At 44.2% G+C, this 71,240-nt stretch overlaps 4 protein-coding genes across 6 annotated transcripts; 2 read left to right on the forward strand and 2 right to left on the reverse strand.

Annotated features, from left to right (window-relative positions):
* Positions 1-31,326: 31,326 nt before the first annotated feature.
* LOC307075816 (saccharopine dehydrogenase-like oxidoreductase) lies at positions 31,327-37,111 on the reverse strand. Its single transcript, XM_079736512.1, has 12 exons — positions 36,602-37,111; positions 36,210-36,319; positions 35,494-35,574; positions 34,623-34,752; positions 34,255-34,304; positions 33,843-33,973; positions 33,573-33,690; positions 33,157-33,276; positions 33,002-33,058; positions 32,739-32,850; positions 32,516-32,597; positions 31,327-32,330 (listed from the first exon to the last, which is right to left on the reverse strand). The coding sequence occupies exons 1-12, from the start codon at positions 36,798-36,800 to the stop codon at positions 32,240-32,242; spliced, it is 1,281 nt and encodes a 426-aa protein (XP_079592638.1). The 5' UTR covers positions 36,801-37,111; the 3' UTR covers positions 31,327-32,239.
* Positions 37,112-37,239: 128 nt separating this feature from the next.
* tfb2m (transcription factor B2, mitochondrial) lies at positions 37,240-40,811 on the forward strand. The gene is made up of 10 exons (XM_079736193.1): positions 37,240-37,386; positions 37,788-38,111; positions 38,213-38,402; positions 38,596-38,687; positions 38,892-39,045; positions 39,221-39,369; positions 39,539-39,628; positions 39,786-39,842; positions 40,027-40,175; positions 40,422-40,811. The coding sequence occupies exons 2-10, from the start codon at positions 37,824-37,826 to the stop codon at positions 40,609-40,611; spliced, it is 1,359 nt and encodes a 452-aa protein (XP_079592319.1). The 5' UTR covers positions 37,240-37,386; positions 37,788-37,823; the 3' UTR covers positions 40,612-40,811.
* A 914-nt stretch (positions 40,812-41,725) lies between these two features.
* Positions 41,726-58,112, forward strand: cnsta (consortin, connexin sorting protein a). Of its 3 annotated transcripts, XM_079736825.1 has the most exons (14): positions 41,726-41,858; positions 42,588-42,655; positions 43,612-43,736; positions 43,955-44,335; positions 44,649-45,421; positions 47,120-47,150; positions 48,196-48,282; positions 48,446-48,527; positions 50,878-50,899; positions 51,396-51,474; positions 52,364-52,896; positions 53,153-53,278; positions 55,621-55,753; positions 55,941-58,112. In XM_079736825.1, the coding sequence occupies exons 3-14, from the start codon at positions 43,724-43,726 to the stop codon at positions 56,147-56,149; spliced, it is 2,469 nt and encodes an 822-aa protein (XP_079592951.1). In that variant the 5' UTR covers positions 41,726-41,858; positions 42,588-42,655; positions 43,612-43,723; the 3' UTR covers positions 56,150-58,112. The 3 variants fall into 3 exon arrangements, with proteins under 3 accessions (XP_079592951.1, XP_079592952.1, XP_079592950.1); XM_079736826.1 differs by lacking the exon at positions 42,588-42,655 and having other exon boundaries at positions 43,562-43,736; XM_079736824.1 differs by lacking the exon at positions 42,588-42,655.
* Positions 58,113-62,883: 4,771 nt separating this feature from the next.
* Positions 62,884-64,722, reverse strand: LOC307076003 (small EDRK-rich factor 2-like). The gene is made up of 3 exons (XM_079736820.1): positions 64,582-64,722; positions 63,429-63,531; positions 62,884-63,315 (listed from the first exon to the last, which is right to left on the reverse strand). The coding sequence occupies exons 1-3, from the start codon at positions 64,586-64,588 to the stop codon at positions 63,237-63,239; spliced, it is 189 nt and encodes a 62-aa protein (XP_079592946.1). The 5' UTR covers positions 64,589-64,722; the 3' UTR covers positions 62,884-63,236.
* Positions 64,723-71,240: the final 6,518 nt, after the last annotated feature.

The raw sequence follows: 71,240 nt of genomic DNA on the forward strand, positions 1-71,240 counted from the left end.
CTCCTCCCAGACCCACTAGTCGCTGACTATGGAGCCAGTATCGTGCCATAATTCAAACCTGAAAAAAAAAGTTTCAAAGGCTTGTAAGTCTGGGTTTGAAAACTCAACACCTTGTAAAAAAGGTTTTGCAACACTGAAAAAAGAGATTATAGCCTGAAAAAATAATTAAAACATCTGCAAACATGATTTTGTGTTCTATTTTATCTTCTTCATCATTTTCACCAACACATTTTCAAAGTTTCAAAAATGTCACCAGCGCATTTGCAGAGTTTCAAATCTGGCACTCTTCTAACAGTGTATTTCATTGTTTCCCAGTTTTGAAACCTTGTAAATGGGATTCTGCAAACAGGTGTTCATACATTGAGAAATAAGTTTTGAAAGGTTGAATATTTATTTTTAAAAACTTGTAAAGGTGTAAATTTACACCATTGCAATGTATTTTTTCAGAACTGACTTTTCAGAGATTTGACCACACAGGCGCAAGCTTTGAGTCACGTGATTATTGGCAGTGTTCTGTCGCGCATTCGTTTTGAAACTCCCTGACAGTCAAAGGTCTGAAATCGTTGATCTGCAAAAAGGAAAAAAAAAACGTTCCTGGGGGCGGAACCATTTGGCTCTAAACCTATTGGTTGCTCTCTGCTGACGTGAATTCCAATCACGTGTGCCGTTGACCGGGCTGTGCGTGATTGACAGTGCTCTGCCGATGACAAGAATAACAAGCGACATTCGCGGTTGATTTTGTTTTCCATTTTCTGGAACCATGGCTGGGTACGGAAACCGTAAAGGGACACTGGGGAAAATAAATAAAAAAATTACGTTTCTCGTGAGCACGAGAAAGTAACTGGTGTTCTCTGTGCATGCATTGGATGTTCTTCTTGTCAATCAGTGTGGGGGGCAAATCATCAGGTCAGCTGGGGGAGGGCCTTGGGAGAACAGGAGGGTGGGGGCTTGCACGTTGAAGGGACCGGGTTGGGGGGTTGCCCGGGTAACCGGTTGTTGTTAGTGTGGCTTTTTGCCGTTGGTTACGGGTTTTCAGTGACCTGGTTTGTCACCGGTGAGGTCGTTACAATAGCGTATAACTGCGTTGTCTGATGACAGTTTGATGCATTTTTCACAATTAACCAGCTCTCGTTTTGAAGGCAGTGTTAATTTTGGCAGCTAGATTTAGTCTTTGGCTGCACAGGGTTCTGTTTATGGGAGCCTAAAACACCCGGGACACCCACCATCATTGCTAAATCAAGTGTATTATTTTGCTGATATGTTAAACATCCAATAATCAACTACACCCCCCATCCCGCTGCGTTTGGTTAAAGTTGTAATGTTGACATATGAGAATGAGAACGAGGGAGGCGCTGAGTCTGAGCCGTTCATTCCATGATTCTACGAACGAACGAGGGGCTGAGTCTGACTGACTCAGAGAACCGTGTATGATTTCGATTCACCGCTACCGGAAGCTCGACTGAACGAACGAACGATTCGCGAACGACTCCTCTTGGCGAACTGAATGGCGCAAACTGGTTCGCGGAAACGAATCACTAAATCCAACCCTACTGAGAAGTATCCCATGTGCAGTGTGCTTTACCCTGCATACAAAAGTATGCACGCATGCACATTTCAGTACCGTATTTGTAACAGTATGTGCGGTGGCACATTTTAGTCATATTATTTAACAATTTTTTAATTTTGTTGGTGATTCAAAATAAAATTGACAGAACAAGTGCATCAAATGTAAACGTGTATTGAATCAACAAACCCGACACGCAAAGTTGCATTGAATTTCATTCATTCAATTTAATCAATTCAAAATGTTTGTTTTTCCAAGCTTTTATGAAATTTAATCAATATATTAGCTGTTTGGAACAAAATTCAACTGGAATGATAAACAACAACCGTCTCTGAAATAAAAACAAAATGCGGATATGTTTTGACTCATACTTGACAAAAATACTGTGGCGAGCAGCACGGGAAGGATGAGACGGGAGCCCAGGTTCAAGCAATTATGCAGTTCCGCGCCCCATACACTGCACGACTACGGACTGCCTTTATTCCTGACCCCCAGAACATAACAGAAATATGGCAACTCTGACCAACACACACAACACTCTCACTAATGGTCGCTACAATACTGTAGCGTCACAGGGTTTGGGAGGAAGGGGCGGGCCTTCTGAGAGGGGGGTCCCGGGGGTTTCCGGTTGTTGAGTGTTCCGGTTAAGCTGCGCCTGTCTGTCCTTTTGAGGAATCTAATAAAGCTCCTATGGACTTACTTCGCTCACTACCTCGCCTGTGGTCATTACATTGGTGTCAGAAGTGAACAAACGACGGGAGTGGGTGGAGAGTTGTGTGTCCAAGCGGAGGGCTACTTTGGATTTACGTCGCGGTTGGGCTACAGCGTTAGTTTCAGTGTGTCGGTTAGTTCGCGACGGTCATGTCTTTTCCGAAAGTGAAAGAGGAGGAGGTGGAGCAGGAGACTGGTGCGTTCGGATGGACAGAGGACGCATATGGGGAGTTTCGCAGAGCTTCCCAAGAGGCCAGAGAGGGGTTGAGAGAAGCTGCAAGGAAGCTGGTGGCCGACGCAGGGTTGTCTTCTCTTCCCGCGCGCCCGGAGCGGGAGCACGCGGTTCGGGAGGTAAACAGACATGGCGGCGCCCATGTTCCAGTTGCCGCCCCCCATGTCCCAGTTGCCGCCGTTTCGGTTAAGACGCCTAAGTACTCCGGTAGGTCTGACTGGGAGGCGTTTCATGCTCAATTTGAACTGCTGGCTGACGCTGGGGGATGGACAGTAGAGGCTAAAGCATTGCAGCTGGCTTTGTGCCTCACAGACAACGCGTTGTCGTGCCTGCTGCTGCTTTCACCGGGGGAGAGACGGGATTACGGAGCCTTAGTGGGGGCCTTGCAGAGGCGGTTTGGACAATGTGTGAAGCCGGAGCTCCTTCGTAATGAGCTTGGTAACCGCTGCAGGAAGACGGGGGAGTCGCTGAGGGTGTTGGCTAATGACATTGAGTGCCTGACACGTAGGGCATATGCACACATGCCCCCCAGCGTGCAGAGCGAGTTGGCACGGGACCAGTTCATCAGAGCCCTCCTTCCTCTGGAGCTGCGGGTTCAAGTGCAATTACAGCACCCAATTTCTCTTCAGTCGGCTTTGGAGATGGCCGTGGAGAGGGAAATCGTGTGGGGCGCGGTCACTGAGGGGGGCCCGAGAGGGAGTTATCCGGCAGGGGGAGCAGCCCGGGGCCCGGTGGCGGGGGAAAAGCCGGCGTGGGCGACAGAAATTACGGAACTGATAAGGGCCGTATCACTGCAGCCGTCACGCATTCGACAGCATCCCGACCAAAGAGCCGTCAGACGTCATCGAAGCTTCCAGGACGGCGATGGTGGTGGGTCGACTCGGTGACGGGGATTCATGCTATGTTCCTGTGGCCGTGGAGGGGGTGCCGTGTTCGGCCCTGGTGGATACCGGTTCATCAGTGACGGTGCTCAGACCAGACGTGTGCCCGGAGTGGATTCGGTTGGAGCCCACTGACGTGCAGCTGCGCACGGCCACAGGGGGGCTGGCCCCGAGGAAAGGTACGGGGCTACTTACATTGACTGTGGGGGGAAAGGACGTACGTCACCCAGTGTGGGTAGCAGCGGTGCAGGACCCATGTATTCTGGGCTGTGACTTTTTGAAGGCCACAGGTTGCCGACTTGATCTGGACGGGGGCACGGTGAGCTTCCGAGGGGGGCCTGTGATCGCTTTGTTGCCCACTGGCTCAGGTTCGGGGCCGCCCGTGGGTTCCATCTCGGCGGCAGTGTGTGCAGTAGAGCCCGAAGTCAGCGATCCCCTACCCGTGGTGTCCGTAACCTTTCCCAGGACTTATGTGCCCCAAGCAGCCCAGGCCCAGTCACGACGACTGAAGGGGGGGGCGTCGCCGCCGACCGTGAGGGAGATATGGCTAAAGAACTGGGAGGGGCTAGACGACCAGCAGCAGGAGCGGTTGTGGCAGTTGCTGCTGGAGGTCCAGGACAGTTTTGCTATGGGGGAGGATGACGTGGGCCGGACTCCCTTGGTGCTACACGAGATCGACACTGGGGAGGCCAGGCCTATCAAGTGTCGGCCGCGTCGTCTCCCTTTGGCACGTCAGGAGGCGTGTGACCAAGCGGTGGAGGACATGCTGCAGGCAGGCGTAATTGAGCCTTGTGACAGTCCTTAGGCGTCCGCTGTCGTCATGGTCCCCCAAAAAGAACGGCACCTGGCGGCTCTGCCCGGACTACAGGCCGGTGAATGGGGTGACCAAAAAAGATTCGTACCCGCTGCCGCGCATCGACGAGTCCCTGGACTTAGTCTCGGGATCTTCCTGGTTCTCTGCCTTGGACCTTCGCAGTGGGTACTAGCAGGTGCCCCTCTCCCCAGAAGCAAGACCCAAGACAGCGTTCTGCACAGGCCGGGGTTTGTGGCAGTTCCAAGTCCTTAGTTTTGGACTGTGTAACGCTACAGCCACCTTCGCCCGCCTGATGGACCGGGTTTTGTCAGGCATCCCCCGCCAACAGTGCCTGGTATACCTGGACGATATCTTGGCGCATGGCAGTGCCTTTGACTCCGCCCTCGAGTCCCTGCGCCGGGTGCTGGAACGGATCCGTGCAGCGGGCCTGAAGCATCCAGATAAGTGTCACTTCATGCGCAGAGAGGTACAGTTCTTGGGGCACACAGTGGGGGGGGAGGGCATCCGCACAATGGAAGCAAAAGTGCAGGCGGTTGCAGACTGGCCCACCCCGGCTAATCAGAGGCAGCTCAAGAGCTTCCTGGGCCTGGCTTCCTATTACTGGAAGTTTGTGCGGGGTTTTTCATGCTTGGCTGCTCCTCTTTACAGGCTGCTACAAAAGGACAGTGTTTTCCTGTGGACTGAGCAGTGCCAGGGGGCGTTCACCAGCCTTCAGCGTGCCCTGAGCGAGTCCCCCGTGCTGGCCCCAGCTGACCCCTCGCTGCCGTTCATGCTGGACACCGATGCTAGTGGCGTCGGGGTGGGAGGGGTGCTCTCCCAAGTGGGGCCCGATGGAGAGAGAGTGGTGGCATACTTTAGCCGGGCCTTTAACAAGGCGGAGCGGCGTTACTGCGTTACCCGCAGAGAGCTCCTGGCCGTAGTGCTCTCCATCCGTCACTTCAGGTACTACCTCTGCGGCCTGCCTTTTACAGTGAGGACTGACCACTCTGCTCTCCAGTGGCTCATGACCTTCAAAGAGCCGGAAGGGCAGGTGGCCAGGTGGTTGGAGGAACTCCAGGCCTACGTCTTCCGAGTGGAACACCGGGCTGGAGCCCGACACACCAACGCCGACGCACTCTCTCGGTGGCCCTGCGCTGCCGAGGGGTGTCGCTGCTGCGAGAGGAAGGAGGCCCGCGAGAGAGAGCTGCGGGCAGAGGAGGAGGGATGCGCCGCGGTGCAGCAGTTGGAGGTCATCTGCCGAGGGTTGGAGACCATAGATGGAGGCAATTGGAGAAAGCAGCAGGAGCAGGATACCGACCTTCAGCCGGTGTTGCAGTGGGTGGAGGTGCAGCGAAAACCACCGTGGGAGGAGGTGGCCGCCCTCTCCAGAGATGTCAAGGGACTGTGGACCAAGTTCGGGGCTCTGCGCCTCTGCCGGGGCGTGCTGCAGCAGTCCTGGAAGGAGCCGGCCACGGGCGAAGAAAGGTGGCAGGTTGTGGTTCCCAAGGGCCTACAGGGGGCTGTGCTCGAGGCCATGCATGGAGCCGCAGGGTCGGGGCACTTTGGGGTTGCTAAGACACTCCGACGCCTACGCCAGGGTTTTTACTGGGGCCGGTCCCGGAGGGATGTCGAGGACTTTTGCCGTCGTTGTGACCCCTGCACCGCACAGAAGGGCCCCACCGGGCGCTCACATGCTCCCCTTCAGCAGTTTCTGGTGGGCGCGCCTATGGAGAGGGTGGCGGTGGATGTGGTGGGGCCGCTGCCCCGCTCGGACCGTGGCAACCGCTTCGTTCTCACTGCCATCGACTACTTCTCCAAGTGGCCCGAAGCCTATGCCATCCCCGATCAGGAAGCTGAGACCGTGGCCGACGCCCTGTTGGAAGGCATGTTCAGCCGTTTTGGGGTGCCAGAGACATTGCATTGCGACCAGGGGAGAAATTTTGAGTCCCGGGTGTTCTCCGCTATGTGTGAGCGCCTGGGCATCCATAAGACCCGCACAACGACTGGTGGAGCGCTTCCACCGCACCATGGGCCAACAGCTGGCCATCCTCACCTCCCAGCACCAGAGAGACTGGGATAACCACCTTCCTCTGGTTCTCATGGCTTGCCGCACCGCCGTGCAGGAGTCTACGTCATGCACGCCTTCCCTTCTCATGCTGGGAAGGGAGCTTTGTACCCCGGCGGAGTTGGCATTCGGTCGTCCGCCGGATGCCCCAGACTGTTCCCCTGGCCCTGAGTATGCCAGGAGACTCCAAGATCGCCTGGAGTCGGCCCACCTATTTGCCCAGGAGCAATAGCAGAGGGCAGGGGTGAGGCAGAAAAGGAATTACGACATAAAAAGCAAAGGCCGGCATTTCCAGGCGGGAGAGCTAGTTTGGGTGTTCAATCCCCAAAGGAAGAAGGGGAGATGCCCTAAACTGGACAGTCCTTGGGTGGGCCCCTGTCGAGTTCTGGAGAGGCTGGGTGAGGTGGTGTACCGGTTGCACCTACCACCTAAAGGAAGAAGGGTGGCACTACACAGAGACAGACTGGCTCCGTACCAAGGGGGTGCTGGCCCAGGGGTGTCCCGTTGCCCCTCGCTGCCGCCCTGCCGCCTCAAAGCCCACCCCCCCGGCGACACCGGCGGGGCCTCGGTCGGACGCCTTTACCCCAGCTGGCGGGGATAACCGGCCCTCCCCTGTATCCGATACCCTTTGCCCCCGCCCCCCCGCCCCCTCCCAGGTGCTGAAGACCCCGTTCCCTTTGTACCCGAGGCCCGGGGAGAGGGTTCTCGACGGCCCAGGGGGCCACCAGGGCACTTAAAAGACTTTGTTTGCTATCGGTAGGATGAGTTTTGTAATTTTGTTCAGCGTTGTGCCTGTTGTTATGTGGGGGGGCACGTCATGTTAAAGAGAAGTTACGTTTATTCTGGGGGCTGTTTTTTTCTGTGATTCCTCGGGGCGAGGAACTTTGTGAAGGGGGGGTAATGTAGCGTCACAGGGTTTGGGAGGAAGGGGCGGGCCTTCTGAGTGGGGGGTCCCGGGGGTTTCCTTCCGTGTGGGTGTGTCCGGTTGTTTTAGTGTTCCGGTTTAGCTGCGCCTGTCTGCCCCTTTGTGAGGAATCTAATAAAGCTCCTATGGACTTACTTCGCTCACTACCTCGCCTGTGGTCATTACAATACCTTTAGTCCTCGATTGAGTAAAACTAGACTAAAATGTTGAGGCTTTTAGTGGACTAAAACATGACAAAAAATGAATTGTGAATGACTAAATCTGACTAAGAGTAATAAACAGGGACGGCTGGTATCAATGGGCTAGTGGGGCTAAGCCCTCCCAATATTTTAAAATAAACATGAGAACATTATTAAATTAATGAAAATATTAAAATATAATAATTACTAAAACTTAGAATTGGTTGATTTTGGTGCAACGGAGAAGCAACGGCACCAAATTATCACAAAAACGCAGGAGATACATATAGATATGTTGTGTGGGCTTAGAAAAGTCAGCCCAGACAGTTCGTCTGGGCTGATTTTTCTAAGCCCACGCTTAAGAAAATCAGCATCCAATCGGTGTCGTCCAGTCGTGATTGACAGGTGTTATGACATACCCCCTTGATTTAGAGACCATTTGGGCTAAATTAATATAGCCCAGACCGAAAGTGACTCTCACTGGTGACGGACACTTTTGGAGGCGGGAGAAAAAAGTGAAAAAAACCCTGACCACATTGGCGAGCGCTAATTTACCTAACGAAGTGGACTATCTACTGACTCATCCGTTTTCGTTGATGTCTTTAGAAGAAAAAAATAATAATAAAGTGACTGGGGCACATCGGCCAAACGATGTTTAGATAAAACAAAAGGACACGTGACAAAATCGTTCATTTTGCACCTCTTGGTTCGAAAGGAAAGACTGGCTAACGGCTAGCTTGGCTAGGAGCGCTCTCTTCTGTTTCCCTTGCGTGCTGTTCGGAGGAGACAGCTTGGACCCAACAAGGGGTTGTGGATTTAAAACATGTGTCCTGTAAAATAAAGAAACACGAATGCAGTGCAACTCACATTGGAAACTGTGTGAAGCTTTCAATGTTGAACAAAGTAAATATTGCCTGTCAGCTGGATGACGGCCACCGCATCTCCGTACAGAGACAACGAGCAGGTAAAGAAAAATAGACATTCACAATCTTCAGTGCCCTTTTTGAGGACATTGAAATTAACACAAATAGCAATGACAACCCCTATGACATCGGCGGAGTCAGAGAGGTGCTTCAGTACACTGAAGAGGAATAAAACATTTCTCCGAAGTACCATCGGACAAGATAGGCTTAACGCCCTAGCGGTGCTGTCTGTTGAGCGGGACCTCATCCAAAAATCACCGGACTTTAATGACATGGTGATTAACCTGGTTGCGACTCAGAAAGGCCGTCGATGTGAGCTTCTCTTCAAATAAGGTAGGCCCAAGCTGCCCTGATATTGATTGTATTTGGGACATGATGCTTGCTTCATAATGTTTGTGATAAAAACAGTGCAGTTGGCAGTCGTTACAGTGCAAACACGTTTTGTTTGTTTGTGTGTGTGTGTGTGTGTGTGTGTGTGTGTGTGTGTGTGTGTGTGAAACTTTTGCCATCAGAACATGTTTGTAGCCTACTTATCTAATTGTTTATAGAGCATTATTAATTGCTGTAACTTGGTGCTGTATCTCTGGACTGTACCTCGGATGTGATTTTGGAAAATCATTTAGTTTCTCCATTGCCTGCTGTCTCCCTGCATTCTATTTGTTGTGATTCGAGGCCTGATATTGAATTTATTCGGGACATGATGCTTGCTTCATGTTTGTGATAAAAACAGTGCAGTTGGCAGTCGTTACAGTGCGAACACGTCTAATGTAGTCTCTCTCTCTCTCTCTCTGTCTCTCTCTCTCTATCTGTCCCCCACCCCCCCTTCTCGTGAGGATGGACACTGGGTTACAGCGGCCCTCACAACCCTACACCACCACCCCACCCCTTTCAAGTGTAGATTGTATATAGCTCTCTGCAAACCTATGGTGGCATCATGCCTTCAGTGTGTATATTGTATATAGTTCTCTGCAAACCTAAGGTGGCATCATGCCTTCAGTGTCTTGAACAACCACGCATAAAAGGTTGCACATATTATATTGATATTTTATCATATTTGTCTAAATGCATACTTGACTGTAGATAGATTTATGAGTGAAGTTACCAACACAATAGATTGGCTGTAACTCACCCATTTTAGAATCACATCCTCTCTTGTGTATAATTCCCAATTATTATTGATGTATTTGCGCTTTTAATCTTGCTGAATTCTACAAGGCAAATTAATTAAGTTAAAACTTAGTTCCCCGGCTCCATTCGTCTTTGTAAGGAAATTTTCTCTTTTGTCTTTATTATTTTGTCAGAATGCACCAAAATGCTTAGTTTGTCTGTGAAAATCACAAAAGAATCTTCGGGGGAAGGATGCCCCCAGTCCCCCTACAGGGGGTTTGGTGTACAAACTTTTAGCCCCCCCTAAAATAAAGTTCACCAGCCGCCGCTGCTAATAAGGAACTTTTACACAAGAGTAAGACTAAGTTGAAAAATGGGCGACAAAATTAACACTTAAGTGGAAGTACAGCTCACAAAAATACTGAAGCCAGTACTGATTATATGATTTTGTGTCTAATTTATGAAATAAAAATGAAAAATAGATGCACCGTGTGACAACTTCAGGCAGTTTTGACTGATTAAAACAATGAGACAAATTATTTGGTTGACTTAATTTTACCATTCTCTTGCACCATTTTTCAGTACAATTGCCAGGACTTGTGATAATACACATAATAAATGTAACCATATCTAGGGTAGGTTACATTTGATTATATGTATATACATTCAGACATTGAATGTGCTGTAGGTAAGATTCAAGAGCAAAAGCTGTAGTAAACAAAAACATTCAGACCGCTGATCTTCAACTATATAGTGTTGACACCAACCCCAGCTATTCTGGAAGTTTGCTCCAGATATGTGTAACACAGAAACCTAAAGCAAATTATAAAGTGAGTTAATGATTATTATGCTTATGTTACACCTAGCTGACTAAAGGTAAATGTATTTTGACCTAAAAAAAACCTTTATTCTTATAAAGTAGTGTTTGTTTTTCGTGAAACCGTACTGTTTAACCCATAAAGGGGGCTGTTCGGGACGTTCAGGATTGGTTGGGAGAATATGAAAATAAGTCCTTATAATGTCATAATCATGTTATCTAAAGTTGTGACATGCAGGATTGAGTTCCTCCCAGTTTGTAGGCTTTCAGATTTTCAGGGTTAGGGTTAGGGAAGTAATTGACATTAAAGTCAGCTTTAATGTCAATTACTTCACATGTAGACATACAAAAAAAAAAGTTAAAATGTTCTACCTTCAAAACCTATTTTGTAAGGCAATTAATTAAGTATGGATTATATAATAATGAGAATCACTTTAACTAGGTCCAACAAACAAAAACAGAATATGTTTTTACGGCTTTTAGTTATCCTGAAACACACATTCTTAATGTCCAAACTCTTATGTTTCTAAAGCAGCCTTCTGGTTCAGCTCACCTCATCATCTGACTAATGGAACACACTGCTCGCCATTTTATATTCATCTGTCACACATTGTAACCCAGTTGAAATTCGGGTTATTCAAAATAATAAACAATATTATATAAGAGTTTATTTTTTTTCATAATGTTTTGTCGATGTTTGTCTAATGTTGCACACTTTGTAAATGTTGTATCCTTTGCTTAATTTAACTGTAATATGGCCATCCAGCCAGGAGGGGGCGCGATGAGTTTTTTTTGCGGGAGAGGCATGCTGGGGAAAAAAGACGTTCCTTGGGGAGAGCACATGTTTTACTGAGGGAGTGAAGTATTGTTGGATGACATATCCGCAACACGAGATTGAAGACAAAGTTCAACACGAACTTGAAAACTTGAAAGCTCCACCGGACCGGTTCCCATACGACCCGGTCAGTTAATTGACAGAAGTAGCTGAACAGTGGCCTGCTAACTAACGCAGCTAGCGACGCTACTGCCACGGGGTTTCCGCACGATATAGCGGGTGTGACCACGCGGGTTTGCTGACAGGGCTCGGGCGAAGGAAATCACGCGACAAGCAGTGAGGAGCGCCTGTGTCCTTTCCACGGATTTCCTCAGGACTTCCACGGACTTTCCCAGTACTCTCACGGACTTCCACGGACCTTCAAGGACGCCCATCGCGTTTTACCTGGACGTGTGAGTAGCCGACCAAGTTCTCTTGGCTCGGAGGAGCGAAGAGGACTATTCATCAACAGGCCTGCAACGGGGTTTTCTTTTGTAAAGGATTGTTTTATTTTGTTTATTTTATGTGCCGGCTTAATTAGTAATGTTAATTACTTGTAACCTGTATGGTAATAAGATGTGCGATATGGGATCTGTGACATGCACTTATATTGTTCTCAAATAAGTGAACGTTTTAAGTACTTACCCTTTTGTTGGTTGGCTTACTAAATACGTGTAGTGTGGATATTGTGTGCGTTAAGTGGTTAATATTTAATAAGGGTGCTGGTGTTATATGGTTAGCATAATATAGGAAATCAAAACAAATAATTTAAGATTGATTGAAGAACCTAGGGCCCTGCCCTCTTTATTATAGGGGTAAAAGGGCTACAACATGAACAATTCTGTTGTAATAACTAGGCAAATCACATGCAAATACTACTTTTAAGCTCTGGGAAACAGGATGCCAGTGCAGTGATCTTTCTTCTGCAACCATTGGGTGAGATTTTAGTTTTATTCAAAACTCTAGCAACATTCTGAATGATATTATACATAATATCATCCATATATAACTTTGGTGCTTTGTTGTTCCTACATTTAGAAAATGACAATACAACTCACATGCTTGGGTTTAACAGGGACACAACACGGTACATGAGGCCTATGTCCACCTGGAATTTGCTCTACGCTGATCATGTGCCTCCTCAGCTGGTCTACTTCACCCCCTTCTGTTGTACCACACCTTCCTAACAATTAAACAAACCAACTTAAATGAGCTTTATCAACGTATTTTGTATCTTATTTTTATCGGTTTCATTCAAGCAGTTTAAGTGAGTTATTGATTATCTGTTACAATCCCTGGCTACCATTATACTTACAATACACCTAACTGACAATTGAAATGTATTTTTAAACTAAAAATATATATTTATTTTTATAAAATAGTGACTTTTGCGTGCATCCATACTGTTTAACCTATAAAAGGCCCCATATGTCGTCATAAGGGGTCAGGTTACCTCCCCTTCTCTGCTTTGCCCGCCCAAAGAATTTGGCCCGCAAATGAGACTATGAGATATTTGGATTACCGTTCTGCTGTTGGTGTTATGGCGGGCGAAAGGCTTTGGCTTTGACTCCTTGAAGTACATGAACCGCGACATGGAGGAGAAAGGGATTGTTGCCCGGGAGTGTCTCCCGCCAGAGCCCCGCTGCCTGCTTTCGCGAGACACCACCGAGATTTGGGCGAAAGGAAGAGGCACTACCAAGAGGTGGTGGTGCCTCGGGGCTGCCCGCTTCCGAGGCAGTGGTGCCTCAGCAGCGGGCAGCGGGGTTTCGGCGGGAGACAATTGCGGTCGACAATCACGGGTAACAATCCCTTTCTCCTCCATGTCGCGGTTCAGTCTACTTCAGATTGATGTGGAAGTGGAAGAACCAGAGACGTCGAAGAAACCGACGCAGTCATTTGAGATTCATAATATCGTCTGGAGGCGCCATAACACCAACACACGGCGGGTTCTCTGACATCTCTGGTATTTCCACAATGAGACTCATAGTGGGGGTTATCTCATCCATGGTTGAGAAGGAATTTGGGGAAAGGAACTTTGGCTTTGACTCCCTGAAGTACATGAACCGCGACATGGAAGCAAAAGTGATTGTTGCTTGCGATTGTCTCCCGCTGGATTCCTGCTGCCCCCTGCCCGCTTCCGAGGCGGTGGTGCCTCGGCAGCAGGCAGCGGGGCTCCGGTGGGAGACAATCGTGGTAAACAATCACGGGCAACAATCCCTTTCTCCTCCATGCCTTGGTTCAGTCTACTTCAGATTGATGTGGAAGTGGAAGAAACAGAGACGTCAGAGAACTCGAAGCAGTCGTTTGAGATTCAGAATATCGTCTGGAGGCGCAAACAGCTTTTGGCTGTGATAACATTTACATTTAGGGCATTTAGCAGACGCTTTTATCCAAAGCGACTTACAATAAGTGCATTTGTTACAATAAGTACATTTGTCATAAGAAGTGAAACAATATATCGCTGTCGGTACAGTTAAGATGTTCATAGAACCAAGTGCAAGTATTACAATCGCTAGGCTAACCCATTCCCCGTGTAAAGCAACGATAGCAGCTACTGTAGATGCTACACAATTAAGTACCTTGAATAAGTGCAATGTACAAGGGCCAGGACGTACAACATTCAATGGTGGCTGTGCATTGGTTTCTATGCAGAGTCGAGATGAACTCTGAACAGGTGAGTTTTGAGTCTTTTGCGGAAGCTAGTGAGCGACTCTGCGGTCCTGACATCGGTAGGGAGCTCGTTCCACCACTGAGGTCCCAAAACAGAGAAAAGTTGTGACTTTGCTGATCGACCTTTGCTTGCTCTTAGCGATGGCGGTACCAGACGTCCAGCTGAGGTAGTTGAGCGGAGGGATCGAGCTGGGGTGTGTGGCTTTACTAATGCTTGGAGGTAGGCAGGGGCAGTTCCATCGACTGCCTTGTATGCCAGTACCATCATCTTGAATCTGATGCGAGCTATTACAGGGAGCCAGTGGAGGTCTCGGAAGAGGGGGGTTACATGTGAGAACTTTGGTAGGTTGAACACGAGGCGCGCTGCCGCATTCTGGATGCGCTGCAAGGGTTTAATCGCAGAGGCAGGGAGTCCAGCCAGGAGCGAGTTGCAGTAGTCGAGGAGGGAGATGACCAGTGATTGGACTAGAAGCTGAGCTGCTTCCCTTGAGAGGAAGGGCCGGATCCTGCGGATGTTGTAAAGTGCAAATCTGCAGGATCGGCCCACCGCAGTGATGTTTGCGGTGCAGCATAACTGATTGTCCAACACTACACCAAGGTTTTTGGCAGTTGGAGAAGGAGATACAGTCATGTTCTCAACAGTGACCAGTAAGTCCATGTGTTGGTAATCTTTCCCTGGTATTAGGAGGAGCTCAGTCTTGTTGAGGTTAAGCCTCAGGTGATGGGCAGTTGTCCAGGTTCTGACTTCTGCCAGACATTCAGATATGCGTGTTGCAATCAGGGCTTTATCAGATGAGGGAAAGGAGAGAAATAGCTGAGTGTCGTCAGCATAGCAGTGATAGGAAAAGCCGTGGGATGTAATTACAGAGCCCAGAGATCTGGTGTAGAGGGAGAACAGAAGAGGCCCCAGTACCACGCCTTGAGGGACACCTGTATCAAGCGTGCAAGGTTTGGACAGGGAGCCATTCCATGTTACCTGATAAGTGCGATTCATCAGGTAGGACGTGAACCAGGAAAGGGCAGATTCAGCTATGCCAAGCTCGGCGAGAGTGGCGAGGAGGATCTGGTGGTTCACAGTGTCAAATGCTGCAGACAAGTCAAGGAGAATGAGAACCGATGAGAGGGACGAGGCTCTGGCCGCACGGAGGGACTCAGTCACCGCGAGGAGAGCCGTCTCAGTGGAGTGTGATAATATATATTATATGATATAGATATCTATGCACAATAATTTGATGTAAATAATCTAGAACACTAGAACGCTAAAGAGGCTAATGTAGCTAACAATATCAATGACTAGCCAATGATATGACATAATCACAAAGACAAACGGGAATGCTACGGTACAGGAAATGACGTCACAAGTGCAACTCGGAAGGCAGGTGTCCGAGGCATCTGGACACACCCTTCATTTAACAAGAAAAGATCTCAATATAACAGGAGAAGATCTCAATATCACGACCAAAGATCTCAATATAACAAGGAAAATATTTAATTATAGGGAGAAAATATGTTGATATAACAGGAAAATATGTCAATATAATGAGAAAATTAGTCAATATAACGAGAAAAATTCTGATGATGAGAAAACATCTCGTTATAACAAGTTCCTGCGTCTATTTTAATTTTTTCACAATGGTTTCACTGCCCTTAAAAAACATTTCCGAGACAGTTTCCCAGCCTTGTACAGATAAAGAAAAGGTTGAGCAATCCCACCCAACACTGTCAGATACATACAAGACAAGACGACCAAGAACGGGAAATAAGTAACCAAAAAAATCCCCAGATTCAATGAAATGATGTTGAAGGCTCTTCTCTTCATATTGTTACCCCCTGTCCTCTCTGTCTCTACTGGCCCTGACTGCCTCAGGGACCAAAGAACTGACAAACAACAGAACACAATTACAGACAGCATCGTGATAAATGTCAAGAGTGATATAATGAAAATCCTATGAACAGCTGTCCAAATGCTCGCCAAGTTGACCAATATGGCGAACCACATCAGACCACAGCAGACTATTCTGTATCTCAGGGGCTTGAACCTGTTAAAGATCACATGACACAAAACAGCATATGGTTGGTATTGAATCAAACAAATCCTCAACATTTTAGGCTTACTTCACTTGAAACAGAAATGGTATCGGTTACCTGATGAAGGTCAAAGGGTGAACGATGGCCAGGTAGCGCTCCACACAGATGGAGCACTGGAACAGGAGACGGCCGAAGGTTATTAACACCTTAAGTTCAATGACCAGGAAATTAACAACCGGACCACTACCAGCATGGTCAAACAAGCAGTATAAATGTAAAGGACTCCCCAACAGGAAAAGGGTCTCACATATTGCCATATTTAGATGGAAAAGCTCAGCCGCCAATGAATCTTTAGGTCTGTGAGTGATAAGCCACATCACCCATAGGTTGGCTGGAAGGCCAACGAACATGTAAGGAAGCAGAAAGGTGCCTGCCATTCCTTGGATGTATGTTGTGAGCGCTGGTGATGGAACTCCACACTTTCCAAAGATAGAATTTGTCGTCGAGTTTTCAGAAGAGGTATTGTTATATTCTGGAAACATGATCATCGGCCAAAGTGCTCCTCTTTGTGTCCTGAAAATAGTTTCACAGCTGACTTTTCTGATCTTCTAGCATTGAAATGCTCAACAAAAGATTTTCTTAATGAGTACTAAAAAAATGTATACTATTCAAAACCTATTTTGTAAGGCAATTAATTAGGTATAGATTATATGATAATAAGAATGACTTTAAATAGGTCTAACAAACCAAAACAGAATATGTCTTTACGACTTTTAGTTAACCTGAATCACTTATTCTTAATGTCCAAACTCTTATGTTTCTAATGCAGCCTTCTGGTTCAGCTCACCTCGTCATCTGACTAATGGAACACAGTGCTCCACATTTTATATTCATCTGTCACACATGAACAATTGTGTTGTAATAACTAGACAAATCACATGCAAATACAACTTTTGAGCTGTGTAAATAAACAAATAAAATGTACTTCAGGCAATGAATGTGTCTGAAATGATTTATGCAGATCATGTGCAAAGTCTTTTGGAGGGATAGTCTGCAGTACATGTTGATCTGCAAGGAATATTGGAATATATGTGGTACTCACAGATTTTTTCCATATATATTCAAGGACACTTAATTAAGGAAATGCAATGACGAAAGGGCACAATTTAATAAAATGAGGCTGAGAAGGAGGCACCAGGGGGTCTCAGAACCCATCCTCCTTGCAGAAGTGGCTCTTAGTTTGGAAGGTAATAGTAAGGAACCGGGAAAGGAATTGATTGTCTTCTCAGTGTTCTTCAGTGACAAACATTACTGGACTGCATTGGTGGTACAGCTCACAAAGATACTGTAGTAAGTACTACTAGTAATAATTGATTGGATTTATAAAGCGGTTTTCTGGACACTCAAAGAAGCTTTACAGTGAAGGGGGGGACCTCACTAACGACCTCCAGTGTGTAGCACCCACTTGGGTGACGCACGGCAGCCAATCTTCGCCAGAACACTCACCACACACCAGCTTGAGGTGGAGAGTGAGGGAATTAATGAATCATTATTTGTATCTGATGTATAAAAGACCTATGAAATGAAAAATAAATACACCGTATGGATCCTTCAGGCAGCTTTCAGGGATTAAAACATGAGATAAATAATTTGGTTAACTACATTTTACTATTCTCACATTACATTATTGGGTTAAATATGCCAGAACATGTCAGAATACACATAGTAAATGTAATCATATCCAGGGTAGGTTTATTATGATTATATGTATAAACACTCAGACTAAAAGTAGGATTTAAAAGCAAAACCTGTAGTAAACAGAAACATTCTGAGTGCTTATCCTAAACTATGTAGTGTTGAGACCAACCCCAGCTATTCTAGATGTTTGTTCAGAAATGTGGAGAACGGAACCTAAAATCTGGTTTGTCATGCTTGGTTCAATCCTTGATGACCCTAGACGTCTAGTGGGTCTGTTATACATGTACTGTCTATGTATGTATTTTGTTACTAGACTTTTTAACGCTTTACCAACAATTTACAATTTATTAAACTCTACTGATCTGGGAAACAGGATGCCGGTGTAGTGTTCTTTCTTCTGCAACCATCGGGTACGATTTTAGTCTTAATCAAAACTTTAGCAATATTCTGAATGATATTATACAAAATAGCATCCATATATAAATTTGGTGATTTGTTGTTCCTACATTTAGGAAATTACAATACAAATCACATGCCTTGGTATAACAGAGACACAACAAGGTACATCAGGCCTATGTCCGCCTGGAGTTTGCTCTACACTGAGCATGTTCTTCTGTTGTGCCACACCTTCCTGCCAATTAAGCAAACCAACTTCAATGAGATTTATCAACACATTTTCTCAGCTTATTCTTTGCCCGATTGTACCAGTATCCGTGCCATTCAAGCATTTTCTGTGAGTTATTGACTTTCTGTCACAAACCTTGACTACAAGTATACTTACATTACACATAACTGACTAAATCCAAATGTATTTTGACAAAATAAAAACAATTCATTAGTATAAAAAGTCTGTTTTCTTTGCAACAGTACTGTTTAACCTATAAAGGGTGCTGTCGTGATGGTCAGGATTGGTTGGCAAAATGTGGTTGCCAACCAATAATGCTTTATTGATAACATTATTCAAGTCAATCAGTTCCGTCGTTTTTGAGCTAAAATATATATTTTCTTTTTGTCAATAACTTGTTTTGAAATGACAATATTATACAGAGAAAAAACCTATATATAACAGGAAGACATCACATTATAACAACAAAATATCTAAATATAACAAGAAAACATCTCAATATAATGGGAGAATATCTCAATAATAGAGAAAACATCTCAGTATAACGGGAGAATATCTCAATATAACGAGAAAAGATCTCAAGGTAACAAGAAGGATTTAGATGATAAAGAATAACATCTCAATATAACGAGAAAAATAATGTGATGATGTGGAAAACATATTGTTATAACAAGTTCCTGTATCTATTTCTATTCTTCCACTATGGTTGCACTGCCATGAAGACCCATGTCCTAGGCATTTTCCCAGCCTTGTACAGATTAAGTAAAGGTTGAGCAAAACCACCCAACATTGTCTAAAACATAGCAGTATAATAGAGATAAAAAAAGATATCCCAAAACAAAATATTATTCAAAGTAAAGACAACCAATGAGGGCAAATAAGTCCAGAAAAATCCCCAGATTCAATGAAATGATGTTGAAGGCTCTTCTCATATTGTTACCCCCTGTCCTCTCTGTCTCTACTGGCCCTGGCTGCTTCAGGGAACAGAAAACGGACAAACAACAGAACACATCTACAGACAGTGGCATGAAAAAAATTATTGCAAGAATGAGAAAATTGCCAGGACCAGTTGTCCAAATGCTCAACAAGTTGACCGATACGGCGAACCAAATCAGACCGCTGCAGACTACTCTGAATCTCAGGGGCTTGAACCTGTAAAAAATCACATGACACAACACAGCATGTGATTGTTATTTAATCAAAGTAAGCCTCAGCGTTTTAGGCAAAACTAGACTTGTTATTGGTTACCTGAAGAAGGTCAAAGGGTGAACAACAGCCAGGTAGCTCCACACAGAGCTCCTCACAGATGCAACACTGGAACGGGACGGCCGAACCATATTAAACACCCAAAGTTCAATAATCAGGATTTGAACAACTGAGCCACTACCAGCAGATCCAAAAAGGCAGTATAACTAAAGGACTCCCCAAGAGGAAAAGGGTCTCGCCATATTTAGATGGAAAAGCTCAGCCACAAATTAATCATTTAATCTGTGAGTGATAAACCACATCACCCATAGGTTTGCTGGAAGGCCAATGACCATGAAGGGAAGCAGAAAGGGGCCTGATATTCCTTGGATGAGTGCTGGTGATGGAACTCCACACTTTCCAAAGATTGAATTTGTCTTTGAGTTTTCAGAGGAGGCATTGGTATATTCTGAAAACATGATCATCACCCCAAATGCTCCTGTTTGGGTCCTGAAAATAGTTTCACGGTTGACTTGGCTGATCGTCAAAATTGAAAATATTGAAATCCTGATTTTCTTAATACGTGTTTCAATTTTTCATTAGTATTCATAGTAGACATGGTGTGAGTTGGGAGGGGCATTGGAATGCAACAGCTTGAGGAGAGGCTGTATTCATTTGTTTGCCTTTTGCACGTTTGTGGAAGTTTAAATAAACCAACAGTATTTTCCTTAAACTCTCTGAGCCTCCTCATGCTTTCAAAAAGTTCAGTCCTTGGGTGCGTCCCGTCCCGCATGTGAGTTCGGGGTTCAATACCTCTTTCTCACAGGTATTTCAAACAAAACAGAATATGACTTTTTGCTTTTTGTTAGCAGGAAACACAAATTCTGTCAAAACTGTCTAATGTTTCTAATGCATCTTTCTGGCTCAGCTCACTTCATCATCTGACTTATAGAACACATCTCTCCACATTTTATATTAATCTGTCACACGTGAAAAATTGTGGTATTATAACTAGACAAATCCCATGCAAATACTACGTTTGACGTCTATTTAAATAAAATCAACTTCAGGCAATGAATGAGTCAGCACTTAATCATGCAGATGGTGCGCATTATCCTTTGTTGGGATAGTCTGCAGTACATGTAGATCTGAAAGAAATATTTTCATAAATGTGGTTCTATCAGACAGGGCCGTAGCTAGGTTTGGAAAAACAGTGTACTTGTTCTCGGTTCCCGTACGCACCAGCTGATGACACATACGGAAGTCAGTATGCACTCATCTCAGACGAGTTATCATCCACAGATATTTTTTAAAAAGTGTGATTGCTTTCCTCTTTTTTTTTTACCTCTGAAAAAATGACTGTGGTCCTGTCCTCGGTGACCTCATAGCTGGCTACAGGTATGTTCCCATATTTCACCCATGTATATTCACAGACATTTAATTAAGGAAATGCATGATGAGAGGGCTCAAAGGAATAAAAAAGGTTGAAATATAGTGGAAAATAATGTCATGGACTCATCCATGAGGATGAGAAGGAGGCACAAGGTGGGCTCGGAAGCCGTCATCCTGGCAGAAGAGGTTTTAAGAGAGGAAGGTTGTAGCAAGGCCAAGGGATTGAATTGTTTGTAACTTCAGTGTTCATCAGTGACAGAATGAAGAACTTCATCTGCAAGTTGTTGTAAACAATGCGTATCTAATTATTCAGGAAAAGCAGGCCTAATGCTCATTGGTGTTATTTTATTATTGACTGCAATGAAAAATCAAGGCCATTTTCTTGTTTCTATTATATGACACTTTACGGTTTTATTTGTATTTGATTTTAAGATAAATAACAAAGTTTCAAATCACAACAGTTAAGTCTCTGTCGGTGTATTGCACGTTCAAACCTAAATACCATTTCATAATGGTATTTAGGTTTAGCTCAGGAGGTAGAGCAGTTGTCTTGTAACCGAAAGGTTGCTAGTTCGATCCCCAGCTCCTCCTAGCTGAGTGTTGATGTGTCCCTGAGCAAGACACTTAACCCTAACTGCTCCTGACGACCTGGCTGTCGCCTTGCATGGTTGACTCTGCTGTCGGTGTGTCAATGTGTGTATTAACCGATGTAAGTCGCTTTGGATAAAAGCGTCTGCCAAATGCCCTAATTGTAATTGATAATACCAGGTTAATAGATGTTCCCTAGGAGTATATGACTTTGATAATGATGCTTTTCACTTCAATCCGTTAGATTTTAGTCAACTAAAATCGGATGATTTTATTAAAGTTAAATTAAAGCTAAAACAATTCAGATGACTAAAATACGATAAAAAAATGTATTGCAATTTTGTCAGAAGACTATGACTGCAACTAAATCCAAACTTGCTGTCAAAATGAACATTGGTGACAAACAGTGCTGGACTCCAGTGGAGGTACCACACACAAAAATACTAGTAGTAGTTAGTACTGATTAGATTAATATGTATATGATGTATGAAATAACAATGAGAAATAGATGCACCGTATGACTTCTTCAGGCAGTTTGGATGGATCATGACAATGAGACAAATTATTTGGTTACCTACGTTTGACTATTCTCGCACACAATTGTTTGAAAAAGAAAAGAAAAAAACAATATAATGAGAAAATATTTTAATGTTACAAGAAAGGATTTCAGACACATAGCATGATAAAACATATGATTAAAGTTATCCAGAGACAAAATAGTATTCAAAGACAGTGAAACGTTGTTTCTCAAACTAGCGTGGCTCGGCTAGGAGTGTTAGTTGGAGGGGTCTTGGGATTGCCTATTGTATAACTATTCTAAACGAAGAGATTTGATTTCATTATTTTATTATTGACTTCTATTTAAATAAAATCAACTTCAGGCAATGAATGAGTCAGCACTGAATCATGCAGATGGTGCGCATTATCCTTTGTTGGGATAGTCTGCAGTATATGTAGATCTGTAAAGAATATTTTCATGCTTACACTTACACTACACACCTATATTGTATAACTATTGTAAACGAAAAGAGACATATGGGCTGGCCAGATTTTTCTTTACAGGATCCTGTTACTTTTTTACAGTTACAGGATGTAATTTTATTATTTTATTATTATTCTATTATTGAAATCACAATTGATCTGCATTGACTATGGATAGGTCCAATTCAGTTTAAGCTAAAAACATCTTATTCGTGCTTTTCTAATTTACTTATTATGTTTTAACAAGAAAATATTATACACAGAAAAATACATCAAAATATAATGAGAAAATATCTAAATATAACGATAAAATATCTGGACAGGAAACAGGAAAATATATGAATATAATTTCAATATAACGGTAAAGGATTTTGATGATACAGAAAAAGATCTTAATATAACGAGAAAAGATCTCAAAATAACGAGAAAGATGATCTCATGAATAGAAGACATCTCGTTATAACAAGTTTCTGTACCTATTATTATTCTTCCACTATGGTGGCACTGCCATAAAAAACAATATCCTATGCAGTTTCCCAGCTTTGTACAGATAAAGTAAAGGTTGAGCAATCCCACCCAACAGTGTCAGACACAAAGCAGGATAATACAGATAAAAAAAGACGTCCAGAGACAAAATAGTTTCCAATGACAAGACGACCAATGTGGGCAAATAAGTAACCAGAAAAATTCCTAGATTCAATGAAATGATGTTGAAGGCTCTTCTCTTCATATTGTTACCCCCAGTTCTCTCTGTCTCTGCTGGCCCTGGCTGCTTCAGGGACCAGAGAACGGACAAACAGAACACATTTACAGACAAAAAAAAACAAAAACTAACGATGAAATAATTTCCATCATCACCTGTCCAAATGCTCAACAAGTTGACCGATATGGCAAACCACATCAGAACGCTGAAGAATACTCTGAATCTAAGGGGCTTGAACCTGTAAAAGATCACATTAAAAAGTCACAGCATGTGATTGTTATTGAATCAAAGAAAGTCTCAGAATTTTAGGCTTACTTCACAGGAAACAGAAAGTGTTATTGGTTACCTGATGAAGGTCAAAGGGCGAACGACAGCCAGGTAGCGCTCCACACTTAGAGAGCACTGGAACAGGGGACGGCCAAACCATAATAACACATAAAGTTCAGAAAGGAGGATTTCAACAACCGGGCCACCACCAGCAGGGTGAAACAAGCAGTATAACTGCAAAGGAATCTCCAACATGAAAAGGGTCTCACATAATATTATATTTAGATGGAAAAGCTCAGCCGCCAATGAATCTTTTTTTCCGTGAGTGATGAGCCACATCACCCATAGGTTGGCTGGAAGGCAAAGGACCATGTAAGGAAGCAGAAAGGTTCCTGATATTCCTTGGCTGTATGGTATGATCGCTGGTGATGGAAGTCCACACATTCCAAAGATTGAATTTGTCGTTGAGTTGTCAGAGAAAGAATTATTATGTTCAGGAAACATGATCATCGCCCCGAATGCTCCTGTTTGGGTCCTGAAAATAGTTTCATGGATGATCTTTCAGCATTGAAATGCTCAGCAAAATATTCTAAATTCTAAATAGGTGCTACAAGTTTTTATTAGTATTGTAAACCTACTTTTTAAAAATAATAATTAAGTTAAGATTATATAATAAGAAGAATTACTTGAAAAGGTCTTACAAACAAAGCAGAATATGACTTTTCCGCTTTTAGTTATCCTGAAACACAAATTCTGTCCAATCTGTCTTGTTTCCAGTGAAGCCTTCTGTTTCAGCTCACCTCGTCATCTGATTCATGGAACACAGATCTCCACATTTTATATTAATCTCACACATGAATATATTGTGTTGTTATAACTAGACAAATTACATGCAAATGCTACAATTCACCTACATGCTATATAAATCAACTTCAGGCTATGAATGTGTCTGCACTGAATCAAGCAGATGGTGCGAACAATCCTTTGTTGGGATAGTCTGCATTACATGTAGATCTGTAAGAACTATTTTCATAAATGTGGTTCTATCACACAGGGCCGTAGTTAGGGTTTGTGGTCCCGGTCCTGGTTGGCAGAACTGGGCTCAGCTGCCTTCCAGTTATCTAAAATTCAACAGTCTCAGAGGTAGCCAGCATTAGCGTCGCTAGCAATTGAAAACATTCGGGGCTAAAGCCCAGAAGAGTCTTTTTAAAAGGGGGGTTCGGTGGTTTCTCCCCCGAGAAATTTTGAAATCGGGCTGATGAAATATGCAATTGTAACGTAGTTTCAGATGGAAAGGAAAGGAAAGACCAATCGTCATGTCGCACTCACGTCAGGGCAGGCCTACTGGGTAGGTTAATGTTTACGTTAAGGATAGGAAAGTGCACCACATACACCAGCACCCAAAATGAGACATTAGAAAAGCTTGTAGCCAAATAAACACTGTCATGCGCCTACCTAATGAACAGTAATACCGACGTGATGCGCTATGCATAGAGAATACAATTTGCAACATACGATTCTAAATCTGCCCATAAATGTACACGTCAGAATTTTGCGGTTTTCACTGGCTACAATATTGCATCTGTCAGTTGTCAAATTTGCTGAACAAAATGTTAAACTTCAATAATTGTTCATAGTCAACTTATAAAGTCCATTTATTTAAAGGGGACATCTCATACCACCAGGTGTGAGTGTGATTAGCCATTACAAGCAGGTTTGAAAATGTGCAGCATTGTGACATCACAGGTGGGCGTGTCCATCTAGATGTGTGATGGATAGATGGACACGCCAACCTGTGATGTCACAATGCTGCACATTTTCAAACCTGCTTGTAATGGCTAATCACACTCACACCTGGTGGTATGAGATGTCCCCTTTAAGCTCTCAAAAGCATAACCATGCTTCGCCACATCAGCGGGAAAACATGGCACACGCAAGGTACATCCATGGAATCAGCTGTTCAAAGCCAGTCTGCATGAATCTTATGACAACTGGATGGCAGGGGTTGCGGACAAGGAATACACCGCAGGGGGGAACATGAGAGCCCCAGCTCGCCGCATACTAGTAGCCTGGGTGCTTTAAGCGTGGAACAAGCTGGATACAGAGCGGGTGAAAAACTCCTTAACTTTCTGTGTGTGTCTGTGTTTGTGTGTCACTCTGTTCGAGCCTGCACGAGAGTTCAATGTAGTCATTAGCTGTTACGTCTTTCTGACCAATCGCAGTTCAAGGCCGATCAGGGCTGTATCACTTCAGGAGGGGGCGCTCAGTTACTCCCCTCTAGACAAAATCGAATTGGTTGCGACGTTGACAGATACAGATTGTATGTGTTGCGTGTAGAGTGAGTGAGAGGTTGTGGTTGCACAGCTCAGGCTACCGGACGGTGCTGCAAGGAACTTTTATAAACGCAATATTGTTATCCCGCAGTAATCAGCCCGGCGGCCCCGAAACGTTGACGGCCGACAGGGAATTCTCCCGACTCGCCCGATTACCACTCCGCCTGTGTGTGTGTGTGTGTGTGTGTGTGTGTTAGCATGTGTGCAGGCGTTATTCGTTTGGCAACTGTGGTAACCGCTCCTCGATGTCTCGGGGTTCAAAGTACGTAACACGCTTGTGTTGGTTGTGGTCTCGAGCGCTTTCCCCGTGCCACTCGCCCCTGTTCTCCCGTTCTGGTGCTCCTTTTTAGATGGCTCCTGGGCCTTTTCCTCCCTCCGGCCAGGTGTCCCCTATCTCACTGATTGGGGGAGAGAAGTGATGCTCTCTGTCGCCGGTTTGTGGGTGGCGGCGGTATACGCCGTCCACCACTGATCCTCGAACCCGCCCGGGCCGAGGTTTAAGGGGCGGGATGCCACACAACCTACGGTTACTAATATTTATACTGGTTTAAATAATACATTTGCTAGTATTTCCCATCTTTGCTGAGCAAGAGTTTTGTTCGAAAGTTCAGTGATTGAAACAAATAATAGCCCGGGCTATTAAAGTTTTACGGTACCACTGTCATGCACCTACCCGATGTCAAGTGGACCGGGTTGAATTCATTGCGGGTCTCTCTTCTTATATTCCATCTTACCAAAGATATTTTATTACTGTCCTTCTCAACACTCTCTGATCTCACTAAAAGACTAGCAGCACAAAACAGCAATATCGACGAGATGCGCTATGCATAGAGAAGAAAGAATACCGTCGTTGAATTTGCAACATTTTGCAACAAATTATTTTAAATCTGCCCATATATGGACACATCAGAATTTTGCGGTTTTCACTGGCTACAATGTTGCATCTATGGCTGCTGGTAATGCAACTGCAAAGAAGTATACTCTACGGGGCTATTTTCATAATTATTATTATTATTATTATTTTTTTGACCGCACAGCGATCCGGGGCTATTCCCAAAAGATCCGGGGCTAAAGCCTCGAATGCCCAGGTCTAACGACGCGCCTGGTAACCAGTGTTACAAAGCTGCTTGGCAGTTAGTCTGGCTTAACGTACATATGTCTGGGTGCCCCCCAGTTATCTAGCAACAACTGGATTACCGAGTGTGACAAAATCACTCAAGCTGCATTGCAGGTATCTACATTCAGCAGGCTGCCACAGAGTTTCATTCCTTCCCGACTGTCACTGGCAGTACACAAAGTGGATATGTCTCCTCGCGCTCCCCGCAGGTCGAGACCTTATACAAACAAGGTCACGTGAGTGATGCGTAGGCTATATAAATCACGTTACAGCCTATGTCCGGCCTCTCAGGATCTTCTCGCTGTTATGCATGTTTCTTTTCCGCCCGTTAAAAAGCTCCGTAGATCTGGCTACAGTTCTATATTTATAAGCATTAATTTCTTGCAGGTCTAAGAGAGGTATACACTTTTTGTGTTGTTTGGTGTTTGACATCCTGCCTGTGACTCTTGTCAGAGTGCAATTTATTGCCCTCTAAGTCTGTGGATGTCAAACTATCCTACCTCTCTTTCCTTCCTGTCTGGAGGTTTTTGAGCATCCTTGCTTTGTGCTGGCTCGCTCACCAGATACACGGACTGTTTTAAACAGTTTGTTATGATAGTGTATGTTATTCTTCCAAACCCTAGATATTCCAGGCGCGCACAGTGGTTAGCCCACAGCTCTCACCTTTTGGTAAGTATTTAGACGCAGCAGGATCCTTAGCTAGCTGCAGATATATTGCTGGAGGTTCTGGACGCGTTCTGTGGCCGAGCCACAGTTCTCGCTTGGATTACCTGGCTACACACGCAAACCAAGTGAGCAGGCTGAGAGCAGGCTGGGGAGCCTGACTGGCAAGCATTTGTTTGTCTGGTTGCGGTTCTGAAGTTGGTCTGCTAGAAGTTCTGACGTATCCTGCGGCCTAGTCACAGTTCTCGCCCAGATTCCCTGTTTGGCCGCCTATTTTGATTTTGAACAATGCTGGCGTGTACTTCTTGTGGAGCTCAACTTCAGGTTGAGGACGGCCATGAATTGTGGCCCAAGTGTCTGGGGGTGGGCCACCTTAGGTAAGCCCTGTCTTACCCATGTATGAACTGTGGCACATCAGGCAGCTCTCTGGGAGTTGGAGGGGGGACGATGCCATGTCAACAAGAGCTTCAAACTCTATATTTCCGGCCCACAGGGGGGAATTTAGCCCCAGGGAGAAGCCTTCCCCTGAACTGTCTTTTCAGGTGGCTGAGCCTATGAGCATACAGGCTGAGGATGGCTCAGAGCCTTCCCCCAGGAGCTGGGGGAGCGCCGAGCTGACGGAGGGACCCTGCCCATTGTGAGCAACACTGCCTGCAGCTCTGGCTAGGGTTGGGCTGGATGACATGGCAGCTACTAGCCGCATGGCCAACCCATTCTTTCGACGGACTCCTGCAGCCCCATCTTTTGATATCCACCCTCAGCTGCCTTTTTGGAGGAGCTGAAACGCTGCTGGGCGGATCCAAGTACAGGGAGTCTAGGACCCTGGCCTCCAAGCGCAATGCAGGGGAGCATGGCCTGGTTCACATGTCCCCTGTAGACCAGTGTATTGCCTCGCTTGCCTCACCAGATGAAGCACTGAGGGACAATGCCCGCTGTCCCAGGCCACAGTGCCGGGTCACGGATAGTCTACTCTTGAAGGCTTATGGCAATGCTGCCTGCATGGGTCGTATTTGGAACTCCCTCTTTGTGCTCCTCTTGCTCAGTCTCTAATGTTGCAGCCAGAACATGAAGGGAGAGAGCTGGGGGAAACAAATGATGTGGCAATTCTGGCATTTGGTCTGATATCCGGGGAGCTTGGCCGCTTGATGTCCACCCTCGTCGTTGCACGACATCAGGTGTGGCTTGCAGGCACCTATGTCTGATGATTGTAGGCAGATGCTACGGAAACTTCCTGTTGTGCCAGACCAGTTGTTTGGGCCAGAGGCTTTGGAGTGCAGGAAGCAGTTAAACCAGGCTTCAGAGGCCTGGGGACCCCAAAGTAGGAGCATGGGAAAAAAGTAGGAGCATTTCCCGGCTCAGCGCCCCAGGAAACGTAGCGCACTGGACCCACAACGCTGCCGTCAACTAAACCCACCGCCGCAGCCCTGGCTACAGAGTAACCCGGTTGCCTCAGGCAGCTGGCATCATCCCAGAGGTGGGTAGCCTCCATCTCGCCGGTCCCAGTGGGTACAAGGGCACAACCAACACCCCCCCAAGCCCCCGTATAACCCTCGAGGCAAACTCTGAGGGTTCCGGGCTGGCGGGGGGGAAGGTTTTCACAGCAGCACCTGGACTACTTGGCAGCCCATTCCCAAGATACATGGGTTTTGAACACAATGTCCCAGGGTTACAGGTTCAGTTCCGCGTCCGGCCACCACCACCCACAGGGGTCAGGGGGACCCCCCCCCCCCATATGCGCCCCCTCGCTCCGGGAGGCAGAGCAAACGACATCCAGGGTCCTTGCTCATATCGAGGCCCTGGACATGTCCGTAAACTGGGAGAAGAGCTTGATTCACCCAACACAGCAGACCACCTTTATCGGCGTGTCACTGGAAGTGTCGATGCAGGCCCGCCCGACTGTGGAACGGTTGGAGAGGATTCAAGGCCTACTACGGTCTGTCCACCTTGGGGCGAGTTTGACCGTCCAGACGTGGCTCAGGCTGCTGGGGATGCTGACAGCGGCCTCAGCAATCACACCACTAGGCCTGCTGCATCTACACCCTCTTCCGAGATGGTTCAACTTCCTCCACATGGACCTTCGGCTACACAGATGGGTCATGATCACGGTCACTCGCAAGTGCCTTGCTCATCTCCGCCGGTGGCGGGACAGCACATTCCTGCTGCATGGTGTTCCTCTCGGCTCAGTCCCAGCGAGGCTAGCGGTGGTGACAACAGATGCCTCATCCCACAGTTCGGGGGCGGTATGGCAAAAGAGTCCAGCCCAGGGGGTTTTGGTGCCCTCAGTGGAGAGGGCAGCACATCAATTTCCTAGAACCCCGGACTGTCTACTTGACACTGAAGCACTTCTTGCATTGTCTCAGGAGCAAGCATGTGCTTGACCGCACAGACAACACCTCGGCGGTGTTTCACATCAACCACCAAGGAGGAACCAGGTCACTGGAATCCCTGAGGGAAGTCCAGTGACTATGGATATGGTGTCATCCTTGGTTGGTCTCCAATCCTCCTTCATCTCTGGGTATGGCCATTGACAGGGATCGGTCACTCTTGACTGACCTCGGGCCCTCAATTTTTGAGACCTTGCGAAATGCAAGAGCTCCTTCCACGAGAGTTATGTATGCTAACTGCTGGGCTCTACATGGTACGGGGACAGGGAGTTAGACTCAGTCTCCTGCCCTTTACAGGACATACAGCGGTACCTGCAGTATCTTTTTGATGTAGGCCGGGCCGCCTCAACGTTGAAGGTGAACGTGGCGGCCATGTCTTTTAAGGCCAGTCGGGGCGCGTTACTGGGTGACACAGTTTCTGCATGGTGGCAGGAGGCTACGACCCCTAGGACAAGGTGTGCTGCAACATGGGACCTACCACTGGTCCTGCAGGCCCTAGGTGAGTCACCCTTTAAGCCTAAGGCAGGGGTGACTTTGAGAAATGTCAATTAAAACTGCTTTTCTGTTGGCTATTGCAACAGCCAAGCGTGTGAATAAACTCCACACACTATCAGTCCTACGTGTCTTTGTTGGAAGGCAGACAGTTCTGGGGTTACACTGTGGCCGAATATTGCCTTCCTACCAAAGGTTTTATCCCCCAACCATGTTAATCGGGCCATAGATCTGGGGGCATACCATCCTCCTCCGTACAGTACCCGGCTGGAGGAGAGGGCCAATTTGCCGTGCCCATTCCGAGCATTGCGGCTGTATATTGAGGCATCACAGGGCTTTAGGTGCTCAGCGGAAATAACAGGGGTTATAACAGTGGGGCCTATGACATAGCAGGTAAACCTGCCCCCTCAGAAGTTATCTGCCACATCCTGGGAGGCAATGAGGGGGGTGTCACTATCAGAGGTCTGTGCGGCAGCGTCCTGGACAGCACCCTGAACAATATCAAGGTTTTATCGCCTTAACGTGGCCTCTGGGTCCACGCTGGCATCGGTTATCCTACCTTTGGATTCTACAGTTGACCAATAGGTTGGTGTTGTTCCTCCTGACACTGCTGGTATAAGTCATCCACTTTGTGTACTACAGTCAGGAAGGAATTAAACAGAACGAAGTTACGAATGTAACAAGGGTTCTGTGAATTCCTGGATGACTTCCAGGCTCACCGGTCACTCGAAGATCCTGAGAGGCCGGGCGTAGGCTGCCACGTGATTTATATAGCCTACGCGTCACTCAAGTGACCTTAGGCTATAAAAAAGCTGCGATTGCAACACAGTACAGCACGAGGTCGAGCTGTTGTACTGAACATCAGCACGGCTGTGATTATCTACGGCCTCGTACCTACGACTGAATCACAGCCGTTTTGATATTCACTACAACAGCACACTCCCTCTTGTGATATTGCTTAAATAACCTGTGTTGTGTGTGGCAATCGCACGCTGAAAGTGAATACCGGAATCAATCACCATTTTATTTACCTGTACAGGAAAAATATTTTTTCCGTAGTGAACAATTTTATGACTTGAATTCAGGATTAATATGCAGGCAAAAAGACCAACCCCAAATAAAAAAAGAATTTGAACCACTCATACTGAAATCATTGCAATAGCTTGAGACCCATTTGTGCATTGCATGGGGCAAGTAACCAGAACCCATTTGTCGACACTTGTGTTTAATATATACCCATTTTTTTATACACATACAGGTTTTAAACACCAGGTCAATGCATTTCAACGCTGTTTCTGTCAAGGAATGACCATGTTAAAAGATATCCTGTGATAACTGTTGCGCAAAAAATGTAGTTGATTATTGAAAGCAGGCCAGGGCATTCAGCCAGGCATGTATAAGCACTGATGAGAGGGGCACATTTCCATATCCCTCAATCTGCCTTTCCAATTGAACCATATATAATAAACAGAGGGCAAACACATATGCACCCGATGATTAAGCCTCAGCACTGCCCTCCAGTGAACACTTTTATAGTGTTATAGTCAGAAGGGTGTTCCACTTCCAGAACACAAAATAAAAAAATTTAATCCTGCATGTTATTTCTTTGTAAACATTTATGCAAGCTGACACAAGGGTCACCTAAGGGACTTATTTTGGTATGGTTTAAAGGCAAAGTCTCACACACAAAACACACAATTTAACTAATTATATAGAACAGTGTTGATATGATGAGAGGAATTAGTTAAGTTCCAAATATGTTTTACATTCTTTTTTTAGACTTCAACTAAACCTATTTCATGCCAGTTTTACTCCGGTAAACGTATGATGCAATGGGCATGCGGTCCATTTGGCAGAAGGTCAATGGCCAGTTCAACCAACTGAGACTCGGTAATCTACGGTAATCAAATGATACCAGAAGGGGAGGAAACAGGGACGTCTCCGGAGCCTGAACTCAAGCTAAATCCATCTTCTCGTTCTTGTAGACTCATTTGGATCTACACTATTCTAAACTTCAGTTTGGATTTATATGGGATCCATCAAGAGAAAAATTCATGTTTATTAACTGTTGAAGAAAGACAACATCGTCTAGGAGTCAACCTCTATTTCACGGAGAACTGGATGCCATGTTTGTGGAGGCGGTCGATCAGCGTTGTCTTGCCGAAAGCTGCTCCGGGAGTGTAGACTCCTCCCCTGGAAACGGGTGGGAAGTGAAAGAAACAAGGGGGACAACAGGTGTGCAGAGCAATTATTAGACAGAGACAGACGCTGATAATGGACCAGCAGGGCTAATGCAAAATTATTTAAATGATGGTTATAGTGTTAGTGTGTGCATGTGTACAGTATGTGCATGCAAATGTGTGTGTGTACAGACGTACGTCCTGGGCAGAGCATTGGGTTCATTGAGGATGGTGAGAGCAGCCTGTACCATGGCGATGGGTGTAGCTACATACCCAGCCTCTGGATTGGAGAGCAAGCATCAAGTCAATTCAATAAAAGTTGGTTAAGCCAAAGACTACACTTCTCTACATTGGTAATGTGGGATGTTGAGCTTCATTTGACCCTTCAGAATTGATATAGTCGACGCATGAAAGTAGTTACCGGGCCCCTGGACCAGAGTACGAATCTTGCCATCAGGTTTTCCCTGGGAAGGGTCTTTTCCCTCTGTGTAACCTTCTCCGTAGAAGGCAAACTGGAAGGATGAGTCCTTCATCTGAAACACGGCATACGAGCTACAAATCAGCCAAGAGAACGCTATGTTCCATTGATTGACGGAAGATTGGCAGTTCTTAGCCTTTGTGCAAAGTTGAACTATTTCAGGGCCTCTACAGGACATTCCTTCCTGCCATTGGCTTTCTACATACCTGACTTTTGGTTGGTCCGGCCTTTGTGAAGAAACCAAAGGAGAAGAATTCTGGGTACTGGGGAAGAAACGTGCGAGAATAATGAATTCAATGTCGGTGGATTAATGTGGTGTTTCAAGCCAAATATTGTTTTTCCATTCCATGCATCTCACTACCTTGATGAGTAGGTTGCGTCCAAAGTTGAACTTGATCAACAACATGAACATCATTCCAGCAACCAGCAGCTTGATGATGTTCCCCACTCCTCCTACTCCTGCATATGCACCATACTGGACCTAACGAACCGGGAGGAGGTTCTTTAGTGCTTTAAGAGGCAGAACAGCAAAGAAAACCAAACACTTACTTGAGCTGCATCGCTAATAGCAAATAGATTAACATTACATCTTAGAATTATGTGTTGACCAGATCAACATATAGGCAAACAAATGGAAGATTGCTGCTCCCATTCACATATATATAATTTAAATAAATAATACCAATTAGAAACAAATTGATGGTACGAGTTACAATGAATAAAATACAAGCAGTTGACATGCCTACAGAGCCTATGAGAGGAAAAAGAGGGACTCACGGGCGACTCTTGCTGCTCCTCGGCCAGAAAGCGCTGCGTTCTCTTCACTACAGACGGGTCTGTGCCCATGAAGGGCACCGCATACTGCTGCACTTCATTGCTGTAGAACAGGGCGCTCCTGCACAACAGTCACCCACAAAGACTACATATTACAATCAAAATAACGGTCAAAACAAGCTTTAAAAGCTGGGAGGGAAAATCACCAGCGAAGAACAGTTACTAGTAAAGAAACGCTAACAGATCAGTGAGTGAGATATCCAATGTCCTTACCGTCGTTTAATCTTAGCTCCAACTACAGGAAGGGGCTGGTATTTGAACTTCCTCCTGAGGCTGCGGAGACTGGCACCATCAGCGACACCATAGATGGCCGACTGCCATGTACCGTCGTGGATGCTGGCGCCCTGGCACAAGCATAATTGTTTGGATCATTTACATTTTTCATTTACTATTTACGGTTTTTGCTTTAGCCATGCATCGGTAAGTTTATTCACATAGGTTTAGGCAAGGTCGTCAAATCCTGGAGTGCTGCTCCAGACTGTGTTTGCAATGAAGGCATACATAATTGGATCTGACAAGAGCTTAAAAACAGGACAGGAAGATAATGGTTGGAAGAGAACCGACTTAACATCGGACATAAAAGAGGTTCTTGTGGTAGGGGTCTTGGGGAATCTGGTTATCATACCTCTGGTCCTGCACTGGCCGTGAGGAAGCTTTCCACTGCTGTCAGTGTTCCTGTAGATACAGACACAGATCAGAACCACACCAGAGACTTCAGGATGGGATCTGGCACACACAAGGCAACACAGAGTCATGTATAAATAAACTCAAAAAATAAAATAAAATCAAACATAGACTATGTCTATGAGGCATCCAACACGCATTTCTGTGAATCAAAGAAAGACGGGTTGGTCAGTAGGTCAGTGTTTGCATTTCTAAGTGATCAATATAGAAGGCTGGTACGTTGGTGGCTTCTCAGTGTGTAGTTGTCGTCCAAACACAAGTGTATATGGATATGCGTGTGTGTGGGGGGGTCTATGAACATGTTCATACCCCTGAACTGGTCTCTGGTATAGAGGACTCCCATGTCAGCAGGGATGGAGTCAAAGCCGCAGCTTCCTACGATGTACACTCCCTTCTTAGCTGCCTCGCTGTGGTAGTTCAGTTGCATGCCCTCCAGAAACTACACGCAGACAGAAAGAATGTTCAACCTTAAAACAGTACAGTAAGATACGTTTTATTTGATACCATCATTGTGAGCCCAAATTCACTCCGTTTCTTTGGACGGCAGTAAGGATTTTCCTATACACATAACTAACTCAGAGGAGCTAAAACACAGACAGATATACCTTCCCTTTAAATAAATACAACCTTGTTGTCATAAGCAGACGTTGTTATAAGACATGCTGTTCATCGATAGCCTTGGACCATCCCGATATGGGGAGGACACATTAAGTTTCTCTCTGCGGATCACTCTGGCCTCGAGCACATTGAAAGCTTTTGCCAAATGTTTAAAAAAATCATAAGAGTGCCTCTGGGACAGTATTTCAGTTCATGACGAACAAGAAGCCCCAGTCTGCCTAAGAAAATAATAGCAGCACTACAGGAAAGTGTACCGTGCAGATTTCTGTTAGCGTTTAACAGAAATCTGCACGTAGGCTTCTTTCTGAGAGGAGAATAGGTTTTTACTTCGGGGCCAAGGAACAAGATGAAAGAAAATGTGCACGCTGCATGATGAGAAATTAAGTTAATGCAGGTATGGCATGCTGATCCTACTCAGGGAAGAGCAAATCCTACCAAAAAGCTTTCACCATAGTAGCACTCTAGTGACCATCTACAATAGTCAGGATTAAACTACTTCATAAATACAGATTTAAATCAAGAATCTGAATATTATGACAAATATGTCACTGCAGATGGTTACCTGAGGCTCTCCAGAGATGTCAAGGCAATGGGCTCCATTCTCTACACAGGCCTTGACTACCGGTTCACCATAGAACCTGTACTGCACACAAAATCATAAAAGCACCGATAAGAACACACACAACACATACTGTTGTTACAAGCCCATAGAATGCATTTTTGTTGTAACATTGTGTCTTACAACATTTTTGTCTTAATTACCTTTCACCCACTATGATGGAGTCATTACTATTTGCTGTTATCCTGCTGCATCTTGGCCAACTGGCCATAGTGCACAAGCTAGGAGCTAATCCAACACCTGTCCGGAGGCGTTAGTAGGTGCAGTCCAAGGCAAATCCCTTATCTTGTGGTGACCCCTCATTCCACCAGAACAAGTGTTGTGAAAGACAACGCAAAAATTTCATGTAGATTTAAACCATGAAACCTTTGACAATATTCAGCTATTGAAACCAACAAAATGTAGTCGCAGTGGGTAAATGCACTATAGATATTTCAGAAAAGAGCACCCAAAGAGCTTTAGTATATTGCATGGTTGTTTCCATTGTGACATTCTGTACACAATAAGACTTGTCGTCTCGGTTTTGAATGAAGGTTTCAGTGAATGAGAGAATGATAGGGAGACCGAATGGAACAAAAAGATCTCATGGACGAACGAACGAAACGACAGGAAAAAGTTATCTACATTCAGGGTTTGAATGTGCGCAGTCAAATACTTACAGGCCCCACACAGTTGAGGACAATCACAGCCTGTTTGCACATTGCTGCCAATGAGTCTGGTTCTTTTACATCTGATACAATGATGTCTACTGTCCTCAGCTCTGGTTTACCTAAACCACAGAAAGAAAGCTGTTTACTTGGAGGAAACATGGAGAATGCAAAGCACATTTTGACTGATGTAAATGTGGGTTTGTATAGCCCGTGGTTTATAATAAGGTACTATCTGGTCATCTTAGCAAGATAAGGGTTAGGCTTATCGACCTTGACTTGTGAATGTTAATGTTACAGACCTATCAAGTATTACTATTTTATTTGTTTAAGCTCAACCATCTAGTTGTTGCATAAAACACTGACTAGATAACAGTCCAAGACCAAATGCGAAAAGTACGTACTCAGTGCGCCGGCCGCCTGCTCCAGAACTTTCTCCAGTTTCGCCTTGCTTCTGCCGGCGACAGCCCATCTCAGGGTCCCACTCGGACCCTCCGAAACCGTTCGTGCCACCTCCTCGACCACATACTGACCAGTAAAACCAGAAGCTCCGAAAATAATGATATGGTAGGGCCTGCTGGACGAGGTTTCAACACTTGCCATCGCGTTAGAAAGCTTGCTAATCAGTCAGGGACGTGCACGTTAAGCTCTACAGACCTACTGATCAACGTTCAAGAAGGGGATGACAGACGCTGCCTTTATAGGACTCTAGTGCTACGGAAGTGCTAACACGGACACTTGTACAAAACAAATGTCCGTTATACTGTCCCAAGGATAGACCAACCATATACCTTAAGTATTTCCTAAATTGACACGTCGTGTTGGAGTTCGAAGTATTTATTTAAAACAAAACATGTATTGTTAGACCTTAAATCATGGTTGTACAGCCTTTGATATGTACATTTCTGCAGCCGTTTCCGTATGACAATGCTAAATGTGGGCAGTCCTAACTACAGTATCGCTTCTGATTGGTCTTCGCGGAGATGCCTCAGTTTTCTCAGTTGTCGCATACGGATGACGCTATCAATCTGAGCCCAGCCAACCACCACCACGAGAACTCCAAAACATTCTACCGAGGGTCAAGATGCTGTTACCTCAATGTCATGTCGTTTTCCCTGCAACTATGACGGCAAAAGCCAACACCAGATAATCGCGTAACAGAAAACTGTTAAAATAACCAGTCTTAAAGGTAAGTCAGTTATTAACATTATAATGCTATATATATAGATGCGTAAGTAGCTTACGTGACTGATGATGCCGTATGAAAGCCTTATGAAAGGCATCATGAGGAATACATTATGAAATTGTATCTATGTCCTGTGCTTTTTTAAATCTATTGAACCCGTATAGTTCCTTAGTGAACAAAGTAGCAGTGCAGTGTTTATGGTCCCAAAATATTTACGCATTTATGTATCCATGTGCATTCAACTAAAGGCATCGTAATACAGTAGGCCTATCGCAACATCACATTCAGATATATTTTTATTTTTCTAATATTATAAATAGGTAAACTGTAAAAATGTAACAGTTGGGTATCGATATAACTTTGCCTAATGCCACTCATCGTTATTAATTTCTGACCCTCCTTAGGTTTTTCTCATCCAAGTATCCATCCGTCTGATCATAATGTCTACCCAGCTATGCAAACTGGTCGTGTTGGCAGTGCGTGCTGCTAATTGCCGACACCCCCGGAGTATAACGGGTTCTGGCCAAGTAGTGTTGACCACTATGGGACCCTCTGGAGTATTTAACTGTGGAGCTCCAAGCTCCCAGAGCAGGGCTTACAGTCTGGACTCTCTGTCCTCGGGTCCTGGTCGGCCCTCACTTGGACGCTCTGCACAGCAACCTCGGGTGGAGGGGATCTCTGCCGCCTCAGCTCTCACGCAGCGAAACCTTTCTGCTGTTGCTGTGCAGGTAATACTTGCAGAAGAATGCAGAAGACCTCTCATCAAATGCTGTGCAAAAGTCTTAACGGTTCCTTGATGTTTTCAATTGTTTATGTTTTGTCTCTCCAGGGACAGCGTCGTCCTATGTGCCGATATGACTTCTTGGATATTGGGGATGTAGAGGAAAACATAATTCGTGCTAAGGCGTGCAAATTAATAAGACACTTCATTGTGGACCCAACTATGGCTGAGCTAGTTGCAAAGCACCTAGGACCTGGCCTTGAAGACACCAAGACGATTATCTTTGAGTGTAACCCAGGTGTGTGTGTGTGTGTGTGTGTGTGTGTGTGTGTGTGTGTGTGTGTGTGTGTGTGTGTGTGTGTGTTGTGAACATTATTTCAATTGAACACACTTCTGCTAATTGTTTTTGGGTTCAGGGTTAGCATCTGCTAGGATTGGCTGCTTTCATAACGCATGAAAGTGAGGGATATACATCTGTTTGTTTCTCTTAGGTCCAGGGGTACTGACTAAGACACTGTTGAATGCAGGAGCTCAGAGAGTCGTAGCTCTCGAGGGAGACAAATCCTTTCTGCCTGACCTGCAGGTATGATAGGAAACAAATTTACTGAGATCAAGATGATGTCACGATCCATTTTTCCAGGCTAAAAGCTATGAGCGAATTGCAAAAGCAAGGAAACTTGATTTATTGAGATTTTATTGTTGGCATCAGTAACTAGTTGAAATAAACCTGGTTGTTTGCATTGGAAATCCTATTTATTTATTTATGTGAATATTTCCCTCATTCTAGGTTTTGGAAAACCGTCTTGATGGTCAGTTAGAAGTAGTCCACTGTGATTTCTTCAAGCTTGACCCTATTGGCAGTGGAAGCGTCAAAGCCCCCACTATGTTCAGTGATAAACTGTTCACCGACATGGGAATATCCGAGGCCAGCTGGACAGATGGTGAGCTAATGGACGCAGAAAGTTTCCAACGCATGACATAAGTGCAGGTGTATTGAGAGTAAAGATGCAGGATGCGAAGCATCTGCATGGACATTTTTTCATATGCATAGCCTCTGGATATTTGTCTCATTTGGAACTATTTCTGTTGTTTCTGCCTCTTTTTGAGTGACCCCAGACATTCCTGTAAAGGTGATTGGCATCCTGCCCTTGCGTAATCAGCGTGGAATGCTGCTGAAGATGGTGTATGCTCTATTTGAACGACTGTCCGTCTACAGATATGGTCGAGTTGAGCTCAACCTCTTCATTAGCGAAAAGGAGTATATGGTGAGATATGTGTGCCAATGTGTACACTATAATAAATTGAAAGCTGTTTCACAGTTGCTGTTAAATTTAGGTAACATTTGCTTTCATCATACTATGTGTTTTTTTTATTTGACCAATGCTCAGATCAGTTAACTTTTATTCTCATCCTGTGTTTCGTAACTATTTTCAGAAACTGGTCTCCCGGCCTGGTGACATGATGAACTACAGAGCCTTCGGTGTCCTCTGGCAGATGGCCTGTGATATAACACTACTGCACAAGGTATTGAACAATGGTGACATCGAGGGGAGAAATGTGTGTTTTTATGGCTGTGCAAAACTCATAAAGAGCAGCAGAAATTTTAGCACGCATGCCATTGGCTTAATGTCAGCTGATGAATTGACTTTTAAATGGGATAACCTCTTCCGTGTTCACGCAGGAACCCTGGCATTCGTTTGTGTCTTCCAAACAGTGTCGCACAGTTCAAAAGGGAAAGGTAAGATGATCAACCTATTACTTGCACATTAATAACGCTGACCCAGCATATTACGTGACTTTCATGGGTAGTGGTGGTGGTATCGAGAGAATATACAGGTTATGTTCATATACTTGGATATATGTGAAATGGATGGTTGTCACCCTCCTAAATCTCTGTATGTCTATATTTCTTGTCCACCCAGATTCCAAATGATCATTTGTGCCTGGTACGCCTGCAGCCAAGAGCTGATCTCTTCTCATCCTGGCTTTCTCCATCCAACGCTGGAACGTTATTAATGATGGTCAAACAATGTCTAGCCAAGAGGAAGGTCAAACTCGTAGATAGACTCAAGTAAGTAGCATTAACAAGCACTTCATGTGCTGCATATACATGTAGCAGGTCATATTCCTTGATTACATTGTTTCCTTGAATCTGAAAGCATGGCAAAAATATTAATTATATTAATGCTATGTGTTAGGATAATAGATAGGAGAAAATGTAATTAAGAAGAACATAGGTCTTGGTTTACGGTAGTGGAACATGTATTGTTGTTGCAATAAATTGCTAATACATACTCCTTCTTCTGCACCCCCTCAGTCTGTGGTCTCCAGACAGCGGTAGCAAGCTTCTAGAGGAAATGGGCCTGCCTGAGGACATTCTGACTGGGAACGTGTTTCCAGAGGAGTACCTGAGACTGTTCCAGCTGATGGAAAAGAGTCAGGAGTTCACTCAGAGCTGGCTCTACGATGAGATTCTGGAGAACACACAGAGAGAGGGATGGGCATAGAACATTTTTATATTTCTATGACAAAATCACAGGCAATATAAAAATATTCTGAATATTATTGCAAAGTTGTGATACAACGTGAATAATTTATACGGTTCGCTGAGATGGCCTAATTTACATAGTTTAAGTTTTAAAAAAATAAAATAAAAAAAATAATGTGGATAAAATATGCTTTTGATATAAAAACATTAAATGCTCAAATGGAGACAAAAAACAAATCATGTAATTATTGCAAATAAATTGACATGCTTGCTGAGTATGATGCAAATTGGTAAATGTCAAATATTGTGTTTGTTCTATATGACCCTTGGTTATAGCTCATTTAGAGAACCTTCTATTCATTCTCCACGGGTGAACTCGATTCAATGCAATATTTTCCCGGTGGATGAAGATTGTGTCACTTTATGTATTACAGCAATGATATGTAATTATAGATAGAACACATGAGGTTTGTTAAGTTATATTACCAATACTCTTTATAGTAAATGGATAACAGCCAAATATTTTTTGCAAACTAATCTGTCAGGGGGGTTGTTTCCAAAACTTGACAATCAAAAATATAGACCTGCGGCTGGCATTATCTTGGACAAAATAAGTAGGGTTAGAATGGTTGTTCGAATAGTACACATGTAACTAGACTACACTCCACACCACTGCAAAGGTGTCTAGGGACGGAATATCCCTCCATCCCCCTGTACTACTCTGCAACTTCGTTTCTTGGCCAGCTCTATTTAATTAGACACGCCAATGTTCCACATCAATAATTAGGTCGCGAGTAGATCTCCTCGCTGTCTGAATACATCAACAAGGTAGATGATGATGGATTTGTTTGAAACATTTCAGGCTGCAATACATGCACATCTTCAGTGCTACACTACTTTACCTTGCGGTCGCAGCATTTTAATCCGAAAACAAGTTCGACCTTTTTGTTTTGTTTTATTCTGCTTTCTGAAAATAAGGAAGATTGCTGCAAATGACATCCGTGGCACGGACGCTATGGAGACGGTAGGTGGCGGCATGGGCGCAGACCAGCCGGACAGTGTCAAGCAAGGTAACGTTGTACCGTACATACACAACCGGCTGGTTGACTGTACGTGCCAACCTAATCCGCAGCTTTCACATTTAACCTGTCACCGAGCGAGGCGTCAGGTGTACAAGGAATAACAGCCCTCAAACGTACATCACCGTCGTTTTATTTAGTCCGGCGAAAGAACAAGAGCTTCGCATGACTTCGGGCTGCTCGTAAGGTAATGTCCGTTGTGTTGTCCAGATGTGAGCGTGTGTGATTATCCTAGGCTAGCATTAGCTAACGTTAAGTGTTCACCTTCCTATTGCGCCCATTTAGCTCGTGCGTTTCCCAGAAGCCGACTTATTTAAAGGTACACACAATGAACTGTAAACGAAAACAAATCTGTCAGTGTGGTTTAGCGACCGACCCAATGTGACTTCTAATAACTCACCTTACTAGCTAGTAAGATATCCACTAGTAGATAGCTGCTAAACTATATTCTAGAAATAGTAGAGATGTAGACCAAATAGGGTGGAGGGTAATCGATTACAGGCAGTTGTCTCGTTTCCTCTGCCTCTCCATCGTTTGACGTGTGCTCCATTAACGTTATGCAGTATTGATTCAATACACATATTAATCTTAACACGTCCTGTCATTTAATGCAATTGAAATTCTAACGTGAATGTGTCAGTCATAGTACAGAATGATGCATAATAGCACTGCCATGTATATCATAGCCTACAAGCATTCAAGCAGTATGTTATAATATCCCAGCAAAGGATTATCTATCTATCCTGCATATTGTACCTGTGGTCAATGAAAACACTTCGATCTTTCGTGCCTTGTTGGGTACTTTAGGCTCTCAATGTCTAATCTAATGTCTTTACTGAAGTTCATCAGAACATCTTATATTCCAATCTGCAGTTGCTTGTTTTTCTTTCACGTTAAGTCATGCCCCCATTTGCAGGATCCAACTAGGATATAGACTGGAAGGAATGGCAGTACGTCACTGACATCTATTGCATATGCAGGAAGGTGATATGTGGTTTCAACAAACTGATGATGTGGTTGTATGTTTTTATATCTTTCACAGTCGTATTCCCATTGAGAATTATTTGAAAGTAGTTGTAGTAGTTGTATCATTGCATATAGGATGCCTACGCAATGCTATTGAGACAGGTTTAAGTGCTTTAGGGCTTCGGTTATGTGCTTGTTCCCCAGTGTGCTTTTGCCTGTTATGACCACCATGTGACTAAAATAATACCAGTTCCCAAAAGAGGCAGCTGTTCCCTGGATGTATAGTTAAAGGTGTTTGTGCTTGCAGAAAACCACACACTGCTGCACAGGGTTACAAGAAGAAAAACCTGGAAAACCAGAGCAGTCTTATTCCTTTGAGATCATTCGTCATTAGTGTGTGTGTGTGTGTGTGTGTGTGTGTGTGACATATACATTGATGCCATCTTGTTGACCAATGTTCGGTTGAGTAGAGCAGCAAATTTAAGAGTTAAAATGAGCTGCCTTCGGTTAAGTCTTAACGGAATGGTGATGCGTGTTGTCTATCTTTATACGAAAGTTCAAATCTTCAGCTATTTGGAGACTTTTTAACAGTTATTTGTAATGTTATGAAAATGTATGAAGTGTTTCACATACTAAATATAATAATGCACACATAATATAATAATGATAAACCTGACAGTGCTTTTCTGTCAATGCTGTTTCCTCTATTTCTCTCCATTGACATGCATTCCGTTTTGTCAGCAGATTCAAGGAAGCTCGTTCCAGCTTGACAGTTCAGTTACACAAATTGATCTGTGATGAGGGGTGTAGCAGCGTTGTGCTGCAGGCTGTTGGCAGGGCTTGTTTACCATTGGAATGACGCTTAACTTGTTCACCCCCTTCTCCCCCCACATTCTCTTTCACTCCGTTTTCTTTTTCTTCCAGTGCTCTCTCTGTTTTTCATTTCCTCTATTATTTCTTCTTTTCCCTCCTAGGCTGTATCATCCTTTGGTTGCCCTCGACCACACTCTGCAGACAGCGACAAGCGTGGGTCTATCGGCACCGGCCTTGATGAGCAGAGATCTCAGGCACTGAGGGCGGAGCCTAATGGATCATGGCGGTGAGTGTTTACGTTCACACACACACACACGCACGCACGCACGCACGCACGCACGCACGCACGCACGCACGCACGCGCGCGCGCACGCACCGCTGAAATCATAACTTAACACACCGCTTCAATTCAATGCTTCTATTCTACCACGTCTATTCAACAGTCTAGAGCTACTCATCATGACACATCCACCATCCCGTTTGTGCTTTTCCCCCTACCTCCAGATCAGTGTGAGTGGGAGGCTCCGGTCATGTCCCAGTGTGAGGGGGACCGAATTTGTGACAACCCACCATGCCCCAAGCCCCTTGGCAGCCAGAACCTTAACCTGACAGAGACGTGTGCTCCCTCTCAGACAAACACACTCACACCAGAGCACTCCCCAGCGGAGGACATCGGGGTTTGCAAACCCGGGCAGAGTCCCTCTAACAACAACGGTGTGGTCCAGGACACCTTCCCATTAGGGAGCAAAGACGGCGAGGACGAGGACGAAGACGAAGGAGAAGATGAGCTGATGAAGGAGGTGGACGAATCAGAGGAATCCTCCGGTTTGATTGGCTGCCGGTCGCCAAGCACCCCCATGACCGACTCCTCCTTCTCCGAAACCGGTAGGACGCTTTGACTTTAGACCGCATACTCCTGCATTCTTACTGCCTAGCCTCAATGCACTTACTCAAAAGATTGTCGCTGTTATCGCGAGGTTTCTTGGCAAATAAGTACAAACAATCTCACACACACACGCCCACATGCACATTATGTTTTGGGATTTAATTTGAAGATGCTAGTGCACTGCCGATTCGCAGAATATCCAGTTTCAAACTGTTGTCCGAACATAAAAGGATTGACACTGCATAATTGATGGTCTGACTTTCCAGCCGCTCTCACTGTTTCTCACTCAGCATGGTTCTTTGTTTTCGGCAGGCAGTCTGCTAGAGACCCCCTTCAGCCCAGGCACCAGCCCAGTGCCCCCCTCTCCTCTGAATATTGGGGCTGCTCCCGGAGTCTTGTACCCTCTATATGGCTCAGTGCAACCCGGTCAGCAGGATCCAGACGTGGACTCCCATTACCCAAACACTGTGTCTGGAGATCCAGGTGGAGGATTTGTTTCCTGCACCGCTGGGCTCACCTCCACGACTGGACCTGTTGGTTCTAGTCGATTAACATGCACATCAACCTCGGGGCCCGCCGGCCCTTCCACGCCCCCGTGCATTGAGGGGGCGGCCAAAACTGCCGCGAGAGAGGCTTTGAACTCATCGAGTTGGTCCACTACCTCGGAGACGGTGCATTCCCCCGGGCCTGCCTGTAGCAACGCGTCCGTCCTTGGTTCGGACGGGGAACCTATGCCTCCCAAAACAGAAGGCAGCGCGTCAACAGAAGCTTGCGATGTAGATCTCTCCACTTGTGCTGCGGGACAGATCAGCGCCACGACCGGAACCCCTGGTACTCAACCCACCCCCTGCAGCACAGAACCCTTCTACCCTCAAACAGCACCCAATGCATCTGGGACCGTGACCGCCTGTGTCTCCCTTGTCACCTGCGCCAAGGGGCCCTCCACCTCCTCCACACCTGGGCACACCTCCGTGCCCGCTCCCACCTCCGCCACAGGACCCATCCCCCGCCCTGCTTTGCTGGCCTGTCTGGAGCAGTTGGAGCACAGAGCAGACGATACCCACCTGCCGCAGTACCTCCACCAGGTAGTCTGTCTGTCGGTTGTTTGTCGGTTGCTCTGTTTGTCCACCAGTCTGCATGTCTCTCTGGCGGCTTTTCTATGTCTTTTGTTTCTACCATACACAAGCCTACCAGGTTATTGCTGTGGAGCTGTATGCACGCTCTCTGTATGCTTTGACCTTTTAACTGGTTTCAGAGGAGCCTGCTGCTCTCTATTGTCGTTTTCTTTTTATCAAAGTTCTTTCAAATCTTTTTGCTCAAGCTCAGAAATCATAATTACAATTGGCCTCCTGAGGCATGGATGTTCTGTTTACTTGCACACGCACACACACGGTCACAAATCTGTCCTCTCGCTCATACTGAAGACTACAAGCCTGGACAGGTATAAGAGGGATGTGGGAATGCCTGTCAGGTAGATTTGTTAATACTTTGTTAAATCGGTTTCAGTAGATTTAAGTGTGCAATCATTCATTCTGCTCCATACAGTTTTGGTTTTTTTCGATTGAAGTTTATGAGACTTTTCTTTGACCTAGACGTCAGAAAGGCCAGTTGTACCTCCGCAGCAAGTTTTCCAATACTAAGTTTATCACTCCATGGTTAATTTTTTGTATTCACATAACTAACTAGATTGCCATAGTGCAGATATGCACTAAAGAGTGCAGATATGCACTAAAGAGTGCATATATGCACTAGGGCAACCACTTCCCTGATTTTTTTAGCCAGACAATATATTTAATATAAATTGCCTATTTTGAATCTTGAACATTTTATCGCATTTCCATTGATCAATGTTCACGTTCCACGTCACTCCTGGCACACATACGATTTGTGTCTCACGCCAAAACGAAGAAAAAATAATATTAACTAAAAGAGCGAGAGAGTTAGAGAGAGAGAGAGAGAGAGAGAGAGCGAGCAATAGCGGTAGAGAGACTTAGAGATAGTGGGAGAGACTAAGATTGTGTGTGTGTGTGTGTGTGTGTGTGAGAGAGCGAGAGAGAAAGAGAGAGAGAGAGCGAGATAGAGGGGGGTCATTCAGTTGTCACCGCCTCTCACCTCATTAGAAATGCGAGCACCTCTGTGCTCTGCTCCTTCTCTCTCTCGGTCTCTCGCTCTCTCTTCCTCTCGATCTCTCTGTTAATGCCATGTGCTGCCGCCTCTGTTGCTCTGTGAATTGTTGTGGGGCCTCAGTCAGCCGGCCTTGCGCCGAGAGAGCAGCGCTCTCACCAGAAAGGTAGTGTCACACTGACTTCTTCTCTGTTTCAATGGTTCCTTTTTTTAAATATTTGTCTTCCCTTTTCCACTGTTGTGTAGTTCTTTCCTTTCTGCTTGTCTGCATGCTATGTGACAGGTGACACAACCCTGGGATTGAGCATCAGGTGAATGAAAATTCAATCTGAATGGCCTTTAGCTTGGCTGTGGTGTGTTTGTGTGTTTTTCTTGAGTCTTCAACTCAACTCGGTATTGTGTGGTGAGCTGAGGTCTGGTTCCACGTCACCAGGCTCAATAAGCGACTGGTATTTATTGAGCTGCAGTGACATGTTTTGATGTGATGTTACGTGTGTACCCTCATTTCCGTACACACTGTCAATCATAATCACAGTCCTGGCTAGTGCCTAAATCAACAAAGATAATGCAAATCTAAGTGCTTCAGATGATACACCCAGTAGTAGATACACGATGATATGTTTTATCAATTGTTAATCATTCTCTATTTCTGTCTGCAGATTGCTGAGGCCTTTGTGAACCAGGAAGACTGTATCCTAGACATTTATGTGTGTGACTGAATGATGGATGGCATTGAACTTAACATAGACTGCTCGTGTTTACTACATGTTTGTCCTGTCCGATAACGGTCTTGCCTTCAGGCACAATGAACGCGTATTATCACACGCGTATTATCATATTATTATTACTTTTCAAACTGATTTCTGTCCATGTATTTGTCAGATATTTCCACGGCCAGTCAATGCAGCCTATGGATAAAGATTGAACGTTCACAGATTTGAACTTAAAATGCACTGCATTTAGATGAGACGGATTAAAAGACCAAACAAAAAAATAGGGGAAGAAAAGCAAGAGATTGAGCGTGAAAGGTTATTTTGATAGGGAAATATGTGCTTACTGTTCAAAGAAAAAATTAGAAGATAAAACGGCAAGCTTAGGCCAAAAGCTTTGGTGATAACAGGAGAAGGAGAATGGCTACGATGGACCAAGAAGCTATAGCTAGCAACAAGAGAATTTAATACTTATCGAGAGATTAACAATGGGAAGTTGAATAAAGGGTATAGCTGACACTGAGAAGTGAAAGGGGCGGTGAAAAGCACAGAATTGTAGCGAGCGGGTTAATCAGAAGGCTTGTGGAGGTAAAGAGTGACAGTGGAAAGTGCAAGCTTAGCTTTGTTACGTCACGCGTCGAAGGCTAGAGATTGTGTGAGAGGAGAGAAAGCATTGAGCTGTAGCAAAGAGGAACTCCAAATTCATAAACATGAGCCCTTGCTGCTGTACTTTGATCTGTTTTCCCTGTCATTTAGTGTTACCCTCTGTCTTTAATGCTCACCTATTCCGCCCATCACTCATTCATTCTCCCGTATGGCTCAGCCAAAGTAAAGTGTAATAATGAAGAAGGCTTTGAAGGCTAGGGGGACTGGAGCTTTGATGTCACAACATGCGTATCAGTCCCTTAGTTAAATTAGTTATTTCCTCCACTGGGTTGAATGGGGGTATTGTTGTGTTTACAAAGCTCAGTAGAGTAAGCGCCAGTCGTTGTGTCGTTGGGTCAAACCTTAACGTAGCTACACAGACCGGAGAGCTATATGGTGCATACAGTTGGAGAGGCTCTATCACCAGAGACTACTGGAAAACCTCAGTTCTCTACAGAAGCAGTGGGGTAAGAGACCGCTGAAGCATGCGTGCGTGTGCATATGTATGAGCTCACGTGACTCGTAAACGCACGCGTTCATGAATACACGTCTACGCTGGTCGAGTCCTGTGCAGAATGGTTTTGTGTCTTGATGAGGTTGTTGCGGTCCTCCTGTGTTTCGTCCTCTCAGAACGCAGCTGTAGAAGCACCTCGACCTCTGATCTGGAAACCCAGCTCGACACCCTCGCACACGTCTGTCAGACACACAACAGGTGAGGCTGCTCCGCCTGTCTCGTCTGATCCTGATGTTAAGGAGCCAGGGAGTTAATTATGATTTATAATAATAATAATGTTATTTATAGTGTGTGTGTGTGTGTGTGTGTGTGTGTGTGTGTGTGTGTGTGTGTGTCTGTGTGTGTGCGCGTATGCCAGGGATGGAAATTAACACCCGCCACACTTCATTTGCGGGTGGATTTGTATGGTGGCGGGTGAATTGTGTCACTTCACCCGCCACTGTGACGGGTAATACTTTCCAGTCAGGTCCGTTCAAATTTGCATATTTAATACATTCGTCATACGGCGCTGCACAGTTCCACAACCATTACTGTCAACATCCGGCCCCCTTCTTCTTCTACGCCTCTTTTGCTGAACTGCGATTGTCAACATCCGGGATAATATACCGGTAACCATAGAGATAACATGCCGGTATCAACATTCAGTATATTTTTATTAAGAGATGGCGAACATCGGACAGTTGGCAACACCGTGACCGGCTGGTATTTGACGGGACAAGCCAGACAATGTTCTGTGCTCTCTGTGTAAACATGCTTCGGATGGCCACAGGTCCAATAGTTTTGTGAGTGGGAAACAAAACCTAAAATTGGAAGCCGTGAAGGACCACGAGTCCTCAAAAAGTCACCTTCACGTTTTGAAAATTGCCAAGAGAAAATCAGCGCCCGAAACCACGACAGCGATGAGGACGCTCGTTAGCCTCAAAACAGCCCAGATTGATAGAATGGCTCTACTATTTCGAAATGCACACGCAATTTCTAAAAAGGGAAGGCCATTTCAAGACTTCGAATGGCACTGCACGTAAGTTCATTTTTTATTTTCTATTAGGCCTAATGCAATAGTTTGTTGCTGTCGAAAAACTAGCATGTTGGGTAACCTTAGAGCTCTGCTCACTTGTTTGGCAAACAGCTGCTTTCTGTCAGTCTGGTCAAAACAGATGTCAAGTGTGTGTGCTAAGACGTAGGGCTGTCCCGAATACCATTTTACAGGCTTAGAATACTCGTTGGATATTCCGAGCGAGTATTCCAATGCTCGTTCAAAAACAACATAATAATTGAACAGTAAAAAAGTCGGACTTCCTTACTTTGCTGTTGTTCCGTTCCAAATCAGCTGTCATCTGTGCCATCGTAGCCCTTACAGGAGCTTATCAATTCATCCCGTAACGTGCATATAAATCCATACAAAGATCCAATGTTTAGTCGTTTGTGTCCATATTAAATCCATCATTGACCGGGTATTCCTTTGACAAAAGCCAGTCTGTGAATGCGCAATAGCAGGGCTGCATAGCGAACGTACACAAACAGATACCCTAACGAGTTTATATATATATATATATATATATATATATATATATATATATATATATATATATATATATATAGTTTAATGTATTCTGACGTTTTTCAATGTGTCTTGCAATTATTAAGTCATTGTTTCTTGTTATAATCCTGTTTTCAAATGTTTAATTTCGAATGCATAGGCAGAGTATGAGTCTTCCTATACCGAGAGGATACATCTGTCGCATTATAGGGGCAGATTTTCACATCTGGTTGAATTTAAGAAATTAAAATGCCAGTGCACTGAAAAAAACAAATGTACCTATTGACTTATGATGGTGTAGCCATGTTGTTTTATTGTTAATATGTCAATTTGTTTTTCATTGAAAATACTTTGTATAGATGAATTATCCCCAAACTTGTCATCGTAACACCTTTGAAATAACCATGACTTAACATGGCAGGTACCTGTGTATTGTTTATCATATGCGGTTAGAGTGTAACATTTTCAACTCAGTTCCTTGGTAGCACCTACTTACAGTTAAAATCACTTTGGGTGGAGAAAATGATGTGTATGAAAAACACTTTTCTTATATATTGTTACTATTATATTGTTTAAAATGTCCGCATATATAAAAAAATATATATATAGCGTATAAAAAGTGGCTGGTAAAAAAGATGAGTGGCTGGTAGATTTTTAAATCTAATTGCCACATTGGCTGGTGGGCAAAAAAGTTAATTTCCATCTCTGGCCTGTGCGCGTACGCATACGTGTTTAGAGAAGTGATCTGTGAAACGTATGTCCATGTGCTGCTTCGGCACTCTTGGTCATATGAGCTGTCTCACTGGTGTGGTTTCAATTTGTTGAAAAGTGTGTGCGTACACGCGCACACAGAGACACAGTGTGTAATGGCGAGGGAAATGTGCCCTGTCTAATATTAGATGAGAGAGTTGTGCAGGGTCCCTAATCTTACTGGGCTTCTTAAGACCAGAGCAGATTTTTCTACCCGAAATTTGATTTGCTTTGCTTTATCTTCTTGTGTCTCCTTCTCAGACCGGCTGCTAGCAATGCTCTGGTAAGACTTTTATTCCTGTTTGTCCTTGGGTGCACTTTGCGGTTGTACTGGTGTTGGTATCGAGCGCACCTTTGCACGCATGTCTATTTGAATGACGTTCTGTCAATGTGTTTCTTAACCCACACGTGTTAGTTATCAACCTCTCAGGACATATTGCACTGATCAGTACAGGAAGCCATATTACTTCAGCACCCATGGTCGGCATGAAGGTAAAACCTCCTAGAACTAAATGGAGAGCCAGCATGAACCAGTATAAGCCTTTACCCGTGCACTTGGTTATTTCAGTACCTGTATAGCACACAGCTCTTGCGCTCTATGGTAGTTCTACTGACCTCAGGTTCCAATCCCTGCAGAGACTCTGAACTCCCTCCGGTTGTTGTTCTACAAACTTGATCGTGTGGCAGTTTTGAGTTTTTGTAGTGACTCCAATGTTGAGGGTAAAGTGAGGTCACGTTGGATAAATACCTGTGCTAAATGGCTCATTGTGTGTCTGTAGTGTGCGTCTTTAGAGCTTCTGAAGGCTTCTATGACTCACGACGAAAAGCCTCCGGGTGAGCTGACCTCATGCACCTCAGGTAAGTGTGTGTGTGTGTGTGTGTGTGGAGATTCAGTAATTCATATTCTAGAGGTGTTTATTTGCAGGGAACGCCTTAATCTTAAACAGACACCTCCCTTCTCCAGTGAGTCCTGCCACCCATGTAGAAGGGTCCATCGTTTCATGTCGCTGACTATCAAGATGTCTTCATTTCCATTGAATCTCTAGCTAAAGTTGGGAGCTTAAATGTGGTGTAGTTTATGCAACACAATTATATACTTGAGTTTAAGAAGATGCAATAAGATAATACTGTATTGATCCCTGACAGGAAATATGGTTGAAGCTTAGTAAAAAAATAACTGCAGGTGAGCTTCATCCTTTGCCGTCTCTTTATGACTTCATTGAGTCATGAGGATAATTGAGAAACAGCAGGGTGGCCCTTCAATGTCCTGTTTAATAGAATCAAGGCCTAGGCGGTTGTCTTTACAGCATGGCTGTTAAGATAATGAGTGATTATAGGTTTTACTTAGATCTGGATGCTATTTACATCTCTAATAATAAGAATACATGATTAAATGTGGCACAAAGTGGCATGTACATGCACTAGCAAGCACACTCACAGATGTAGCTTACTTGTGAGGAGAGATTGAGTTGTAGGTTATTATTTTCCCTGATGAATTAACCAGATTGAGAGCATCTTGGTTTATTTATGTTAATCATTTTCTTGTATCTTGGGGATACAGGCATTCCCCGGTCTCGAGTCGATCGCTCTTATTGATTCCCCATTGATGCATTTTTCCCTTATTTCCAATGTTACGTTACCCTTCCCTCTTTCTCTCCTTTTCAAATGCCCTCTCTTCTTCTCCACCGGTATCTACGTCATTCCTGTGTTGCATTTTAACTGCTTTGTTGTTGTTTATTTTGTCCAGGCCATTTGACTGAAGGAGAGTTGGAGGTGGGGCAGAGAGACACCAAAACCCGCCTCTCAGGCAAGATGCAACCAATCAAATCCTCTACAGGAATGGATCATTTTGACGGTGTGCGGCCGACAGCTGGAGAGGAGAGCGCTGGCACAAGCAACGGACTGGGAGGGAGAGCGGTTCACACAGCTCCACCTATCACAGCAGGAAGTGGGATCCCCCCCGCCACCGGGGGAGAAATGGACCGGTCCAAACCTGCTGGGAGCCAGGGTGTGGAGGGAGAGGCAACACAGGAGAAGGACAGAGAGAAGGAGCAGGAGGAGGAGGAGGAGGAGAGGGGATCATGGGAGTCTCAAGAGGATGCACATGCTCTGGAGATGGAGGATAAGGGGGGAGGAGGAGAGGTGGAGGAGGAGGGTAGAGAAGCTGTCCCCGAGGATACAGAGTTGAGGGGGATAGAGGAGGTTGTGCCACTGCTGCAGCAAGAAGCCGTTGATAAGGAGAACCAGTGGGAGGTGACCCAGCTGTGCCTTCACTCCCAGGTTAGTCCCTGATTAAACTGACACCCTGCTTGCTGGCTAAATTGGTTTGGCCCGAACTTGGCTGAAAATGAGTAAATAGTAAATGGAACTGGTAAATATGCAGGCATGCTTGCTCGAAAAGAGTGAATCTGCAAAATAACTGTTTATTTTTTATTTTTACATTGTAATGCAGTGATGTTTTGTTTAGCCATGATAAATGTGTAATCCTGTTGTGAGGGTTTTCTGGTATGTATATAATACTGGTCTGCTCCCATAGCCATGGGAGGAGGAAGGAGCCCAGCTACAGCAGGAGGAGCAGGCTGAGGAGCAGGATTATGGACCAGGCATCATCAAAGAATCCTACCATCTAGACGACCAGGCTAAACTCATCACTGTAGAGGAGGTGTGTGTTTTTCAATTAATGTGAACCTATTTTAATGTTTGAGTTTAAATGTCTTGATAATTGACTAACTTCAATACCACTTAGACTAACTACTACTGCGGATGCTGTTAATTAATATATATTTACTTAAATAGGACCTTTCAGTTCAAGAGACAAGACACTTCCAATAACTAGCAATGAATGAAATGTAGCTTCAATTGTTATTGTTTTTATACTTCACCGTGCAATGACCGACCGTTTGACTTGTTGGTTAGTTGGAGTGTCGCCACCGAGATAGTGAAAGCCTCTGGCCAAGCTAATGTAAAGTCAATGAGCTTCTGCTGCTGAGGCAGTTTAATGACATGATTTCCTGACTATTATCTTGGCCATTAGCCATGGATTGTTTTCCATCCCCGGATATGAGAGCCTGTTGGCCGTATTGGATTGACATTAATCCAGAGGATGGAGCCGAACCAGTTTGTAACGTCATGCTAGTGGTTTAGCATGTAGCTTTGTTGCTTTATCATCTGGCCTTTGTGATGTCATCCACTAAGGCCTGTTCCTGTTTCGATTATCAGGGGGTTTTCAGGCCTCTCATTCTCCTTTTAGCGACTGCCAACACCTGGTTGCACCAGTTGTCTTCTCGAGTGAACGAGGGCAACCAATATCATCACTGACTTATTGATAATTCAAATAGGATGGCCACCTGGAACTTTGTTTGGATTTGAGAGCATAAAAGGGTGTGTTGGAGAGAGAGGGAGATGGCTTGCGAGGCAGGGAGAGAATGTTTGAGGAGTAGAAGGTGCCACTTCGCCGTTCTGGCATTCCTTTTGGCCTGGTGGTTGTGGTGGTCGGACATGCTGGCCCTGGCGGTCCTGTTGGTATATCAGCCCATGGTTTGAATGGCAGTTTAAAAGATTGTGTTGCTATCTCCCTTTTGTCTCCACTCTTCATCCACCGTCTTACTTTTTCTCTGGGGCCCGTTTTTGATTGGGGGACGGCTCTTAAGCGTGGAACACAACGGCCCAACCGTTGGCCATCTGAAACGTTTGGGGAGACTTGGACTAGTTCGGGAACAAATCTGTTGGGTGTGTACAGCAGTCTGAGGATTGGAGCCTTTGGATACTCTGATCGGTTGTGTGCAGCGAATCAGCGCGTGTGTGGGAGGGGCGGACTAGCGCCACGAGACTAGCGCCACCCGATGTTAAGGAGGCTTGTTGCATTGCGCGCAAGCGCAGAACATACACGCTACTGTGTAGTTGGCAGTAGTCTTCGCAGTGTGTTTGAATGCAACTTTTCTGCCAAACAGGTCAGACGAAAGGCAACAGGGTGGTTGGATATGGCATTAGGCTGTTGGTTTAAGCCTGGGCTGTGTGTGGGCCCCTTTAGAGAAGTTTTCCACTCAGCCTTTCCTCTTTGCACCATCTTAACGGTTTTCCACCATTCTTTTTTTTATTTCCATATTTTTTTTCATGTTCTCAGGATTGGGGACTATATCATTACTGAAAACATTGCTGACATTCAACTATGAAGCGAAACACTCAAACTCTGTCTGTCTATGTATTCATCTGAGGAATTCAATTTGATTAGCGTAGAGACAACTAATCCCCACCAATGACACATCACCCGCTGACAGGTAGCTTGCCGTTTAGTACTCACTCCCCTGAAAATCAGAGACTTTTATCAATTTCCGCATCCGTACATTTATAGTTGTTTATAGTTGTTTCAGAGCATTTTGATATGTCTTTATGTTTGTCTTTTTTCATACATGTCTTATTCTTGCATTAATATGACAATTTGTTGAAGGTACAATAGTTACGCCATCTTAAAGGGTACATCAATTGGTAACTAATACATTTTTAAAACCCATATTGGCTTGGTTATGGTAATGTGACCAGTTAATCAATTATCTTACTGGTCTATTTCTGTCATTATGGAAACAACATTTATCTATGCAAACATGTGAACAAAAACAGACCTAGGTCATTGGGCCAGATTGACCAGGACAGATTAGCGTGTCCTTGAATAACAATTAGGATTGTAAATGAGATATAGAGTTCACCTCTTTAGCGACATCTGGTGGACATCTTATGTCCATTATCTATTTACGTTAATCGTTTAACCTACAAATAACTTAGAATTGGTGAACTTTTTTTTCCTTTCCTCCAGGGCATTTTTAAGATGGTTATAGATATTGGATATCACATTTACTGGGCTGAAATAGTGTTAACCCAAAATATTCATGACACATGATACAACCCATTTCACCATCAATTCCCAGTTTTCTTTATCGCTTATTTCTGATAGAAATGACTGTCAGAATGACAAGAGAATGTTTTCCATCTTCTTCTTCTTCCCCTCAGGTGGTGCCTGCCTGTGGCCTGATCTCCATACTGAAGAAGCGCAGTGTGTGTGTGTCTGCGCGCCCTGAGCCCATCAAAGCTGCCGCTAAGAGACGGGTGCGTTTCAAAGTTGCTGAGGACGGATACGATCAAGGTAAGCCGTCTCAGATAATTAACACGCACTCATTCCAGGTCCACTTAAAGGAAATAATAGTAGATGCAATCTTTTTTTTGCAATGTTTCAAATAAATTGGTAAGATGACTTTATTATTTCTGTTATAATTTGTTCCCCCTCCTCCTTCCTCTCCCTTCAACATTTTTTTCACCTGCTCGTTCTCCAGAGGTCGGAGGAGGGGATTCGTGCCTGCTCCTTTTCCTGCTTTGCCTCGTCACCGTGGTGATCAGCGTCGGAGGGACGGCCCTCTACTGCGCCCTGGGCGACGCCCACTCCACCGTCTGCCAGGACTTCTCCCGCAACGCGGACTTCTACGTGGGCCAGATGCAGCGCGGCATCTCCCACCTGCAGCACTGGCTGGCGCCCGGGTCGTAGCGGGGGGGGCGCCGCAGAGCAGGTGTGGGCCCCTCGGCCCCTCTTTAACCACCGCCACCGGAGAGATCCGCAAAACGACACGGTTCGATACGTCTTTCGAGAATTTTTTTTTCTTTTTATCAAAGTACATTTTGCAAGGCGGATGAAATCTTAGTCCTAAATAGCCTGGGAGACGCAGGGAAGCACACACGCCAACACACACATGCATGCATATGAAAACAAACAATTATATACGCTCACTTGAAGGGGAAATAAACCTGTACAACACTGAATCGCAGATCATGAGATTCGACCCCCGTCGTTCAAGATGTCATCAAGCTGCCTTGTCGATGTGTTTAGCAAAACGGCGCACACCCTACAGATCTTCGACGCTGTACAGATTGTGTGTCTGAAGCCAACAGAACTCCACAGATGGAAGAGAACGGTGGCCCTCTTGCCTGTGGTGTGTTTATATCTTTTTAAGTCTTATCTGAAATTTAACTTCTGAAAGAAAGTCTTACAATGTTATTATTGCTCGAATGGTTTGACTTGTAATCTTTTACCTTTGCATCAGGTCAGTTGTTGACACGCCATGTGGTGACCTAAACAGGGAGTTGGTGTTTCTTTTTTTCTGATCAGTTTTCACTAAAAAGGCCTTGATCAAGATGCCTTGTTAGATTTGTACCTTGGGGGGGATATGTGACCATCTGTCACTCTGCTATCGCAACATTTATAACAACTTATTTAACGACTCCATGAATCCACTGATTATGTTGTCAAGTCCTTTCCTGAAAACTATATTCAGTTAGCCTATATGCAGCAAAACCTTCCAAAAACTGGTCATTACAGCATTATATCACTTTTCCATAACAATTATTTGAATACAGATTGTAGAGTAAACGTGTGTGGTGTTAACCAAGCCTGGTTGGAATGCCGAATGCATGAGAAGATGAAATAATCAGGATAAGTTAATACTTTTGGCAGTTCATTGCTAACTTGTTTACTATTCACTATGCTAACTTTAGGGCACATCTAGCTGGAAGATATGTTATTGTTAGATAAATGTATCTTCCTATTTTGCTTTATTTGATTTAACTTGGTAATTATGACCTTAAAACCGTTAGATTTCTGCATCAAATCAGTGTCCCTTTAGTCTCTTATCCGTTCATAATTTAAAACATGGATGAGCAGGGGTACGTACGATGTAAGATTGAGCAACAACCATAAGAAAAACGTCTTTGTTTTTAATACATTACCTTTAGGCATTACTTAGACTATTTATCAGACCAACCATAGCATAAATCCCTTCTGCTATTACCACTGCTCAATTTGTACAGTTCACATTGTATCATATATTTAATATAATTTTCATTACATTTTAATGCTAAATTCTCTGATTTTCCCAGTTCATCCCTCCTGACATAATGGCCATACATGAATGCAGTAGTCAATGCCATATTAGTAACACAGGAAACACCACCTGTGCATTTTTTAAATCTTAATGACCAAATATATGTTTGAGGTACATGTTTATTTGATCTTTTTTGTGTTTCGTATGCACGTCTTCTGGCTGGTTCAGATGACCGTCGCTTAAAAAACATACCTATTAGGATTTCTGTAACTATTTATGTTGCTAGGCCAGATGTAATATTAAATGTCAATGGTTTAAAAAAGGGGAAAATGCATTTACATGTGTTGCTGTTTAATACTTTAAATTAGTTGATATTTAAATTTGTTCTGTCATCCTTGTGGTTAAGGGGACATTAAAAAAGCAATATTTCTGTTGAGTTCATTCTTAAAACTCACTTCCTTCATCTTAAGTAATTTGTCTTTAAAATATATATATATTTGTGTGTCTTCGTTCATTTGTGTCTTTGTAAATTTCTTATGTTGTGGTTGTCGTTACTTTGCACTTTTACCATCGCATAATTTTGGACACTCCTAAATTAGAATTTCAACATGTCTCAGATGATTTAAGAGAGGAATAAACTTGATATTTGGTGAACTAACACCCTTTAGTATTCACTTCTTTGTTTTTTGTATCGTCTCTTAAAATGTGTGATGATTTAGATTCCAATAACATTTTAGTCCTCACCACATCAAAAGTTAAATTGTATTCATATTCCTATGCAGGGACGGCTGGTATCAATGGGCTAGTGGGGCTAAGCCCTCCCTATATTTTAAAATAAACATGAGAACATTATTAAATTAATGAAAATATTAAAATATAATTACTAAAACTTAGAATTGGTTGATTTTGGTGCAACGGAGAAGCAACAGCACCAAATAATTACAAAAACGCAGCAGATACATAGATATGTTGTGTGGGCTTAGAAAAGTCAGCCCAGACAGTTCGTCTGGGCTGACTTTTCTAAGCCCACGTTTAAGAAAATCAGCATCCAATCGGTGTCGTCCAATCGTGATTGACACGTGTTATGACATACCCCCTTGATTTAGAGACCATTTGGGCTAAATTAATATAGCCCAGACCGAAAGTGACTCTCACTGGTGACGGACACTGTTGGAGGCGGGAGAAAAAAGTGAAAAAAACCCTGACCACAAGGGCGAGCGCTAATTTACCTAACGAAGTGGACTATCTACTGACTCATCCGTTTTCGTTGATGTCTTCTGTTTCCCTTGCGTGCTGTTCGGAGGAGACACAGCTTGGACCCAACAAGGGGTTGTGGATTTAAAACATGTGTCCTGTAAAATAAAGAAACATGAATGCAGTGCAACTCACATTGGAAACTGTGAAGCTTTCAATGTTGGGCAAAGTAAATATTGCCTGTCAGCTGGATGACGGCCACCGCATCTCCGTACACAGAGACACAACGAGCAGGTGAAGAAAAATAGACATTCACAATCTTCAGTGCACTTTTTCGGAGACATTGAAATTAACACAATAGCATTGACAACCCCTATGACATTGGCAGAGTCAGAGAGGTGCTTCAGTACACTGAAGAGGAATAAAACATTTCTCCGAAGTACCATCGGACAAGATAGGCTTAACGCCCTAGCGATGCTGTCTGTTGAGTGGGACCTCATCCAAAAATCACCGGACGTCAATGACATGGTGATTAACCTGTTTGCGACTCAGAAAGGCCGTCGATGTGAGCTTCTCTTCAAATAAGGTTGGCCCAAGCTGCCCTCATATTGATTTTATTCGGGACATGATGCTTGCTTCATAATGTTTGTGTGTGTGTGTGTGTGTGTGTGTGTGTGTGTGTGTGTGTGTGTGTGTGTGTGTGTGTGAAACTTTTGCCAACAGAACATGTTTGTAGCCTACTTATCTAATTGTTTATAGAGCATTATTAATTGCTGTAACTTGGTGCTGTATCTCTGGACTGTACCTCGGATGTGTTTTTGGAAAATCATTTCGTTTCTCCATTGCCTGCTGTCTCCCTGCATCCTATTTGTTGTGATTCGAGGCCTGATATTGAATTTATTCGGGACATGATGCTTGCTTCATGTTTGTGATAAAAACAGTGCATTTGGCAGTCGTTACAGTGCGAACACGTCTAATGTAGTCTCTCTCTCTCTCTGTCTCTCTCTCTCTCTGTGCCCTCCCCCCCTTCCCGTGAGGATGGACACTGGGTTACAGCGGCCCTCACAACCCCACACCACCACCCCACCCCTTTCAAGTGTAGATTGTATATAGTTCTCTGCAAACCTATGGTGGCATCATGCCTTTGCAACCCAGATATATTTTCAGTCAGCTAATGCTTTTCTGTATTATCACTGTTTTTGGTGTGTGTCTCTTTAAGGGTTACGACCACTTTATGTTGCGGCAGCTTTACGACTGCTGTTTTACGGTGTGTGTTATTGTTACCTTGGAGACTAAGTTTTCGCGGGTAGATCCCTTCTTCAATGCCTGTAAGCAATGTGTGGTCAAGCTGTGATTCTCCTGCTGTTTAATTTCGGAGTTTAACTTGTTAAAAGTATTTTTAAGTGAAATATTTACCGTACAAAGTACTCGGGTTTCTTTGGATAATATCCGGAAGTCCGTCGGCAACGTTTATTCACAAGAAGACCGTTTGCAAGGAACTCCGCCGAGTGAATGAACATTGACGAGACGCTGCCGCTGTTGCCTGAGTGCTTTCCTGTGGCTCGTGAGCCCGTGAGGCGCCGTCGTCATCTTCTGAATATCCTGAGGATTGCTGGCAAAACTACTAAACCACCACACACATATAGAGCTCTATAATATTATTGCTGGCCAGCACTTTACTTTATTTTGTTATTTTTTTTTGATGCTAAAGACAATATAAGGACAATTCAAGATTTGTTCTATGTTCTATAAGAAGACCGTTCGGTATCCATTTTGATTTCATGGACTGAGAGAGACATTTAATTAAAGAGGACGAGTAACATTCCTTCAGGTATTTTTGTACTGAATAACAGGGTGTTGTTCAGACATTTAAGTATTTGGTTAACTGCCTAAAAAAGGGGAAATATATATATATATATATATTTTTTTCTTATTCTAATTGAGGGTTACCAAAAATATAATCACATTTCCATGTGATTTAAGGTTTACTGTTTTATGTTGTTCCTGACCTACATTGTGATCAAGTAAGATGCATTTCAGTTCAGCAAATGTTAAATAAAACTGGATCGATAGTAAACTGCTATCACAACCCGAGTAAATTCTGTTTATTGGTTACACCTTCAGTGTGCATATTGTATATAGTTCTCTGCAAACCTATGGTGGCATCATGCCTTCAGTGTGCATATTGTATATAGTTCTCTGCAAACCTATGGTGGCATCATGCCTTCAGTGTGTATATTGTATATAGTTCTCTGCAAACCTAAGGTGGCATCATGCCTTCAGTGTGTCTTAAACAACCACACATAAAAGGTTGCACATATTATATGGATATTTTATCATATTTGTCTAAATGCATACTTGACTGTAGATAGATTTATGAGTGAAGTTACCAACACAATAGATTGGCCGTAACTCACCCATTTTAGAATCACATTCTCTCTTGTGTATAATTCCCAATTATTATTGATGTATTTGCACTTTTAATCTTGCTGAATTCTAAAAGGCAGGTCAATTAAGTTAAAACTTAGTTCCCCGGCTCCATTCGTCTTTGTAAGGAAATGTTGTCTTTTGTCTTTATTATTTTGTCAGAATGCACCAGAATGCTTAGTTTGTCTGTGAAAATCACAAAAGAATCTTCGGGGGAAGGATGCCCCCAGTCCCCCTACAGGGGGTTTGGTGTACAAACTTTTAGCCCCCCCTAAAATAAAATTCCCTAGCCGCCACTGTTCCTATGTAATGCAGCCGATTCTTCATTCTGGAAGAGATCTCAGATCAGGTTGGCATGAATCACACAGCTAACGTTCATGTGATCAGCAGTTTCATTTATGGCCGAAACTTATAATTAGGCTACAAGGATATAATATATTGTTGAAAGAAAGATGCAAACCCTTTAGGACAAAATGTTGAGGTTATTCTTAAGAAAGTGTAATTATATGTTATACATCATACAGGTTCTTAACAAGGTACTCAAACAAGTACGTTGACTCCTCCTAGTGGTCAAACTAGGCCAATTGTCGGTGCTTTCAGTCAGTCTCGGCGGACAACCAAGGGACACCCACTTGCTCCTGACCGCTTGCTTTTCACAAAGGGACCGTGAATAAATTACTCAATTAATTTCCCATGGAAAAACTGCTTTTTGCTCAATAGCTTCCATGGTATGGGACCCAAACATCTCAAACCAATGCAGAACTTTTCTACCAGGTGGTAATGATTAGACACACCAAAGAATAATATGATTTGTTGCACCTACAACTTATATGATGTTTTTAAACAATCCCATTCATTTCCTATGGAAAATGGCTTTTTTGCTATTGAAAGCTACTTTTTGCTCAATAGCTTCCATGGTATGGCACCAAAACACACCGAACCAATACAGAACTGCTACTAGGTGTTCCTTATTAGACACACCCAATGCTAAAAAAAAAGAAAATTGCACCTACAATTATATTTGACTTTTTAAAGAATCCTATGGGATGGGATTCTTTAAAAAAGCACATACAATTTTGTGTCTAATTAGTACCACTTAGTAGAACGGTTCTGCAGTATTCTGACTTAATACCCACAAAATCCTATGTGGCCCTAATCCTCTTCTGTAGAAACAAGCGAACACATTGCTATAAATGAAATTGGAAAGTTACCCTACATTTCCCTCTGGTGGGCAAATACCATTAGCGCAACTGCAACTGGGGTAGTAAACTGGGTTTACTATATATATATATATATATATATATATATATATATATATATATATGGCTACATCAGTATATTACAGTACTGAACAATGCATCATTCCCACTTGCCTATTTAACGAATATTCTGGCCTCAAGTTATTGAAAATCAATCAATATGAACATGAGGCACCCCTACTCTAAATATACATTTAAAAAAAAAAACGGTATGTTAAATTTGGCAGAAAACGTTTAATTTAAATGTACACAGCCGTTCCCACACCGCTACGTTTTTGGAACTATTGAAACTTCAATAATTACCTATTTGATAATAAAAATATATATCTATATGCAATACCATAAATTCCATTATGGAAAAAAAACGATGTAAATAAAGCCATGTGTTCAGAACCGACATGGACGACAGAACCAGTTTTGCCATTAAGCTGGAACACCACAAAATATAAATTCTTGCATCGGCTACCGTAATAAAACAAACATTTGGCCTCTGCACCGGTAACGCAGAAGAACTCAAGCAAGCATGAACTAAAAAGGTTTTTTTATTTGGATCCTTATAAGGGGACATTTTGATATAAAAATACACAATCAACATGTAAATGTTAACAATTGTTCTATTGCAGCACGGATCATCCCTGAACGAGACATGCGATATCAGGGTGGGGTGATGGTCTGCTTGCTCAGACTTTTATTTCACCAGAACAAAAATTACACTTCCAATAAGCAACAAGCAATGTCAACTGTTACGGGGGGGGGGGAACGATGTTAGGATCGCTGATTTTTGATTCTAGACCAATATTCTCATACACATCAGGAAGAAAGTTGAACAAGGGCTGTTCATGGGGGCTGGGGGTTGGTCGCCTCAGACGTATTGGCATTATTTAGCCGGTTCAGGGGCCTTTGCACCTGGGGGATCATTTGCTTTCTTCTGCTTTTGCTGCATTATCTCAGCATCCCTGCAAAACAGGAGTGGTGTGGAAACACATTAGACTTTTTGAAACAATGAACCTCGTCGGACTCCGTATTGATATATACATGCCGTTAAACAGCGGACACGGAGCCTGTTTACCTCTGCTTACGAGCCGCGGCAGACAACCCGTCTTCAGTCTTCTTGCCCTTGTCGCCAGCCTTTTTGGCATTCTTCGCTCGTGCAAGCTCACGCTGGTTTCCTCCTACAATGATAACAGCACCGGTCATTAGCCTATAAATATCCTGAATTAAAGTTCTTGAGTACATATAAAACAATAAAAAAAGGAGGCCCAATTAGGATTAAGATTATAAAGACAAGTCACAACCGTTCAAATAATGGTATCTTAAGGATCAAACAATAAAATTATAAATATTTTTCTATAATCAAAATCAAAAACATGCTTTTATATGCACAATGAAAAACAACTAAGGGGCAAAAAGTGTAGACGGCAACACATCTGATTGAATGCCATGGAGATCGTTCAGCAATGGCTGCAATAGTTGGGTCCAGTGACCCATTTGTCCTGTGTAACGGTTACTACAGTCACAGACCGGGATCTCACCTCCTTCCACATGGTCACATCAAGACGAAGAGAGTGGACCCTACTCAAAGGATAAATTAACCCAGCGGGTAAATGAAATAATAATACGGCATCGGTTATAGCCTAGGTCATAAAAACAGTCTTGTTTTGTGGACGTGGCAGCGGCTCTGTTGGAAACCCACATGCCCAGGATACCGCACATACACCTTATGTTGTATTATATGATCTCATAGTATATGCTGGGCGCACTGGTGGGAAGGCAACAGGGTCACACCCAATAACACCCCGCAAAAGTTTGTACAAGCCATTGGTTGGTAGATGTAAACAATCAGTTATTGTATTGTCTCTGGAAGTCTAGAAGGCCGATCGGAGCTAGCTACATACAGTGTTTACACACGGCTCACCTTAACCCATAGCACGGAATACGATAAAACATCGTGGCATAAACACATGGCATTCGATATAGACCAATGAACCAATATTTAACATCACGAGAGCCTCTGATTATACACAAAGTGACTGATGGTCTGTATTGCGTTGTGGTTTGTGGCGAAAAGCCGACGACAAGTCCAGCACATAGACGGAGCCCGTTTCCGCAGACAACAAATATACGAAAACAAAAAACACGATGGATGGATCGTATAGACCCTTGTCGTGAGACAGATTCTGTAAAACAGAGTGTACAGGATGAAGCGATGTACAAATACCCACTGGTCATTTTCGTAGACGATGTCTTTCTCTCGAATTGCAGATACTCTCACCCAAAGGGCCGATTGCTCCCTCATAGACGCACCAATATTCAACTCCGTAGTGGGATCACGCAATTAACGCGAGAACTAGCTACGAGAACATTCTGCCGCTCTGATACTGCATGCGGTGTATTGTATTATGGGCATGCGCAATGGATGGTTTTTTTTCAGTTTGTTAGGCGCTTCAGTCTGATCGTTTTAATTTTAATTAATTTATATATAGGTCGATATTAAAAGGTGTTTCATCCGATGATACAATTAAGATTCTTTCAAAATTGACCAATCGCTTATTTATTTTGGAATAAAGGTAGAGACTTAGAGGCCTACCAGCAGAGGGCGCTATCTACTAAATTTCGAATGATAGATTGATGGACGGATAGATGGATGGAGAGACGGATAGACGAAGTGACAAATGGAGGGAGGACGGCTAGACTTTGAACCTTACTTTTCATCTGTAAGCTGCAAGAAATTGCTAACGGGAAAGCTGAACATTTGTACTTTAATCATCTATGCATATGTTTAATTGACTTTTACAAGTAATTGTTAGTAGGCCTAATTAATTCTATAAATATAATGCACAGCAAGGACACTGAGAGCTACGTCAGGCCTACTCTTTGTATTTTAAGGACATAATTACTGTTTGAATACAATGAACCATAAAATTACTGCTGTTATTGTCTTACCAAAGGGCTTTTTGGGCTGAAATACTGAGGTCATCTTTGGATTTAATTACATAGTGGAGCTGACTTGCTTACAGGCCATCCACAGTCCAGTTTACATTATTTGCACAAAACCCTCCTCATGACTAACACATGACCTCTAGAGGGACTGGGATGTTATGCATTCTGTTTTAGTTTAGTTCAACAAAGAAATACGGTTCCCCATGCACGTTGATTTGGTCTGCTGGAAACGGGCCTTGCTTCATCATTATTATATTTGGACAGTTACCCCCTATCCATGTGAACCATATTCAATACTCAATCTGTTTTGGTGACAATTTTCGTTTCTAGCGAGTGGTGAAAGTACTATTGGCTTTTATTTGACAAGAAACACGAGCATTATGTTCTTGCATTATTATATTGCCATCAAGAATGGTTATCCACCTAGAGGCCATATTGCTTCTATGCAGTAGTTGGGAGAGGAGACGGAATGTGGATTTGCTAGCTGAATAAGGTCTATATGGAGAACTAACTTCTGAATCAGGACTCCATTAACCTTAAAGTAGATCTTATCATGTCTTCTTACAACAGGTTCCAACCCTGTATCTCTTAATAAATGAAGCAAGAACCACTTCACACTTCTGGTGGGCCACTGTAAAAACTATAAAAATACAAAAGTACAGGCTCCAGTCGATGGAATGTCCAAAATAAACATAACCCACAATGGCCTTTCCCTGACACAAGCACAGTTGAGTGGGAAGGCTTTTTAAAAGCTGCCACCAGGGTGTAGAGTGCTGCGGTCACTTTGTAGGGATGGTGTGGTGGCGACACTGTAAAAAAGCACAGTAAAATGCTAGGATGCCTGCCATAAAAAACAGCAGCGTTCAATAGCCCTGCTCTGCTTAAACTGCGGAAATGTCGTCTGTTTTGAGGGTTTGAGGAACCATGTGGGATCATGTCTGTCTTCTTGGCTCCTTACTGTATCTAATTGGCTAATTGGTGAGGTGGCTCCACCCTTGTTTTGTAATACACTGTTCAATAGGGTGGTGCTTTGTTTGTGGGGAATACAATAGACAACATGGTTTATTAAATGTTGACAAAATTCACGTAGGATTTACATTGACATTTGTTTTCTTCCCATAAAAACACAATTTGTATAGATGTGATTAGTAGGGTCTCTTGTCTCCTTTTCCCTGATCATTCTTACTTGTTGATTTCATCACCAAATGAAGTGATGTCAATAATTAGTTGTAGTAATTTAAGTAAATTCTATTCCATGTAGGCTATGCTGTCTAGGCTCTGTGTTCTGAGCTTGTCCCATAATGCACCCTAGGCTAGTCGCGTACACTAAAGATTTCAACAATGTACCAATCAACTTGGGCCCGCCCACATTTCCCATGGTGTATTAAGTGTGGCCCGGGTTTCATCCAACTCCATGCGGCGTTCCAGTTTTACCCCTCTTCCTCCTCCCTTAAGCCAGTAGGCTGTAGGCTCGTGGCACGTTCCTCCATGGCTCGCAAGCAGCCCGGTGTAGGCCTGCTCTCTGTTGTGTTTTCTCTGCTTGTACACAAGCTTTCACCTCCCTTTCGCGAGATGCCCCCTGACGGAACACACGGTTTTGATGGCGGTAGGTGCCGGGGAATACAGCGTGTGTATATCAGCTGTCTCCTCACCCTCTTTGAGCATTATGTGACTTGTCTCAGTGAGAGCGATGCCTTTTACCAGCATTGTTGGGCAACACACTGATGTGAGGACATCCCATTCAGTTCAAGCAACATCCCCTATCCTTTATGAGGTGGGTGGAAACAAGGACTCCGTTGCGAGCTTGGCTCTAGCGGCGGAGGTCGCTCCTCTCTTGGAGAAGGGTGTTTCCCCCCCCCCCCCCCCCCCCCCCCAAGTTACACCAAGGATTTTACTCCCGCTACTTCCTGGTTCCCAAGAAGTAAGGGGAGATGAGACCCGTTCTGGATCTAAGCGTTTTCAACTAGTCAATTGGTGCAAAGAATTTCAGAAAGACCACCACCAGAGTGTTTCTCTGATGTGTGAGAGAGGATTGCTTCACATCCATGGATCTCAAGGATGCTTACTTCAACGTCCCTTTTTTCAAGGCTCACTGGAAATTTCTCAGCTTGGCCTTCATTGGCGTGGCGTAACATAATCTGTTATCTTGATGATTCACTGATGCTGAGCCACTCAGAGGAAGCTGTGAGACCATGGTGATGAATAATCTCTCCTTCATAGATTTCGCCATCAATTGGGAAAAGAGCTCTTTGCTCTACTTGGGGCTTTGCCTAGATGGGGGTCTTACATGTACTTTACGTGCCTCGTTTGCTGTTTTTTGGGGGGGATGGGGGGGGGGGATTGCTGCACACATACATGTGTTGGAAATTTCCACTGTGATGAAAGTACTTTGCATTAAACAAACACGGGAGAGTACGCTCCTCTAACCTTCACTGAGCAGCAGTTTAGCTCTTTGGCTTTGGCCTCATCAGACTCTGCTCAGTCTCAGAGCCCTGCATATAGCGGGCGCCCAGAACTTGGGAGCGGATCTCGCCGAGAGGAGTGGTGGTTTAATCCCGACAATTATCAGACTGATACGGCAGAGTTTCGGGAGGGTTCAGGTGGACCTTCCAGAGAGAACACCCACTGCACGATGTGGGTCTCTCAGCCCACAGGATCTTCCTCCATTGCGGGGGAGATGCAGGAGGAGATGCACAGGCGGTGGCTTGGGGCTCTCCTGTCTGCGTTCCAGCTGGTCAACTGATTCACCCTCTTCTGGAGCAGATCAGACAGGAGGAGCTGTCGTTCAGCCGCGTGGTTCCGAAAGCTTGGCCGGTGCCAAGCTTTTGGGACTGTTCACCGCTTGTGGTTCTTGGGTGGTTTTGGTTTGCCGTCTGAGAGGTTAATTCGGCAGGGCAGAGGTTTGCCCGCTGCAGTTATCAGCACTCTTCAGACTTCCACTTCCTCCCTCTACACAGCGAAATGTGGCGCTCTCTCTATGTGGTGTGACAGCAATCACGTTGTCCCATCTCGTTATGAGGTTGGAATAATGGTCAGTTTCTTGCAGTGCTTCCTGGAGAAGGGTTTGGCTTTTTCCCCCGTCATGATCTATGTGTCAGCCATTTCGGCTGGCCACATAGTCTGGTGGTCAAGAGATTCTTGCATGGGGCAAAAATGACGTGTTAAACCAGTTTTCCTGTGTCCTTACACCACGCTGGGATCTTCCCACTATTTTGCGTGAGTTATCGGGGGAGCCTTTGGAGCCACTGTCTCAAACCCCTTTGATGCTCGAGCGCTTTTATTGACTTTGGTTTCTGCCAAACGTGCTGGTGAGTAGGCATCTCTGTCTGTCAGCCCGAGCTGCTTGTAACTTAACGAGGACAGCTTCTTTGCTCTGCTCAGACCCATCTTGCGTTCCTCCCCAAGAACATCAGTTGTTATGTTCGATCACAGGTTATTGTGCTTAAGGCTTTCCACTCCCGCCTCATTTGAGCGAAGTATATGCCACACTCGGTGGAGTTCAGATCAACATAGGCAGTTGTTGTCCGGCTCTCTCTATGCAGCGCCTGTCTCGCTGGATATGTGAGGGTGTTTGCTTAGCCTACACTTGGCAGGGCTTAGCGCCACCACTGGGTGTTAGAGCTCAGTCTACACGGGTGTGGCCGGTTCCACGCCTTTACTCAAGGCCTAGTGGTCTTCCCCCGGCCCATTTGTCCACTTTTACATGCTGGACATGACCAGGGGCTTACTCGGCTACTCTGTGGTGGAGCCTGAGGCTCCTTCCATGGCTTTTGCTTAAGCCTATCTCTCCTGTCTCCTACATTGAAGGTAAAAATGAAAGTATCCAATCAAAGTATTATTATATTTTTACGAAATATGGAATATAAAGTATATATAATGAATATAAAATATTATACTGTGTGTTTTTTGTTTTGTGTTTTTATAAAGTGAGCTAGTGAGCTATCAATTTCTTGCACCATAAAGGGCTTATAACAGGAGCAGGATGGTAAACTATTGTGTGTTCCTTCTTTCCCCTTTCCTCCCTGCCATCCATCAGGCTGTCAGAGTGCGATCCGTTGGCCTTAATGATGGATGGAGCTTGGCGGATCACATCTACTGAGCTGCATTAATGCCTGCCACGTCTGGCTAGTTGCAACTGGGTTTTTGGGTGTTTTGTTGATCCGAGCAAATTAAATGTTGAATAAAAAGATGTATAGGTTGTATTCCTATTGCATTTTTTGTTTCATTTTGAGTAATCTAGTAACTGTGACTATTGAATGAATAAACACAATATCAGCACATTTAATTAATTAAATGTGCTGATAATGATTTAATTAATCATTAATAGTTAAATAAGATTATGATAATGAATTATTTCTGTATAACAGCTGTCTGATATTAACAACATTTATATTTATATTGGTAATGTATAAACCTCACAGTTGAAAGTGAATACAGTGTACAAATTATTTATATTCAAGGTCCTGTGTCCTAAGTTACTCTGTTGGATGACAAATCCTGAGGGGGGGTGTGTTAGGCAACTGGCGGTGTCAAGTGGCCACTGGGCCCAGCTAGTGGCCCAACTAGTGGCCCCCTTTTTCATTGGCTCATGATAGGCCTCTGATCTTTGTAAGCCCAAAACAAAATATATATATATTTTTTTTTACTGCAGCTCATGATAGGCCCCCTGATAGTCGTAGGCCCTGGGGCTTCAGCCCAGGTAGGCCTGTGCATTGAGGCGGCCTTGATTACGTTATCATAGGTAAAAGACTATGATTGACTTTGCTTTGAACACATGATTTGGGCACACTTATTTATTAATGGATTCACCAACAGTCCGGCATTCAGGCCTGCTTTCAGCCTATGTTCAAAAGTGGACAAAGAATAACTTGTTTCGGTATAACATTGTTTCATTATTCATCTCTTTCGATTCTACTTGTTTGATTGGGCAGGATGTGCTACAGAGAGATGACCAGGGGTATCTGTAATCGTGATTATATGTCATGCATTACAATGCTTCAATTAGCTCACGTAGGAAAATGAAGCACAACAATGCGGACAATGGATTGAAGTGGAAAGAGGAACATGGAAATGGGTTAGTGTGGTAATGTTACAGGGATGAGGGCTTGTTTACTGGTTGCTTGCTCTCTTTCCTGCCTGTTTACGAGCACTGAATAAAAACAAGAGGAATCCCTTTGCTAAGCGTGTAGATACGCTAACGTCTCAGTGTTTAGTTATTTGAGATGAAGCAAAACAATGGCTACAGTGTGCTTTTATTTTTTTACTGCACACACACTCGTGTTATCTTCCACACCTTTCCCTTCATTTCTCTCCTTTATCTCCTCTCGTCTCAAGGTTTCCCGCTGCACTTCCCGCATGGCATTCTCCTTTCCCCCCCCCCAAGTACACATTACAGAGACCCTCTGTCCTGCTACATGGAGGAGGTTCACCGACGAAGTAGCAACTCACTGAGGGCTGTTAACACCGGGCCCACAGCACATCACTTCCAGTAAAGTGGAACACCTCCTGCCATGCCAGACGCATCCCATGACCCATCTTATCAAGACAATCGACCACAAACAAACCCAAGAGTCGCCAGGATTGTTTTTCAAAAAGTGGAGGAGATTTCAACACACCTTACCTCTCAACCCCTCCCCCACCCGAGCCTGACTAAGCATTGGGTGGGGTTGGATCATGGGTGGCTTGCCCTGGATCTCTTTTTAAGTAAATGAGGATCAAACAATGGCACAAACACACACACACACACACACACACACACACACACACACACACACACACACACACACACACACACACACACACACACACACACACAAACACACACACTTACACACACACCCTTTCCTCAAGCTCTCCACTCCCACCCCACCTGCTGGGGGAGACACAGGGGTAATGCCATTTTGATTCCTCTTTTGTTGGATGTCTTGAACCCCCTCGCCTC

This window comes from Pollachius pollachius (assembly GCF_949987615.1).
Source record: "Pollachius pollachius genome assembly, chromosome: 5".
Lineage (NCBI taxonomy): Eukaryota > Metazoa > Chordata > Actinopteri > Gadiformes > Gadidae > Pollachius > Pollachius pollachius.

Bases quoted from the DNA above. Each gene is read 5' to 3' on its own strand.
- LOC307075816 (XM_079736512.1), bottom strand. From the start codon at position 36,800: ATGGCAAGTGTTGAAACCTCGTCCAGCAGGCCCTACCATATCATTATT. The intron at 33,277-33,572 runs GTGAGTCCCTCT...CCGGTTCGTTAG, and splicing joins AGGAGCAGCAAGAGTCGCCC to GTCCAGTATGGTGCATATGC. The intron at 32,331-32,515 runs GTACGTCTGTAC...ACCCGTTTCCAG, and splicing joins CCCAATGCTCTGCCCAGGAC to GGGAGGAGTCTACACTCCCG.
- tfb2m (XM_079736193.1), top strand. From the start codon at position 37,824: ATGTCTACCCAGCTATGCAAACTGGTCGTGTTGGCAGTGCGTGCTGCT. The intron at 38,112-38,212 runs GTAATACTTGCA...TTGTCTCTCCAG, and splicing joins TTTCTGCTGTTGCTGTGCAG to GGACAGCGTCGTCCTATGTG. The intron at 40,176-40,421 runs GTAAGTAGCATT...GCACCCCCTCAG, and splicing joins AAACTCGTAGATAGACTCAA to TCTGTGGTCTCCAGACAGCG.
- cnsta (XM_079736825.1), top strand. The intron at 47,151-48,195 runs GTATCCTAGACA...GTAGCTACACAG, and splicing joins CTTTGTGAACCAGGAAGACT to ACCGGAGAGCTATATGGTGC. The intron at 48,528-50,877 runs GTGAGGCTGCTC...TCTCCTTCTCAG, and splicing joins GTCTGTCAGACACACAACAG to ACCGGCTGCTAGCAATGCTC.
- LOC307076003 (XM_079736820.1), bottom strand. The intron at 63,316-63,428 runs GTAAACAGGCTC...CCTGTTTTGCAG, and splicing joins GCCGCGGCTCGTAAGCAGAG to GGATGCTGAGATAATGCAGC.